The sequence below is a fragment of the Aotus nancymaae genome, unplaced genomic scaffold, assembly GCF_030222135.1.
Source record: "Aotus nancymaae isolate 86718 unplaced genomic scaffold, 86718_ANA_hifiasm-v0.15.2.pri h1tg000018l, whole genome shotgun sequence".
NCBI lineage: Eukaryota > Metazoa > Chordata > Mammalia > Primates > Aotidae > Aotus > Aotus nancymaae.
In genome coordinates this window covers 4757346-4827595 of record NW_026988430.1, presented here as the reverse complement: position 1 = coordinate 4827595, position 70250 = coordinate 4757346, and the positions used below count along the sequence as shown (strand labels likewise).

Genomic DNA, 70250 nt, shown 5'->3' with positions numbered 1-70250 from the left:
CTATAATCCCAGCACTTTGGGAGGCCGAGGGGGGTGGATCACGAGGTCAAGAGATCGAGACCATCCTGGCCAACATGGTGAAACTCCGTCTCTACTAAAAATACAAAAATTAGCCAGGCATGGTGGCATGTGCCTGTGGTCCCAGCTACTCAGGAGGCTGAGATGGAAGAATCACTTGAACCAAGGAGGCAGAGGTTGCAGTGAGCCAAGATTGCTCCACTGCACTCCAGCCTGGCGACAGAGCAAGACTCGATCTCAAAAAAAAAAAAAAGAGATCAGTGGATGAGGGGCGAGGGGCCTGGGGCCCCCGCAGGCAGTGGGACCCAGCATCCCAGGGACGTGGAAGCCAGTGACCCAGCCATGGCGCCAGAGGCCAGCCTTGCGGGAAGAGGGCTCCTGGGCTCGGACCTGTGCTCCCTACCAGCCCTGCGGGGGAGCCTCGCACTGGTTACTTACCTCTCTGTGCCTTGGTTTCCCAACCACAAGGTGAAGGTGATGGTAGCTGCTTGGGCAGTAACTGTGGAGCTCATTGTGGGTTGGTATAAAAAGTTGGTAGACCAGAGCTGGCTGTGCCAATGTTGGTCGTTGTTTTTGAGTGTTTGCCATGGGCAGATACCAGGCTCACATCCACCCCAGGAGACAGTACTAGGATGCCCATTTTGTAGATGAGGAAACAGAGGCACAGAGAGGTAAAGTAACTGGCCCAAGGTTACACAGCTGGTAAGAGGCAGAGCCAGGATTCTAACTGAGCCCTCACTCCACAGCCCAGGTGCTGGACGGAGGGACAGGAGGGGCACTGGCAGGAGGGGTGCTGGCTTCCTGCTCATTGGCCCTCTCCCACTCCCTCACAGGTCCGTGGGTGACAAAGGGGATGGCGGGCAGGGGACCTGCTCAGCCGGGATGCCGAACGCTGCTGCCCAGCAGCCCAGCCATTCATCTTCACTGACCGCAGACACCAGCGCCAGCCTCTTAGCTCACAGCCAGCAAGGTTAAAAATACACCCAAACCGTGTTTCCATTGACTTGGCCCTGAGTTACGGCCTGGGCCCTGCGCTGCCTCCAGCTCAGACTCCAGAGGTTTGTTGAGCCAGGCTGGCTGGGGCTGCGAAAGCTCGGCACCCTGCCAGAGGGACCAGCTCACCTTCCTCACCTATGAAAGGGGCTGACCGGACCCTGCCTGCAGGCTCATGGGAGCATTTCCCAGACACCACACCCGAGAGAGGCTCCTCCAGCCCCGACCCTGTGGCCAGCAGGGAGCCGGCCAGGCCTGTGGTTCAGAAGAAGAAGGAAGGGCCTTTGGAATTTGCTGTCGTGTCAGTTCCTGCTCCTCAGCTGGGAAGAACTAAAGAGGGGCCTGTATGCCGAGCCAAAATCAGAGCCAGAGGGGCCTTGGAGACCGTAGAGAGGGTGCTGAGCTTTCTGCAGCCCTCAGGGTGGGGTCGAAGACCTGGTGTGCTGGTCGGTGCATGGGGTGCATACTCTCCCACCCTCCCTCCCGAGGAAGAAAGCAGAGGTGCTGCGGCCCCTCGGCCTCCTCTGCCGCCTCTCCCTGCATACACACACTCATCTGGTTCCGCATCTACTCGCAGGTGGGCAGATGCCTGGGTCACCTCCTCAACTGACATCTCCCTTCTCCCCGTGAACAGAAGCCATACCTCATCCAGCCGGGGACCAATGACGGAACCTCCAGAGCCGGGCTGGCCACCGCAGCAGCCTCTCACCACACATTCATGCTTAAATGCGTGAAAATGACCTTTAATAAGAATTCCGGTCCTCCATCGGACGAACCAAATTCTGGGTGCTCGGTGGCCGCCTGTGGCTGGTGACTGTCATTTGGACAGCACAGACCTGGACCATTTCCATCGACACAGAGAGTTCTGTTGCACAGCTCAGCTCTCGAAGTCCAAACCAGTCAGGGAATCCTACTCCCCACGGTAAGTAGGGGGGCCTGTGGCTGCCTCCTGATGTACTTCTGAACAATGATGAAACATGAAGGAAGGCTGGGAGAAATGGACCTCCTAATATAAAGAGATAGACATGAGAGGAGCAGACTCTTAACACCTTGGCTGGCCCTCTTGTCTCCAACCTTTGAAGGCCATGAAAGGATGCAATGACCGGCGCTAAGGCAGCCATCTTGCAACTATGAGGCAAAAAGCCTAAAACCAAAAGCCAAAACACACAAGATGGAAGGAGCCTGGGGCTCCAGTAAGCTATGGAACTAACTGCCTCTGCAGTTTTCTTCATATGAATCCAATGTCTTTATTACTAAGCCCTGTAGTTGAGGAATTCTGTCCCCTGCAGCTGAACACTCTCTGATAAAACTAACAGTACCCACATTTGGCTTCAGGCCTTTAGGTAAGCTGTCCCCCTTAGTGCAATACTGCCCTTCTCATCTCCGTTCAGTCTTTCCATGTGTTAGGGCCCAGATCAAAGGCTCCCCCAGAAAGCCTTCCCTGAACATCCCCCACAAATCTGGAAGCGACACTCCCTCCTCTGCCTTAGAATTGGCCTCTGTCTTCCAACTCTGAGCACCAGTGAGCGCAGGGTCTACACCTGTCTATACCAGGCCCTAGAAATATGCCCAGCAAGTAGAAAGGGCCTAGTGGATATTTGGTGAATACAAGAACAGATGCTTTATTTCAGCCTCATCACCATGCCCTATACGAAATAGGTTTACACAAGAGCTTGTGAAATGGAGCAAGTTTCTCATGGCTTTCAGAGGTGGGGAAATTCAAAGTAGACCCACCTGCCCAGACCTCACACCGCACACTCATGTATCTTCCTGGACAATTGAAGAGTCAAATGGAGATGCAAGGAGGAAAATTTTATTCTAATTCTATGCAGAGTCCATTGACAGATGAATGACAAAGATGTGGCTGATACGCACAGTGGGGTACGATTCAGACTTAAAAAGGCAGAGCGCTCTGATACGTGCTGCCACAGGGCGAAACTTGAGGACATGACACTCAGGCGTGAAAGGACAAACGTGATTCCACTGACATGAGGCCCTCAAGTTGTCAAATTCATAGAGACGCAGAGTAGAATGGGTTGCGGGGGATGGGGGCGAGACGGGAAGTTATTTAATGAGGGCAGAGTTTCAGTTTTGCGAGATGCAAAGAATTCTGGAGTTGGATGCTGGTGATGACCACACAACAGTGTGACGGACTTAACGCCATTGAACTGTGCACTTAAGAATGGTTAAGATGGTCGCTTTCATATTATGCATATTTTACCACAATTAAAGATTTGCTTACATGCCACGCGGAACTGTGATATTGTTAAGTACATGTTTGGTCTTCTTCCCTTTTCCTGGCATACAACTCCTGAAACGCTTGGAATCTCCAAAGCAATATCTTTTTCCATGTGCATGACTCACAGAGGGCCAGCAGCCCCTGGGTAGCTTCAGGATGGGACGGGTCAATGGAAAGACCAAGGCAGGATCCATCCTGCGGAGAGGAGAGAGATGCGGTTAAGTTGCTCACCGGTGACACTGCAGTCATTTCATCAATCATATCTCTATAATGAAGCCTCCATAAAAACACAAAAGGACAGGGTCAGGGTGCTGAACACATGGAGGGCAGTGCCCCCCTGGGAGGGCATGGAAGCGCCCCACCCCTTCCTCATCACTTACCCTGTGCATCACTTCAGCTGTAGCCTTTTTCGTATCTCTTGCAATAAACCAGTAAATATATGTAAGTGTCTTCCTAAGTCCCGTGAGCCACTCTAGCAAGTTAAACCCAAGGAAGGGGTCATGGGAACCCCAATTTCTAGCTGGTCAGCCAGAAGCACAGGCGAAACAACCTGAGGCTTTTGACTGACATTGGAAGTTGGGGGACAGTCTTGGGGACTGACCAAACTGGACTGGGGTCTGCTTGCCGGGTGCAGTAAAGCCAAATGTTCACATTGAGATTTTGCAGCAGGAGAAGAGAGGGTATTTATTTGCAGGGCGCCAAGCAAGAGAATGCGGACAGCTCGCACTGGAGACCCAGCTTCCCCAGGGGCTAACAAACAAGGCCTCTTAAAAGCAGGGCTACATTTCAGGAAAGCAGAGCTTACAAGTACAATCATAACTCAATACATGGAAGCTACACATTGGTTTGGCCTAAAAAGGTGGGGTATCTTGAAGCGAGTGCACTTCCAGGTCGCAGGTAGATTCAAAGACTCTCTGCTTTGCCATTGATTGAGGAATCTAGGCTTGTCTAAAAACCTGGGGTCAGCAGACAGGAACGGTAAGGTCAGGCCTGTGGGGGTGGCTTCTTCCAGGCCCCTCAGGAAGAAATGTAGATCAAAGAACAGCAGGGGTCAGAGTTCAGTGCTCAGCTCCCCCTTATCTGAAGTCTACATGCTGTGCTGGCAGATTCCATGCAGTGGGGGTCCAGGTTTGGTTGGTTTTTTTTTTGAGATGGAGTCTCACTCTGTCGCCCACGCTGGACTGCAATGGCTCGATCTCAGCTCACTGCAACCTCCGCCACCCTGGTTCAAGCGATTCTTCTGCCTCAGCCTCCCAGTGTATTTGTAAGGTGTATTTGTAAGGCCGGTCGCCTCGCTGGGAGCTCAGACACGCCCAGCCCCCCCTCCCCGCCTAGAAACCACGTCACCACTCCACGCCCACTTCTGCACTCAGCGTGCAAATCTGCACTCAACACTAGCCTCTGCACTCAGCACCGAGCCGACCGGTGAAGAACCCTGCCAAAATTTAAAAGAAGCCCGGCCAGAACCTGCCCAATAGCATTTTGCCCCGTCCAGGTCCCACTCCCCCTGGGCCGCCCTCTCACCAGAAATCCCGCCCACCTGCCAAGAGCAGCTGGCCCCGTCCACATCCTGCTTCCCCACAACCAATCAAAACGCCTCCACTCCCTATAAAACCCCACGCCCAAGAGGAGTCAAACGCGACTTCTCCGGCGCCTCCTGTCGGTCGCGGAACCTTGCCCAGGAGCCGATTAAATTTCTTTATTTCAATGGCTGGCCTCAGTTACCTCATTCGAACCTTGGTTGCTTCATTTAAACCTTACAGTATTCTTAAACAATATACGGTTCAATTTTGCTTGGTTTTAACCTCTACGTAAATGTACAAAGCAAACACTGAATCTCTTCTGTGGCTTCCTCCTCTCCCTGGATATCTCGGGGTGGGCATTTCTGTTATTATCTGTTAAACTTGCCTGCGTGCCATGTGCTCTTTGCTGTGTCTCACACACTTAACAGTTACAAACAAATACATACGGTGCTAAATGTAAAGTTCAAAGTCTTAAAAAAGATAGAGTAGTGTAAGTGACTGTTCCCATGCTCTTCAGATGAGGAAGCCCTGTGCCTGCATATCTCCAAAGACAAACCACGAAAGAATAGACTGGTACGTTTGATGACAAAGCAGCTTGAAACATCTGTGGATTAAAAAACACCCAAAGCGCTGGCCGGGTGCGGTGGCTCACGCCTGTAATCCCAGCACTTTGGGAGGCCGAGGCGGGTGGATCACGAGGTCAAGAGATCGAGACCATCCTGGTCAACATCGTGAAACCCTGTCTCTACTAAAAATACAAAAAATTAGCTGGGCATGGTGGCGCACGCCTGTAGTCCCAGATACTCGGGAGGCTGAGGCAGGAGAATTGCCTGAACCCAGGAGGCGGAGGTTGCGGTGAGCCGAGATCGTGCCATTGCACTCCAGCCTGGGTAACAAGAGCGAAACTAAACAAAAAAACCACCCACCCGAAGCAGAGTACCTCGGGCAAAACAAAAACGGTGAAAATAAGGCACAGGAAAGAGAAATATCCTCACTACGTGATGAGGCCCTCCAAATCAGACAGGAACGGGGTGGCAAGTCCCTCGCTCTGATTCTAATGGAAGTTGGTACAACAATTTAGGAAGCCGATGTGTATCAAAAGGTGAAAGAAAAGCTCACCCTTTAACCTAGAAATCCCACTTTTAGGAATTTTGCCTAAAGAAACAGCCTGAGATGCACAGTAAAACTCTTTACAGGATGCCCTTCACAATCATACCTAAAATCAGGAAAAAAAAACGAAGGGACCTAAATGTTAAACAATACGGGATGCTTTGAACTATTAAATCTATTGAAATCATGCTCCAGAAAAAGTGTCTCCTTAAGTTGAGAAATAATGATGCTGCTGTTGCTTTATGAAGAAGAAGGTGGTACTCTGATAGATTTAAACAGGGTACAGCCACTCTGGAAAACATTTCGGCAGCCGAATCTACATTTATCACAGAACCCAGAAATTCTATTCTCAGCTATTTACCCAGGAGAAACGAAAACATGTGACCACACAAAACTTGCACACAAATGTTCACAGCGTCTTTATTCACAATAGCCCCAAACTGGAAACAACCCAAGCATCCCTCAACTGCTGAACGGGTAATAAGCAAACCATGGCACATCTATACTGTGAAATACGGCTCAGCAATAAAAAGGAATGGACTTTTGGATCAATCTCAAAAGTCTTCTGTTAAGAGAATGAAGCTAGACACAAAAGGCTATATACAGGATGATTCCATTTATATGGCATTCTGAAAAAGGTAAAATTCTAGTGACAGAAAACAGATCCATGCTTGATGAGGGGATGGGAGGGGTGGGGTGGCAATGGAAGTCAACCACAAATGTGCAGGTGAGATCTTTGGGGTGTGAAGGAAGGTCCTGAATTTTTAGCACAGCAGAGGTTACACAGCTGTCTCCATTTATCAAACTGACACTTCAAGTTGGTGAATTTTAAAGTCTATAAATTATGACTCATTAAGCTGATTTTTTTTTTTTTTTAAGATGGGGTTTCACCATGTTGGTTGGGCTGGTCTTAAACTCCCGACCTCAGGTGATCCGCCCACCTTGGCCTCCAAAGTGCTTGGGTTACAGGCGTGAGCCACCACGCCCGGCCTAAGCTGATTTTTTAACAGTTTTTTAAAGCATGTTATAAAACAACACGATAAATAGGGTCTCAATTTTGTGCGAAAAAGAAGTACACACCTATGTTAGTCAGGACAGATTAAGACAGGCTGTGGTAACAAAACCACCCAATCTTGATGGCTTAAGCAAACTAATATTCATTTCCTCATCATGTCCCCGTCTAAGATAAACTGGGTAATGTCTGAGGCAGCTCTGCTCCACACAGTGATGCTGGCATCCAAGCAGCATCCACCCTTCAGTTCCATCCTCTCAACATATGACTCCCACAGTTACTGCCAACAGAGGGGAGGGTGTGTAGAGGCCCCGACTCTTAACTGTCTCCACTGCAGTTGGCCCAGCTCCCCACTGCGTCTGCCATTACCGGAAGAGTCATGTGGCCCCAACTCAACAGGCAGGGAGGCTGGGAAAGGAAGGAGACCGTGGATGTGCAGCAAGCGCCGGTTGTCTCTGCTGTAACATTTCCTTAGAGACACCAGATCCCTCTTGCTCCCTTTTTCCTATACAGAGAACACGCCCCTCCTCTCTAAGGGGAAGAAACCTGTCCCACCCAGCACTGCCTCCAGCTCAGGGTGATGTGCAGGTCCTATGTCTGTGAGGGTCCTGTTGTCCAGGGCCTTCTGAACTAAAATGACAAGTGACCTACCCTTCTCCACACCCCTCAATATACTCCGGTGGATACCACAGGCAGCCTTCCCACCTAGAGCCTGTGCAGACATGTCAAGATTCATAGTGAGTCTGAGAGCCTGCCGGCACACTGTGGACAGCCCTACCTTGAGGATGAGGATGGGCTTTTCATCAGGCCCTGATGCTTCTCAGGGCAGAAACTCCCTTGTCCGCTGTCCTCCAGGGCCCCTCATTCTGCCTTTTGGGGTGTTCTCTTTCTGCTGGTTTCCCCTTTCTTCTTATCCCTATCTGCAGTGAGATCTCCCACTTTCTCAGTCCACTTCCTGTCTCCTAGAAGGGCAAAGGTCCTAATGTCACTTAATCCCATTTCAAGTTTCAAGTCATCAAAGGCTTTTAGAGGCCAGGCGTGGGATTTCCCTGCAATCATATTCCCTTTAAACACTTCGTAGGATTCTGAGCTAGTTGCCTCCAGTCCGTTCTGTGTGCTTTAGAGGGATGATGGGGGATCAAGGCTCCCTCTATCTTAGATGTCACTGTGTCTGCCGAGATCACCACAGCCGTAAAAGAAAGGAAGGGAGGGGGCACACCAGGTCTTAACTGCTTCCAACGGGAAGTGACAGTCATTACTGAAACTGGGAGGACTTGCTACACGTCCCACTTGTGGGTGATTATGAGGGGTCCATAGAAAGGTCAGAGGAAGGCTGGGCGCAGTGGCTCATGCCTGTAATCCCAGCACTTTGGGAGGCTGAGGCGGGTGGATCACAAGATCAGGAGATCGAGACCATCCTGGCCAACATGGTGAAACCCCATCTCTACTAAAAATAAAAAATTAGCTGGGCGTGGTGGCACCCACATGTAATCCCAGCTACTCAGGAGGCTGAGGCAGGAGAATCACTTGAACCCAGGAGGCGGAGATTGCAGTGAGCCGAGATCACACCCCTGCATTCCAGCCTGACGACAGAGTGAGACTCCATCTTAAAAAAAAAAAAAAAAGAAAAGAAAAGGCCTGGAACAGCGCAGGCCCCATGAACTTTCCCTGTAATAAATTAAAACTCCCTTCCAGGCCAGGGCCCACACTGAGAACTGGCTGAGAGTAGTCAGGGTGTGGTGGCTCATGCCTGTAATCCCAGCATTTTAGGAGGCCAAGGTTGGGCAGATTGCTTGAGTTTAGGAGTTCAAGACCAGCATGGCAAATCCTCATCTCTATAGGAAAAACAAAAATTAGCTGGGCATGGTGACACACACCTGTAATCCCACCTATTTGGGAGGCTGAGGCAGGTGGATCACTTGAGCCCAGGAGGTCAAGGCTGCAGTGAGCAGAGATCATGCCACTGCACTCAAGCCTGGGCAACAGAGACACTGTCTCAAAAAAAAAAAAAAAAAGAACAGGCCGGGCGCGGTGGCTCAAGCCTGTAATTCCAGCACTTTGGGAGGCCGAGGCAGGTGGATCATGAGGTCAAGAGATTGAGACCATCCTGGTCAACATGGTGAAACCCCATCTCTACTAAAAATACAAAAAATTAGCTGGGCATGGTGGCGCGTGCCTGTAATCCCAGCTACTCAGGAGGCTGAGGCAAGAGAATTGCCTGAACCCAGGAGGCGGAGGTTGCGGTGAGCCGAGATCGCGCCATTGCACTCCAGCCTGGGTAACAAGAGCAAAACTCTGTCCCCAAAAAAAAAAAAAAAAAAAAAAAAAGAACTTGCTGAGAGTAGCATCTGAACTGGGCAAAACAGAGACAACAGGAACCAAAAACCAGAAATGAAAGAAAGAAAGAAAGAGCAAGAGAGGAAGGGAGGGAGGGAGGGAAGAAGGGAGGAAGGGAGAGAAAATCCAGGTGGAAAGGAGGAGGGGTATAAAATACAAGATGCTATTTTTTAACACTTCACAAAAACAACAGAAGAGGAAACGATAGAGCCGTGAAGCTAGAAAAGTGAGTCTGACCCACCCTTCTTCTTGAGATTTTAGAAAACTCATTTCATTTAAAAATGAGCAACACAAAATGATTGTGGTTAAATCTCATACAAAGTTATTATTTAAAAAATGAGAATGGGGGCCGGGCGCGGTGGCTCAATCCTGTAATCCCAGCACTTTGGGAGGCCGAGGCGGGTGGATCACAAGGTCAAGAGATCGAGACCATCCTGGTCAACATGGTGAAACCCCGTCTCTACTAAAAAACAAAAAAATTAGCTGGGCACGGTGGTGCGTGCCTGTAATCCCAGCTACTCAGGAGGCTGAGGCAGGAGAATTGCCTGAACCCAGGAGGCGGAGGTTGCGGTGAGCCGAGATCGCGCCATTGCACTCCAGCCTGGGTAACAAAAGCGAAACTCCGTCTCAAAAAAAAAAAAAAAAAAAGAGAGAGAATGGGGACTCCATGTTTGGATCCTCTTCCACAAACACTCCCTTCGTGGAAGCTTGTCTTCCCCTCCCAAACTCCGTCTCTCTCTATTCCCTTCCACTCAATGTGGAAGCTGCTTTTCATCTCCTGGATCCCATCTTTCTGGATTCTCTCACTCAGTGTGAGAGTCAGCTGTTTCTTTCTCTCTCCTTCTCCTGTTTCTCTCTCTCTCTCTCTCAATAAATAAATAAAAATTAATTAATTAATTAAAAAAAGAAAAATGAGAATGATAAACGACACCCTCACAGATAATGAAGACATTCCAGAAACACATGCCCTCAAATACATACCTGAAAGTGTAGAAACTCATTTAAAAATGAGCCAACAGAAATTAAGAAAGTAACAAAAGATACAAAAGAATAACAAAAGTTGGAACACTTCGGGAGAGATGTGCTAGAACTAAAGAAATAATTAGAAATAAAAGAAAAACTAATTTCAGAATGACGACTAAACTAGAAGGAACACAAGAACAGATGAACACAAACAAGATAAAATGGTGAACGTTTCTAAAACCAAAAAATGGAAGACAGAGAACTTGGATTGAGAGAAAATGACTATGTAGATGACAGGCAAATGATCTAACATATGTATAATAGTAGCTGCTGAAAAAGAACACCATATCTAGGGAATCAAAGAAAGATTACGCACTACAATTTAAAAGCACTTTCCTAAGATAAATAAAAACTTGAAACAACATCGCGTACTTTAAAAAACTGACCCAGCACATTCGACAGAGAATCATATTCTATGACATATTCTATGGATGCCATGGAGGATCTGGGAAAAGATCAAGTCACTCTTAGACAAGATGGCATGAGAAAAAGAAAAAGATGAAGTCACTTATCAGGAAAATCAGATTGTCATCAGACTTACCTACACCAATACTTCATGCCAGAAGACAAGAGACTAGTATAGTCACATTATTAAGGGGGTGAAGTATGATCCCAGAAAGATATGTCTCCAGCCAAACTGACGTTCAAGGATAAGGGACATGAACAGTTTTCGACATGTGAGAACTCCAAGAATGTTATTCCTGGGAGCACCTCCTGAGGACTCCACTAGAAAACAAGCATCAGGCAGCCAAAGTGACTAGAGAAACGTAAACATGAGGGCTGATGGTGACAGTTCAACATACACAGCATCTACTTACTTGCACAATTAGGACCAAAAAATGGTTGTAAGGAATAAAGTGTGTTACAGTACTAATACGAGATACTTCAGGGGAAATGAGACGAGCATATGAAAAGAAGAATAAGCTCGCTGACTGCCTTATACTTAACATCTAGGCGTGAAAGGATGTAAATTCAAATCAGGTGTTTTGGGAGAGAAAGGAAAGGGAAGAGGATACTAGCAAATTTCAATATTGCTCATGGTAGGAAACCAACAGAAAAAAAAAGAGGGGACTGAAAGCGTTATGGGCAGATGTGGTATAAAGGTTATCACTTCAACAAATTATGACCCTTCCTAAATACAAAAAAAAATAAGAGATACAGAAAAATAAAAGCCACACTGGAAAACAAATTTGCTTAAAAAACTTACGTAAGTTTAAATGTAACAGAAAACAATATGACAGAACTGAGTTTAAACATACCGATTGCATACATGGTCTTAATTCACATATTAAGAGAAAAAAGATTTCTATATTGGCTAGCAAAACAAAATTCAAATCTGTGCTTTAAAATTTCTCTGGAGGCTGGGCTCAGTGGCTCACTCCTATAATCCCAGCACTTTGGGAGGCTGAGGCGGGTGGATCACGAGGTCAAGAGATCAAGACCACCCTGGTCAACATTGTGAAACCCTGTCTCTACTAAAAATACAAAAATTAGCTGGGCATGGTGGCGCACACCTGCAGTCCCAGCTACTCAAGAGGCTGAGGCAGGAGAATTTCTTGAACCCAGGAGGTGGAGGTTGCGGTGAGCCGAGATCACGCCATTGCAGTCTGGCCTGGGTAACAAAAGCGAAAACTCCATCTTAAAAAAAAAAAAAAAAAAAAATTTCTCTGGAGGCTGAGGTGGAGGCTCACACCTATAATTCCAACACTTTGGGAGGCCAAGGCAGAAGGATTGCTTGAGCCCAGGAGTTTGAGACCAGCCTGGGCAACATAGGAAGACCCTATCTCAAAAAAATAATAGCCCAGTGCAGTGGTGCACACCTGCAGTCCCAGCTACTCAGGAGGCTGAGAAGGGAGGATTGCTTGAGCCCAGGAAGTTGAGGCTGCAGTAAGCTATGATCACACAACTATACTCCACCCTGGGTGAGAGAGCACGACTCTGTCTCAAATCAAAATAAATAAAATAAGATAAAATAAAATATCTTTGGAGTGCTGGCCAGAACGTATTGTCTATGAAAAGTGTGAGGTAGGAAGTGACTCTCATATGCTACCGTTTATCTAATACAGGGGCGGGATACACACATGTATGAACCAGCTTATATTAAAAATGAAGGGTGCTCTAATTACCTGAATCAGCATAACAAACTATGTTTTTCGTGGTTCTGAATAATCATTTTATTACATAAACGATTATTTGGGTCAGGAATTCAGGCAGGGCTGGCTGGCTGGGTGGTTTTTCTTTCCCATGTGGTACTGATGGAGGTCACTCATTCACTTCTAGTTGGAGGATGGGCTGATCTGAAGGCTCCTTGATGGTTTCCCTCACATAACAGTGTTTGGCGGGAAGGCTGGGCTCAGCTGGTGGTGCCTACACATAGCCTCTTCAAAAAGGGGTCTTGGAGTGGCTGGACTTCTTCACGTGGTGGCTCAGGAAGCTCCAAGCATGAGTGTCCCAGGTGAGCTGGGTGGAGGCTCTAAGGCATTTTCCAACCCACCGCAGAAGTCTGTGAGAATCATTTCTGCCACACTATTTTTTTTTTAATTAAGGAAGGAAGATGCCAGTTTTATTTAAACACAAAATGTGCACATAAGCTGTCTACTCATTTTCTTCACTGCGCAGCCTGGCATCGGGGTTGGTGACTCTGATGGCCGGCTGGGCAGCTCTTTCCACGATGGCTTTGCGGTTCTTGAGGAAACATTGTGAGCGATCTCAGCACGGTAAGATTGGTTGCACATCAGCAGCACTTCCAGCTCCTTGACATCGTGGACCAGGAACTTTGGAAGCCACTGGGCAGCACGTGCTCTGTTTTCTTGTTGCTCCCATAACCAATGTTAGGCATCAAGATCTGGCCCTTGAACCTTCTACGAACCCTGTGGTCAATACCTCTGGGTTTCCGCCAGTTACGCTTAATTTTGACATATCGGTCTGACTGGTGCCGGATGAACTTCTTGGTTCTCTTTTTGACGATCTTGGGTTTCACAAGGGGTCTAAGGGCGGCCATGATGCTGAGGAGGAGATTGCTGCTACCTCCATAGGCAGCACTGAGAAAGAGAGCTCTGCCACACTATTAGCTAAAGCTGTCACAAGTCCTCCGGAGGGACATAGACCACATATCTTAATGGGATGAATATCCAAGGATTTGTGGCCATGTTTCACAAATGCCATGAAGGATAGACTGTATATTGTGTATAATGGTTACACATGGGCAAGAGTGGGGGAAGGGTGGGACGGACAGGATAGAAGTTAGACTTCTCTGAATAGAATTCATTTTGTAGATTTGATTTTAGAAGCATGTAAGTATGTTATATGATTATAAATAAAAGTTTTACAAAGTCCCTAAACATTGAAAGCAAAAGGAAACAAAGGAACCTGTGTATACACACTTTACAACCACATTGAGAGGAAGTACTCCAAGGAACTTTAAAATACCGTAATTTGACTATATATCCCTGGTGTAATATGCCCTAAAGACAAAAAGAAATGGCCAGGCGCGGTGACTCAAGCCTGTAATCCCAGCACTTTGGGAGGCCGAGGCGGGTGGATCACGAGGTCAAGAGATCGAGACCGTCCTGGTCAACATGGTGAAACCCCGTCTCTACTAATACAAAAAATTAGCTGGGCATGGTGGCGCGTGCCTGTAATCCCAGCCACTCAGGAGGCTGAGGCAGGAGAATTGCCTGAACCCAGGAGGCGGAGATTGCGGTGAGCCGAGATCGCGCCATTGCGCTCCAGCCTGGGTATCAAGAGCGAAACTCCGTCTCAAAAAAAAAAAAAAAAAAAAGACAAAAAGAAACAATCATCTTAAACTGTTCCAATCATTGCATTATGTTGATGATGGTGCTGATATTTTTCTGATATCACTGTGTGTGCAGTGGCTTCATGCAAATGGTTTTCTGACTTTATTAATTCTTTTCATTGAGAACCAGATTCTTGCCTAGAGAAAATGAATACAAATGAATAGAAGCTTTTTTTTGTTTGTTTGTTTGTTTGTTTTGAGACGGAGTTTTGCTCTTGTTACCCAGGCTGGAGTGCAATGGCACTATCTCGGCTCACCGCAACCTCCACCTCCTGGGTTCAGGCAATTCTCCTGCCTCAGCCTCCTGAGTAGCTGGGATTACAGGCACGCGCCACCATGCCCAGCTAATTTTTTGTATTTTTAGTAGAGACGGGGTTTCACCATGTTGACCAGGATGGTCTCCATCTCTTGACCTCGTGATCCACCCGCCTCGGCCTCCCAAAGTGCTGGGATTACAGGCATGAGCCACCGCGCCCGGCCCAGAATAGTAGAAGTTAAGTGAAAGCCCTGCAGTCCTAAATTTGAATAAGTAGTATCATTATGAATTAATGATGTAGAAATACTGACCACTGGCTGGGCACGGTGGCTCATGCTTGTAATCCCAACACTTTCAGACCCACCTTGAGAGGCCAAGGTGGGCAGATCACTTGAGGACAAGAATTCAAGACCGGCCTGGCCAGCATGGTGAAACCTGTCTCTACTAACAAAACCAAACAAAACAAAAATTAGCCAGGCGTGGTAGTGCACACCTGTAATCCCAGCTGCTCGGAAGGTTGAGGTAAGAGAATCACTGGAACCCAGAAGGTGGAGGTTGAAGTGAGTGAAGATCAGGCCACTGCACTCCAGCCTGGGTAACAGAGGGAGACTGTGAGAAAAGGAAGAAGAAGAAAGAAGAAGAAAAGAAAAAGAAGGAGGAAGAGGAGGGGGAGAAGGGGGAGGAGGGGGAGGAGGGGGAGGAGGGGGAGGAGGGGGAGGAGGGGGAGGAGGGAGAGGAGGGGGAGGAGGGGGAAGGGGAGAAGAGAGGGGAGGAGGGGAAGGATGAGGAGGAGGAGAAGAAGGAGAGGAGAAGAAGAATTAGAAGGAGGAGGAGGAGGATGAGGAGAAGGAGGAGGGAGAGGAGGGGGAGGAGGAGGAGAAGGAGGAGAAGGAGAAGAAGGAAGAGGAGGAGGAGAACTACTGACCACTGTGCACCCCGGATATCCAAGTCATGGTTTTTTAAATTTCAGTTTATTTTTCTTTTTTATATTTTGTTTTACATGCTATTTTGACAAAGGTTGTGGTTTCTAAACACTATTTCTCACTAAAAGGAATAAGAGCTCCTAGGAGAAATGGTTGACTCCAGGAGCAGTAAATGCACACACTAAACCTGCAGCATCTTACCAAACCAGAGAGCAAGTACATTCTCAAAGACCTCTGGGGTCATGTCCAAAGTACTCAAGAGCCAGCTTCGAAGATGGGACAATTTGAACTTCAATAAGGGCAATTAATACAATCAATTAAAACACAGAAAATATCCTTGAACTCGTGAGTTCATAGTTATTTTTTTATCCCTACTTGATCGCCAGTAGAAGAAAAATTTAATTTAGAAAACTGTTAGAGGAACCAGATCAAGCATATATCACTTTACAAACTGTACCATCAGGTAGCCAAATAGCAGAGGTTTGGTTGAGGGGAAGTTTCTATCTATAGAAACATTTCAGTGAATACATGAAGGAATGAGAGCATTAGAATATCACCGTTATGCAGCCACTAATTTGTTTTAAATTTATTTGCAACCGCTAATAAATTAATGAGTCTAGGCAGTGAGCATCAGCAGCTGCTAATACCACAAAGAGAGGACAGAACACTGCCTCCCAACAGAAGAGCACAGAACTCCGCACCAACTGTTCTTGCCAAAAAATAAAAAAGGTCCAACCTGATCTGGTCGAGTGGCTAGACCAGCTACCAACGTACCGGAAATACAGAACTAGGGGAGACTCTACAACCTAACAACACAGTTTCTTCAACAAATAAATTACAAGGAAGAAAACAGGGAGGGGCGACCACTAGATGAAAGACACCAAGGCAATCCATCAGCCCGTTGAGACTCGGGGTCGTACTCAGATACTAAATCAAACCATTCTTTTGTTAATTCTATTACTTATGAGACCATTGGAAGTTTGAACAGAGACTGGATCGTTGCTGATATTAAGGGATGATTGTTACTTGTGTAAATATTAAAGACAGTTATTGTCATTTTTTTTAAAGATCCTAATCGTCCAGAGCTATGCTCTGAAATAGTTGTGAATTAAATTATACAGTGTCTGGGATTAATGAAATGGGAATGTTCGGATAATTTGGGAGGGGAAGTGGCTGAGGGTAGGATGAGACAGGACTCTGTGCAGGCATCACTGCTGCAGCTGATGGTGGCTTCCTGAAGGTTCCTTATGCAACTCTAGTTCTGTGTATGTCTGAACCTTTCATAACAAAAGCCTTCTGTATGTAAATTTTCACACCATAAAACATTTATATGTAGAAAAAAGGCTAGAAGGATATAAATCAACATGCTAACAGATGGGATCCTAGGTAAATTTACTTTTTAAATTGCTTAGTATCTTCTACAGTACTCTAAAAATCTGGGAAAGAGATGAAAGCAAACTATTCCACCCTTCCGAGGAAGGTTTGGCCTGGGCTCTGCAGGTGGTCGGGTACATTGGCACCACTGGACCAGGCAGACATTTGGCTGTACCAACCACGGCCCTTACAGGCAAATGCGCTTCCACCACCCGAATTCTGTTCTGGGAATCATGCCCGAGGAAATCATCTCAAATCTGAAATGCCGACAAAACTGCCTGCGTAAAGTGTCCACGTCGCGGCTGTTTACTGGAATGGACGCTGGAGCCGGAGGCCGCGTCCGGGGGGGAGTGTCTCGGGGAAGCCACAGAAAACGGTAACCACGGGGCAGAAGGCCGCAGAGGCTACTGGGGCGCGCGGGATGCGCATCTGCACATCCGACACACTCGTTTTGCAAACACGTAAGGAAAATGGACGGAAGCCAGTTATCAGCCTCCCGGGACGCCCCGCTAATATTTAAAATGGAAACGCCCCTAGCCTCTCCCGGGGGAGCCTGGCTTTCTCAAGCCGCCCCGGAAATTCCCAGGAGGCCTAGGGTCCCCCACCCCACTGCTGCCCTGTTCCGTGTCCGGCACACTCGCGACCTGGCTTTGTCGTTTGCAACTTGTCCCTGCCCTCCTGGAGGTCTCCGTCTACACCCGCTCCTTTTCCCCACCTCCGACGCCCCTCCCAGGTTGCCGCCTGAGCCCACGTTCACTTTCCCTGGAGATGAGTTAAGGTCGAGTTTCCCCGGGAGGGTCCGCATAGGCAGTTCCGGCCTGGCCACTCCTTGCCCCAGGGCGCCCTGGGCCGGGCACCTCCAGAAACATCTTCCCGCCTCCCCGTTGGGAGCTCCCTTTCGACACGGGCAGAATCCTCCTCGTATTTTCTTACACGAAGACCACTCTTTCTAAAAGAATCTTGTCCCCGCTTTAAAGTGCGTGCCCCATGCCTGCGGACGGAATGACAGCCCCCACCTCGATTCCCCTCCCGCAGCCGTGAACCCCACTGTCCCGGGGGCAGGCGGCTCCCTCATAAATACTACATTTCCCAGCCTCCTTTGCGGCCACAGCTGGCCATGTGACCAAATACCGCCAATGGGGTGCGAGCGGCGCGAGGCGCCCCTCCTGGAGGTGGCCTACAGGAAGGGGAAGAACCCACACCCCGTCCAGGGCAGAAGAGGGATGGGGCCAGCCCGCCGCGGCCGCCGTCGCCGCCGTGAACCACCCACTGTTACAGGAGCGATTAATTGTCTACCTTGTTTAAACCGTCTTTCACTTGGGTTTTAGTGTTTGTTTGTTTTTTGAGACGGAGTTTCGCTCTTGTTACCCAGGCTGGAGTGCAATGGCGCGATCTCTGCTCACTGCAACCTCTGCCTCTCGGGTTCAACAATTCGCCCTGCCTCAGCCTCCCGAGTAGCTGGGATTACAGGCGCCCGCCACCACGCCTGGCTAATTTTTGTATTTTTTAGTAGAGACGGGGTTTCCTCATGTTGGCCAGGCTGGTCTCGAACTCCTAACCTCAGGTGATCCGCCCGCCTCCGTCTCCCAAAGTGCTGGGCCCGGCTGGTTTTGTTTTTTAATATGTAACCAACCCTGCATCCTAGCCAATAAACTCACTCTATTAAAGCCTGCCCACGGCCAGTGGGTTGTCTCTCTTCAGGTTCTCGCAGAGGCAGAACCTGAGAGGAGGATTCAGGTGCAAATGTTTCCCTAGGGAGGTTCTCCCAGCAGAAACCAGTGAGGGAGCCTGGGAAAGAGAAGGAGAAGCCAAGCAAGGGTTTCTTCCATTTCCATCCCTGCTGTGGCCTGAGCCCAAGGGAGCTCACAGCACAAATTAGGCTTCTGAATTTGTCCTGCCTTCAGGCAAGGGGCTGGGCTTTCCTGCTGCATACTTTTCTGAAGCAGTTTGGAGATGCAAGGGTTAGCAGCACAGCACAGAGCAGGGAGGGAGTTGACTTGTCCCAGTAAGAAGGTCTGCAGGCTCTGGTCAAGGCACCAACATTACCGTATGCCCAGGAGTCTCAGACTCTTTGCAGCAGGCTTCCAGGCCCTCTGTGATTTCCTCTGTCAACCTCTCCCACCCATCTCGGCCCACCTCCTCATGCCCTGGCCCAACAAGATGAATGACTGTTAGCCCCACAAACACTTCCCCGGACCTTCAACCAGGAGTGCAATACCCCACCTCATCAGCCTTCATCCCCAGGACCTCCAGCCAGCCACACTAACAGCCAGGCCTTCATCCTCTGCCTCCCAGAGATTTCTGGCAGACAGCACAAGACCTGGGATAAGACTGATCAGCAAAGCATGCTGGGATTTGCCCAGAGAGGGTGTCAGGTCCCAGCACAGGGGGCTGACAACATGAAGAATCAGAGAGGTACAGTGACTTGCCCAGGGCCACACAGCTAACAGGGAGGGGCTGAGATGGTGAGGAGAGGAGAAAGCAGTGCCACAGAGAAGTCTAAAGGTGCGAAAGAAGATGGAAGAAGTAGACCTCAGACTGTGGGGAGCTGGTGTGGACGGCGTGGTCCAGTGGGGCAACAAGGATCCCTGTGTCATTTGCTGAGCACTTCGTGGTCAGCTCCTGCACTCCCTGCCATGATTCTCAGAGGCTCTGTCTCCTTGGGTTCTCCCAGTACACTCTGAGACTTGAGAAGATTTGTACTCAAGTAAATCCTAGGAAATACCCATACGGAAGTGGAGAAGTGAGACAGGGAAGAGCCAACCAGGGCCATGTTATCAGCAGAGCTACCGCTGGCTGCAACTGGGGCTCCCTCCCCTGGAAACGGCGCAGGATATACACTTCCAGGTCTCTCTTGGCTGGACAGACGCTCCTGAGGAACAGCAGCCTCAGCTTTGCACTGACGCAAGCAGGCTTGACCCCTCCGCTCCACTCCACAGCAACCAAACCGTGAGAGACGTGATGACTCACTATAAGTCACCCACAGACAGAAGGGACCAAGTAGGCCCCAAGAGGGGGTCTGGGCACCTGGCCAGGCTCTGCCCTAGTCCAGTCAGGGCTCCAGGACCCCAAGATGTCAGGTGTGTGCCCGCTCATAAGCACAGCCTGTGAAATCTCACAGTCCTGGGTCACATTCCTCCAGCCTCCCAGCCCAGGGTCTAAGGGCAAGCCCAGCTTTTCCGTGGATGTGTGTCCTCAGGGAGCTCACAGGGACAGATTGTAGTTGAAGGCGACAGGAGGAAGAAGAGTAAACTTGGGCTTGGCCCAAGAGGAGGCAATGGAGGCAGGGACCAGAGGGACAGCGTGATTCCTGGGGTGCCTACTGTGTGCCACCGGTTCCCCGCCGCAGGGTTCTGTTGAAACCACCCTCAATCCTGCAAGTTTCTGCTCCAGTTTGCAGATGAGGAAACTGAGTCTCTGAGAGGTGCCTTGACATCTTCAAGGTCATACAACCTGGGGCGAGGGTGTCAAATTCAAGGTTGTCTGACCCAAGGGCTGGCGACAGTGGGAGCTGAACAGGCGCGGAGCAGGGCTTTGAGGGCAAACAGGCGTGATCTTGCTGCTGCTGCTGTCCTTAATGCAATCAGATGACGTCTCTCCCAGCTCACAGCCCTCCCATGACTTCCCTTACACCCTGAATATGAAGTTCAGCCTCTCTGCCACGGCCTGCAGGGCCCGTGCCATCTGTCCTTCAACCCCTCAGTCTCTCGGGTGGCACGAAATCCCTGCCTGCCCCAGGGGCTTTTAAATTCTAATGTAAATAATTTAATTAATTGAATATAATCATTTGATGGTAATTAAGCTTAACTAGTTTAAATGACTTTGCTAATTAACTTAGATTGAGTTCACTGCTTCTCCCTGGAGTGATCATGGGGTGATGCTGGAAGAATGGGGGAGCGGGGCTTTCCTGGAGGGTGAGTGCCTCCTCCCTGCCAGACGCCCTGGCTGAGCAGGCCCAGCTCCGTCTGAACGGGACAGCTCCAGTTCTGGAATACAATCTGGCACATATGAGGGGCTCAGATAATCCGTGCCACGGGCCAAGCCCTGTGGAGAACCACCCAGACAGGTCCCTGCCGTCAAGTTCATGCCGTACCTCCTTTTCCTTGGATGCTGTGGGAATAGGGAGCCATGGAGGGCTTGGGAGGCAGAGAAGGGATGAACTTCCTCAGCTAGTGCACAAAGTAATTCCCCCATCCCCAGCCAGAGCCTGCAGCTGCCGCCGCCTCCCCAGGCCTCTCCAACTCAAGTCCCCAATAAGGCTGGCCCAGAACAGGAATAGAGCGGCCCACGGCTTCTTCGAGGACAGAGTGGGTGGCTGCAGCTAAACCTGGCTTGGCAGGTGGCTCACTGAGGTGGGGCAGAGCCTCAGCTGGGGGGAGGGCCTGGGGGCTGGACACCTGGGTTTCTGAGCTTCCCTGGCTCTGCCTCACTCTCTGGTGGCCTCAGGAGGGGCTGGAGCCTCGCTGAGCCTCCGTAACCTCCAGGAGAAGCCGGCTGCCCTAGGCATGAAGATACACAAGTTCTGATAAACATAGTACAGCCGATGTATATATAGACCCTCCCACCTGGTTTCCAAAAGGATTTGCAACAGCTTTCACAAGAGGCGAAGAAATGAGCATTGACAGCGAGCCAGGGTTTACACATGGGGCCCTCACGTCACAGGCCTGGGGGACTAGAACAGGGATAAGAAGATAGAACCCAGATCCCTCCAGGAATCGCATGTGTATGAGAGTGAGCTCCCCATCAGAGCAGGTATGCAAGCAGAGGCCGGCAGGCCCTGGTGGGGCTATGGTTGAGGGGACTGGTACATCAGGGAGAGGTGTGGTCAGATGCAAAGCCCATGTTGGAAGATGAGGTGGCTGGTCCTGCCCGCCCACCACGGCCCTTCTCCACAAGGAAGCCAGGATGAGATAATGCTGGTGTCGGGGACCTGTCTTCATCAGTTTCATTGTTGCTATAACAAAATACCACAAACTAGGTGATTGCTTCTTCTTTTTTCTTTTTTTAAATCGAGACAGGGTCTCGATCTGTCACCCAGGCTGGAGTGCAGTGGTGATCACCACTCATTGCAGCCTCGAACTCCTGGGCTCAAACAATCCTCCCACTTCAGCTCCGGGTGTAGTTGGGACTACAGACATGCACGACCACACCTGGCTTTTTTGTAGAGATGGGGTGTCGCTATGTTGCCCCAGCTGGTCTCGAGCTCCTGGGCTCAAGTGATCCTCCCACCTTGGCCTCCCAAAGTGCTGGGATTGCAAGTGTGAGCCACACGCCCAGCCCAGACTGGGTAATTTCTAAACAACAGAAATTCCTCATGGTTCTGGAAGCTGGGAAATAAAGATCCAGGGCCAGCATCTGACAAGGCCTTCCTGCTGTGTCCTCCCATGGCAGAAGGAAGGCCAAAGCGCGAGAGAGTGCTAGAGGGTTATTACAACCCACCCCCTCGGGTAACTAACCCACTGGGAGGTGGCTGGCAGCATTCATCCATCCAGGAGGGCGGGCCCCCAGGACCTAATCCTGCTGTGAGGCCCCACCTCCCATCACAGCAGCTTGCGGGGCACATTCAATCCTGCTGGCCCCTGCCCCTTCCCTGGGAGGAGAGGAACTTGACCACAGTTTCAGGGCTGCTGGAGCCTGAGCAGCCAGGCGAGCAGCGCAGGCCTCCTGGGGCTCTGCCCTCAGAAACCGAGCTCAGCGCAAGGACTTGGGAGTAGGATCACGGCCGAGCGCTCATCCTCCCAGCATGGGTGCTGCCTGCTGTCTGGCCTGGAGCTCCTGCCTTCCCTTCTCTGAGGTGCAGAGTCCTCAGCCAGCATGTTGTGGGGATCGGCTTGCTCTTGGAGAGCCTTCCCAGGGCAGATCCCCGGAATATACAGAATGGCAGCACCACCACCAGACCACCTCCCGAACAGCCCTGCCGCCTGCTGGCTGCACTGGGCCTTGGGGCAGCCTTCCTGCACCGGCCCTGTCTCCTGTGAGCAAGGATGGCTCCTCCTGGTCTTCTGGGGGAGGCAGTCAGTGGGCAAGAATGAAAATAAATAAATGTGAAGAAAGTGCGGGCCGGGCGCGGGGGCTCATGCCTGTAATCCCAGCACTTTGGGAGGCCGAGGCAGGTGGATCTTAAGGTCAGGAGTTTGAGACCAGCCTGGTCAATATGGTGAAACCCCGTCTCTACTAAAAATACAAAAAAATTAGCCGGATGTGGTGGCGCATGCCCTTAATCCCAGCTACTCAGGAGGCTAAGGCAAGAGAATTGCTTGAACCCAGGAAGTGGAGGTTGCAGTGAGCCACTCCAGCCCAGCCTGGGCAACAGAGCGAGACTTCATCTCAAACAAGATAAAAAAAAGAAAGAAAGTGCAGCAGGGTGAGGGTGGTCAAGGAGGCCTCTCTGAAGTGGCATCTGAGCAGACCCCTGAGCGGTTGCACATGTGGGGAAAAGCATTCTGGGTGGAGAATGGGACAGCAAGTCCAGAGGCCCCGCCGCCAGGCTCCGGGTAAAGTGCAGGGAGCGAGGCGCAGGGTACAGGGGAGGCAGGGGCAGGCACCAGGGTGAGGCACCGTGGACCATCAGGAGGCCCCCACTGAAGGCAGGAGCCACAGCAGGGATCTGAGCGGAGGAGAGGCTTCCCGCCCTGGCCTCTAGAAGGGAATTCACCAAATCCTCCCTCCGTAGCCTCCCTGATCCTGAGCAGGCCTGTCTGCTGTATTTTTCTTTTGCTTTTTCTTTTTTTTTTGAGACGGAGTCTCGCTCTGTCGCCCAGGCTGGAGTGCAGTGGCACGATCTTAGCTCATTGCAACCTCCATAGCAAGCCTCCCAGGTTCAAGTTATTCTTCTGCCTCAGCCCCCTGAGTAGCTGGGACTACAGGCGAGCGCCACCAGGGCTAATTTTTGTATTTTTAGTAGAGATGGGGTTTCACTGTATTGCCCAGGCTGGATCCACCCGCCTGAGCCTCTTAAAGTGTTGAGATTACAGGTGTGAGCCACCACGTCTGGCTTTTTTTTTTTTTTTTTTTTTTTTTTTTTCAGATGGAGTCTCACTATGTCATCCAGGCTGGAGTGCAGTGGCATTGTCTCAGCTCACTGCAACCTCCACCTCCCGGGTTCAACCGATTCTCTTATCTCAGCCTCCCGAATAGCTGGGATTACAGACGTGCGCCACTACGCCCGTCTAAGTTTGGTTTTTTTTTTAGTAGAGAGAGACTTTCATCATGTTGGCGAGGCTGGTCTCGAACTCCCGATGTTAGGTGATCCACCTGCCTCAGCCTCCCAAGTGCTGGGATTACAGGCGTGAGCCAACGCGCCCGGCCTGTCTGCTGCATTTTTAATGCTGCCTGATGAGGAGGCTCTCACGGCTGTAATTGAACAGAAAGTCCACATGCCTCTGCCATCTCCCGGTCCAGAGACTCATTAATCCAGGGACTGGAAGAGGCGCCTGCCCGGCCCTTGCTGCCTGACAGGAAATGCGGGCGTCTGGCCTCGGGGGAGAGGGGGTCGGGCCATTCCCCATCTCCATTCCCACACCTCAGGGCCAGGGAACATGGGAGAGGGGCCCCGCCGCTTGGGACCTCCACGGAGGTCGTGGGTAGTATAAACTGTCAGGGCCTGGGCTTTGTAGATGTCACTGATCTGCACACTGGCTTCCCCACTCTGATGGTTGGACACGCTCTGTAGCAGCCAAAGGGTCCCATAAACTGCAAGGGAACTGGACACCACCCGGGCAGCAGTCGTGTGCGGAGGGGCCGGCTCTCTGTGAAGGGCTGCGGCGTCCGGCCAGGCCTGCGAGCCGCGAGGGGCGCGGTGAGCTGCGGCGCGTTGGGTCGTCTGCAGGGGCGCGCACGGTAAATCGCTAGGCGTGAGGTCCGCTGCGCTCCGCAGACTGCAGAGCCCCTGGAAGCCCCGAGTGCTGGGCCAGGGGGTGCACACGGGCAGGCCGGCCGCGGAGACCGAGAACTGGGCTGACGGGTGGCAAGCCCGCGGCCGCCAGCCGCGTGTTGGTCCCGCGCTCCCGAGGACGCGGACCGGCGCTCCGGGCCGGGCGGGGCTCCAAGGGCACGCGGTCGAAGCCGAGCTCTACCGCCCCCTGGCGGCTGCAGGAAATAGCGCCTGGGGCCGCGCCCCGGGACCCGGGTGGGTGGTCCCGCTGGCGCCTGGGCAAGGGATTCATTCCTTTCCTTCCTCCCTCCCTCCCTCATTCATTCTTTCATGTGTTCAGTCAGCAGAAGCCGAGGGATCCCTCGGTGTCGGCAGCATCCTCAGCGCTGACGACACAACAGTGACAAGTCAGGTCTGCCTGGATAACGCAGGATAATGCGCTAGATTGGCTGGGCCTGGTAGGCAGAGGCTATTTGAGCCAGCGTGGTCCTGGAAGACTTCCCTGAGGAGGTGACATGGGAGACCGGGATGGGGGAGGGGTGGCAGCCATAAAAAGCCGGGGGAGGGGGTGTTCTAGGCAGAGGGAAAGTCAGTGCAAAGGCCCTGGGGTGAGAACAAGTCTTCATGATTGAAGGATGGAGGGAGGGAGACAACAGCTCCCAGGAACTGCTATCCCCTGTGCCAGGGAAGTGTTAGTGGGCAGAGGCCTGTCCCAGACTGGGGCTGGAGGACAGGAGGAGTGGAGGGACAGACCCCATGGGAACCCTCCTCCTGGGAACACACCCTAAGCTTCCTCAGAGGACCACAGAGGCCCTGCTCTTGGACCTTGAGCCGTGGTGGGCTGAGTCCCCTCACACCTGACCTGACCTGGGCCATCACGCCCACCCTCCCAGCATCAGGATGAATGTGACTCCTTCCCAGCTGGTAAGAGCCAGCACTGGGATCTGGGGGTACGCTGGGTCCGGTATGCCAAGCTGTTGGAGTCCCTGGGTCCTGACTGGTCCCCATGAGGGGGTTATCTGAGACTGATGAACAACCAAGGTGGACCCAAGTCCTTCAGGCCATCAGCTGAACTTCCAAATCCAAAGGTACCAAAGCCAAGCACACTCCGCTTACGTGAACAAATTCCCTGCTGCCCGGCCATGCTGCTAGTGTCACGCTGTCAGAGGGGACCCTGCATGGGCACCTTCATCAAGCTGTCCCCACTTCCCTCGGAGCCTTCTCCGGAGCCCACCACCTGTCCCCTAGTCTGTTCTTCTGTCTCATAAGCTGTGTGGCTTTGGGCAAGTGATATCAGCTCTCTGGGTCTGTTTTCCCATCTGTAAATTGGAGGTCACGTAACCTCCATGAGGACGCCGTGTCCAGTCGAGGTACAGTGCCTGGGGTGCTCGCCACTCTGTGCTTCTGGCTGTCATCACTGCTCCAGGACAGTGGGATGGGTGGCCGCCACCGGGGGACTGGGCCTGCATGTTTGCTGCTCTTTCCAGCGTCAATACAGGGCCTGGTGCCTGGACGGTCACAGGATGTCACCTTGTCACAGCCCTCTGGAGGCCTCTGTGTCCTTAGATGTAGGAGGGCCTGGTGGGTCGGCAGCCCTCCCTCCCCTGAGCACGCCACCCTGGCCCTAGCCCAGAGGCAGGGGTCCCTGGAGGCACCACAACCTTCCCCGAGCGAGAGGGGGGCTCACAGGTGTCATACATAGTCTCACACAACCTTTAGTCCTTTTCTTTTTTTAATTAAAACAGCAACCAGGTACCTGCCCCAACCCATCAGGAAAGGACCTGGGATGGGCAGTCCTTTTTTCAAAAAAATATATTTTCTTTTTTTAAAACACCACCAAAGCAAATCCATAGCCCCTGTGGAGCCGGTCCTCAAGGAGAGTGAGCTGGAAGGCTCCCCCTGCACTTCTCTGAGCAGAGACTTGGGCCCCTCCCACTAGACCCCAGCCGGAACAGAGGGTGAGGCTCTGCCTGCTGGTGCCTTAGGGGATGGGGGAGAAGTGATCAGCTCCAAACCATGCAAGAAAAACAAGCCAAACCCAGAAAGCAAAAGAAAAAAATCAACAGAGGATAAATTAAAAAAAAATGAAAAGGTGAAATGACACCAATAAAGGTGGCAGGTAGGACTGGGTGACCCAGTGTGCCCCGAAGAGGCCCTGTTCGCCCGTGCCGGGGGAAGGCCTTGGGCGGCTCATGGCATCTCCCCCATGGGATTCTTGGGGGATTCACATAGCTCATCCCCACTTGTGGGCCTCGCACCAAAGCCAGGATAGAGGTGTGGCCACCCTGGGCCAAAGTGTGCAAAGTCCATTCAGTCGAGAGTAAAAAAATATACAACTTGGGTGGCATCCAGGCTGGGCAAGGCACCTGCTGAGCAAGGGGCAGCAGCATCCAAAGGGGCATCCAGGCCCCGGCAGTCCAGGGTCTCAGCAACTGGAGACGGTCCTCAGAGCAGCAGGGAGAGAGAGGCACTTCGGGGCCGATAAGGGCCTGGCTGGAGGTCCCGGTGGTCTGCTTCTTTGGCACTTGGGACAAACGGCTGGCTGCAGAGCCAAGTGGGAGCAGCCCCCTCGGTTCCTCCTGGATGCCCTGGGCCAGGATGGCAGTAGCTTATGGTGCAGGTGAGCACTGCCCCTGCAGATGGGGCTGTGGGGCTCGGGAGGGCCGGAGTGGGGTCCGAGGCCCAGCCCCTATGAGTCTTCTCCCAGGATCTCCTTCACGAAGGCAGCAATGTCCGTCTTCTTCGTTTTGTGCAAAGTGAAGAAGGGGTGCACCTGGGGGTGACAGAAGGCACACTCACCATGGAGGGGGTAGTGGGAGGGGGAGGTGCCCACTCCTCCCCAACCAGCCCCAGCCCAAGTGTTCCTCCTGCCTGGCAAAATCCTACTCATCCTTCTAGGACCTCCACCCCTGGGAGGTCCTCCATGACTGTCACAGATGGTGTTCGTGGCTCCTCTTCAGCTCTCGTGATCACTCTCCAGCCACACTAACCTCCCTTTCCCCCACACATCAGGCCTCTGCCCATGCTGGACCTTCTGCTTGGGACAGCCTCTCCATCGCCAGATAACCCTTATTCATCCTTCCAGGCTCAGTTCAAATGGCACCTCCTCCATGAAGCCTTCTCTGATGCCACCCTTGGCCCCTCTGCCCCATTCTGTCACACATTGCCTGTGCACCCTTCCCAGAGCCTGGTGTGAAGGAAGGAGGGAGGAGGAAGCCAGGTATGCAGAAGCAAACAAATGAATGAGCACCTAAAGGAGTCAACGTGGGTCCAGAGGAGCTGCCCATCTGTATGCAGAACGCAGCCCTCTCCTGAGCCCACCCAGCCACCGGCCAGCCCTGAAGAGCAGGGCAGGCACCTCCTGCCCACACTCACCATCAGCTCCAGGTAGCTCATCCGCTCTGCGGGGTTCTTCCTCAGGCTAGAAGAGAACGGTGCAGCTACAGCCAGGCTGGCAGGGAGGAAGGAAGCCCAGCCCCTGAAGGCCAACCAAGCCATCCCAGGATTGCCCCAGGCCTGGGGGACATGTGCGCCCAGGGAAGAAGGGACGGGACCATCCAGGGTTTCTCCCAGGGTGGAGGGGCAAACTAGAGGCTTGCAGCAAGTTTCTCTGGCTTAGGGTCCTGGTTTTCTTGTCTCCTTAGTGACCCAGGAATTTCCGTATCAACACCAAAACAGGACTCTCCAGTGCTCTGCCTCACAATCATATGCTTGGTATCCTCAATCAGGAGAGAAAACTCCTTAGCATGGGTCCTGGGACAGGTTAGTCCCCATTAAAGGGGCCAGACTGCCCAGGGACTCTGTCGGGCTCCTCTGTTGCTGATGACGACGGTCAACAAGTACCGGGACCCTGGGTGTGAGCCACGGTACCCGGCCGCTTCTTCCTTACCGAGTTCTTGCTCTATTTAATTACGGTCAGAGAAGTTGGTCTGTATGACTTTGCCCTTTTCCTTATTCCCTCTGTAATCTCAAACATGATTTTTATAAGGCTCCTGTGGGGCATTCTTTAATTTGGTTCAAAGTTCTAGATATCAATAAAAGCAAACTTGTTTTCTGTGTTCAAATCTTCCATATACTTTTCTTTTTCATCCTATCTGATCTGTCACTTCTGGAAGAACTGCATTAAAACCTCCCGCCGGGACCACAGTTTTATCCAACGCTCCTCACGCTCCAGCTGTTTCTGCCTTACATAGTTTGATGCCGTGTCATCTTGGGGGCTATCTGCTAAAGGAAAAAGGAATAGGGCCTAGGAAGATGCTGGGATCGGGTCAGGGAGGGCACTGACAGGCGCCCAGCACACCCCGGACTCACCACTGCGCAGTGAAGTCCACAAACTCAGGGGAGAAACGGTCAGCTGGGAGCTGGGGGGACGGCTCCTCCACCACCTGCTTCAGCTGCTGAAACGGGGTCCCCCAGGACTCGTAAGGGAATCGTAGGATGGCCATCTCAATCTGCAGCAGGGACGGGGGGTCAGAGGCCCTGGACCCAGATACACCCACGCTCTGTACCCGGGAGCCAGGGTTGGGGGCTCTCGCCCACCCTGGCACCAGAGCGAGGCCTCAAGTCTGCACACCTGAGCTCCCTACCACATCCCAGCAGAGCAAAGGTGAAAGCCAGGGACGGCAGCTCTTAGCTCCCCTGACCCAGCCAGCAGGATCCAGTTCAGAAAGCGGATCCAGCGCACGCCGGGACTGGTGAGACCATCGTTGGGTTTTCAAACAACCTGAATTCTGAAGATTTTACAAAACAGTGCAGGTTCCAGCTGCTCTGGAAAAATCTGAGGAGCTGGTAACCTCGGGCTGCAGCCCCCTGAGCCAGGTGGGCAGGTCCCGGTGGTCACAGCCACTCCCCTCCCTAACATGTGGCCATCTTGGACTTCAGCATCTGCCGTCATTTATTTGGGCTGCTGTTTTCACAGAGGAAGCACACGAGAAGTGAGACACACACACACACACACACACACACACACACAAACACACACACACAGCTCTCCCCAAGGCCGTGGACAGAGTGTGAGACCACGAGACTGCTTCGCCTCTGCACCCACAGGCTGGCGGGGAGCCGGAGCCTGCAGCCTCATCTTCTGCGGGGTCCCGGCACTGTTTCCCGCCTAGACAGGTGGCCTGTGTGGCCACATGTGCCCTGCTGGAGTCGGACTTCCTGTGGGTGACATCGAGCTGATGGGTCTCTGTACTCGCTCCAAACTCCCAGCCCTGTGCCCTGCCTGTGGTCAGCAGGAAGTCATCATGGAAGGGATGGGTTAGCTAGCGTACAACCAACACTGGGCTCCAACCATGATGACTGGATGGAAAAAACAAGTCATGTCAGCCCTGGCCCCGGCCTGGAAGAACAGAGAATTCTGAGGCTCCAGCATGAGGCCCCTTGCTGACGGTCATCGTCCCAAGATGAACGGAAAAGACCTCAGCACAAACACGTGGCGCTGGAAACTGGAGCCCAAACGGGACCCTAAGGACTGTGCTGAGAACGTGCCTCCCATCAGGCTAGAGGCCCTTTCCAGCCCAGACACACACACACACACATGCACGGCCCACTGTGCATGTGTGCATGTGTGCATGCGTGTTTGAGAGACAAAACCGTACCAATTCAGGGAGCTTTTCTCTTAAAACTTTCAGTGACTCTAATCCGTAGAGCAAGGAGCCCACATGAGCTGCAGGAGAAGGACCAGCAGCCATGACAGTTTCTTAACTGCAAAAGCAGAAGTGTCCAAACCCTCAACCTCGCACTCCTTTAATTTTTCTAAAGAGCTCAAAAAATGAAAAACAAAAACAAAAAGCCTCCAGGCACAAAGATGTGCCATATGGTGTTATCTGCCAGATGTTTAGAAGCAGCCTGAATGTCCAGCGCCAGGGGCCAGCCCCACCACAGGGCTGAGATCCAGCCAGGACTGCAGGCGCACCCCTGTGACTCCCCAGCGACAACACTTAAGGGCCAGCGCTCAGTCAGCACTCACTCCCGCCCTGGCACGACCCCTCCCTGTTCTGGGTGATTGGCATTGGCGTCCTGAGGCTGTGCAGCTAGTGGGAAAAAGCCAACACCAAGAGGGCTCTGGGGCCGTTGCAGGATCGGGGGAGGCCAAGACTGGGGCCCCGCCCAGGAGACTCTCCCGACTGTTTCACCAGCCACTCCCCCAGGATGGTGGAGAGTTTCAAAAGGAAGGAAAATATCAGGAACAAGGGAAACACCCCACATCAGCAGACAGGGTGAGTGCAGGGCCGATGGTTATGGGGTCTTTGGAAGGGATACATACATGGGTCTTTGGAAGGGATACATACATATATATATATCCATTATATATATATGGATACATATAATAAAAATACAATATTTATGCTATAGTGCAGAATGTTGGCATTGCAATGGGGTAAGAGGTGTATCTAGGTAGAATAACTACAGTCATTCTCCCCTTACTTTGCCTTTGTATTTTTATGTTAGCTTTCCACTACTTTGGTAACTTGTGGCAGAAAAAACTAACGCGTGCCTAAAGTGGCCACCTCCACCTCTCCCTGGGTACACCCGCCGATCCTCCATCAAGCTGGGAGCATTCCCTGCCCTTGAACCTGGGCTGGCCTGTGACTGGCTGACTGACACAATAAGGCAGAAGCAATGCTGTGCCAGTTCCAGGCCTAGCACTTCAGAGGACTTCCTTTTGGATGCCTGCCACCACAAAAGAACTCCAAGTATGCTGACACTGCCACACTCTGAAGCCCAGGGAGCAGGCCAGTGTGAGTAAGTGGCATGGAGAGGCCACGCAGAGGAGGCCGGGGATTGTGAGGCCGTCTTGGGCCTTCCAGCCCAGCCCGGCCCAGCCAGTGCCAGGTGCAGCAGAAGAGCCATCCAGCTGAGCCTAGCCACAATGGCTGAAACATGGGAAATAAGAAACTGCTGTTGGTTTGGGTCACTAGGTTCTGCGGTGGTTTGCTATGTAACACTTGATAACTGAAATATGCACTTAGCACATACTTGTCCAAGTTCTACAAGGTCACTAGCCATGTTGGGTCCAACAGTGATGATGGACAGACAGGTAGAAGGGAGACAGGGAGGTGGGGAAGGGACATATGTGTGTGTGTGTGTGTGTGAGGTGGTCATGAGGGGGGACTCTAATTTCCAACCAGTTCTGTGCAGTCTAAATACAGCGAGAACTTGTCCTTTTTAGCTAACTTAGAACTTGGAAAACTGTTATATTCAAAGAATATTCCTCTCCACCTAAAAAAAAAAAAGTTTAATTGAAAAATTACATGTCATCAGACTGGGGGCAGTGGCTCACACCTGTAACCCCAACACTTTGGGAGGCCAAGGGGGGCAGATCACCTGAGGCCAGGAGTTTTGAGACCAGCCTGACCAACACGCAGAAACCTTGTCTCTACTAAAAATACAAAATTACCCGGGCAAGGTGGTGCATGCCTGTAATCCCAGCTACTCGGGAGGCTGAAGCAGGAGAATCGCTTAAACCCAGGAGGCAGAGGTTGCAGTGAGGCGAGATAGCACCATTGCACTCCAGCCTGGGCAACAAGAGCGAAACTCTGTCTCAAAAAAAAAAGAAAAATTACATGTCACCAATTAAAGAAAATTGAAGGCATTGCCCAGTCCCACCTCTCTGACAAAATTATTTCAACTTTGTGTCTTTCCTAGTCACTGTCTACAGATACACTGTTTATAAAGTCACAGCCACAGGCTGGACACAGTGGCTCAAGGCCAGGCCTGGTGGCTCATGCCTGTAATCCCAACACTTTGGGAGGCCGAGCCTGGCGGATCACCTGAGGTCAAGAGTTTCGAGACCAGCCTGGCCAACATGGCGAAACCCTGTGTCTACTAAAAATACAAAATTAGCTGGGCATGATGGCCAGCACCTGTAATCCCAGTTACTCAGGAAAATCGCTTGAACCTGGGAGGTGGAGGTTGCAGTGAGCTGAGATCATGCCACTGTACTCCAGCCTGGTCAACAGAATGAGACGTTGTCTCAAAAAAAAAAAAAAAAAAAAGGCCCGATGTGGTGGCTCACACTTGTAATCCCAGCACTTTGGGAGGCCGAGGCAGGTGGATCACCTGAAGTCAGGACTTTGAGACTATCCTGACCAACAGGGCAAAACCCCGTCTCTTGTAAAAATACAAAAATTAACTGGGTGTGGTGGCTCACACCTGCAATCCCAGCCACTGGGGAGGCTGAGGCAGGAGAATCATTTGAACCCAGGAGGCGGAGGTTGCAGGGAGCTGAGATCGTGCCATTGCACTCCAGCCTGGACGACAGAGTGAGAATCTGCCTCAAAAAAAAAAAAAAATTAGCCAGGCGTAGTGGCACAAGCCTGTAATCTCAGTTACTCAGGAGGTTGAGGTAGGAGAATCACTTGAACCCAGGAGGCAGAGGTTGCAGTGAGCTGAGATCACGCCACTGCATTCCAGCCTGGGTGACAAGAGTGAGAATCTGTCTCAAAAAAATAAAAATAAAAAGTACATAAATAAAGTGACAGCCACATGACGATGATAACAATGGTAGCAGCAACATCAGTAAAACCCAAAACACCAGCGTCAACTCTGTACCCACCAGACACCTCTCTGTCCTCGCTCCCAACCCTCCCTCCCTCTCCACTGACCTAGCCACGCAGGCACACAGCAGGTGTAGCCCCACCTCAGGGCCTTTGCACCTGCACCCCCTGGGTCACCGTGCCCTCAGGTCAGCAGAGTCCTCCCTTGCAGAGGCCTCCGCATTGCTACAGTCGCCTTCCACGTCTCCCCAGAGCCACCCCCACCTGCTCCACTCTTCTCCACCCCTGGGGCATAAAAAGAAATTTATTTGGTCTTTGTTCCTGGAACAGAGCTCCTAAAACCCTTGGAATTTCCTGAGTGACAGGAGTAGCTTTTGTTATCCACAAGGAGCCTGAGTTTATGCCAATGAGGTGACTCAGGGTGAGATGCCTAGACGGCCTCAGGATGGGGGCTGCTCCCCAGAAAGTCCAGGTGATTAGAGAGTGTGGGAACTTTCACTCACCCGGCAGCCTCTGAGAGGAGAAGGGGCTGGAGACTGTGGTCTATAAAAACTTGCAGTGGGTGCGATAGCTCAGGCCTATAATCCCAACACAGTGGGAGGTTGAGGCAGGCAGATTGCTTGAGCCCAGGAGTTCAAGACCAGCCTGGGCAACACAGTGAGACTCCTTCTCTACAAAACATTAAAAAACTAGCTGGGTGTCGGGGCACACACCTGTAGTTCCAGCTACTCAGGAGACTGAGGTGGGAGGATTGCTTGAGCCTAGGAGTTAGAGGCTGCAGTAAGCCATGATCACACCACTGCACTCCAAACTGAGGGACAGAGTGAGACTCTCTCTCAAAAAAAAGAAAACTCTCCATATGAGGCTGGGCGCAGTGGCTCCTGCCTGTAATCCCAGCACACTGGGAGGCTGAAGGCAGGCAGATCACTTGAGGTCAGGAGTTCAAGACCAGCCTGGCCAACATGGCAAAAGCCTATTTCTACTAAAAATACAAAAATTAGGTGGGCATGGTGGTGCCTGTAATCCCAGCTACTCAGGAGGCTGAGGCACAAGAATCACTTGACCCAGGAGGCAGAGGTTATAGTGAGCCGAGACTGTGCCACTGCACTCCAGCCTGGGTGACAAAGTGAGACTCTGTCTCAAAAACAACAACAAAACTCCATGAGCTTGGGGAGCCTGTAGGTTGGCAAGCACAGAGAGGTGCCAGGAGGGCGGCAGGCCCCGAGAGGGCATGGCAGCTTTGCACCCCACACTCACTCCCCTTCCCCCAACACTCTCTTCCATCTGGCTGGTCCTGAGTTATTTCCTTTCTGATAAGCCAGTAAACACAAGTAAAGTGTTTTCCTGAGTTTTGTGAGCCATCCTAGGAAATTATCAAACCTTAGGAGAGGGTCATGGGGACCCCCAATTTGTAGCTGGTCAGTCAGTAGTATGGGAAGCCTGCTACTTCCAACTGGTGTGTGATGTGGGGGCAGTCTGGTGGAACAGAGCCCTCACCTATGGGGTCTGTGTGAACTCCAGGTAGCATCAGAACCAAACAGAACTTCAGGACAGTGGGTGGGTGTCTGGAGAATCTGAGAACAGGTTGCTGGTGTTGGAAAATACCCTACATCTTACTACATCTTACTGATTTTGTCTGACGGCCTCACACCCAACACCAAATAGTCAAAGGGACTGGGGCAAGCAAATGTCCTGGGCCAGGCTTCCCTGCGCAGGAAGGAGCTGATGCCCAGGACACTCCATTGATCCCAAACAACCCAGCTGGCCAAGGCCACCAGCCTGAGCCCTACCTGCAGATGGCATCATCCTTCCAAGCATCTCCTGTACAACTTCCAGGCCCTGGTTAGGGACACACCCCGGTGGTCTTCCCAGCCCTCCAATCCACTGTCCACATGGGAGCCAGAGTGGGCTCACCCACACCTTGACCTGAGCCCCAGCACGGAAGGCATGGGGGTTCTGCCAGGTAATTCTAGAGGCAACTGCTCTGGGCCCACCCCTACACCTGGGCTTCTACCACACCTACCCTCACCCTACTCAAGCCAGGGGTGCCTTTGGCCTCCACAAGCCCAGGACTGACAGCCCACCCACCCCTCCTACCACCCCACAGCAATGTACCAGGATGCCACTCACAGAAAAGCTTCTGCTATGAAATATTTTTGAAAAGATTTTTACCATCTTGCTTTTGCAAGATTTACATACCAGCAAATCACATAATTTGGGATTGGCTGTGATTTCTCAACAAGCACCAAGAACTCCGGAGAAGTTGCATGGTCACTGTGTCACAGAGTGCCCAGGACTTCATGATGTCTGACCCTGACCCTAGGATGTTCCCTTAAATAAATGGTAATTTCTGATGGCACATTTTCTTCTTAGATTTTGAGGCCAATACTTTTTTCTAGGACCTAAACTATGTGATGAGTTCCCTAAAAGCTCAGGGCCCCAGGCACGGCCCCACCCCACCCCACCCGACCACCAAGGGCAGGTCCTGGCCCCACACAGTACCATGGTGATGCCCAGACTCCAGACATCAGACTTGACATTGTAGCCCTTCTGGTTCAGCTCCGGGTTGATCCTCTCGGGCTGCAGGAGGGAGCAGTGAGGCATGAACACCCACCCCCGGCAAGCTCCCGTGTCCAAGCCCTGCCTCCCCATCCCAAAACTGAGTGCTCAGCTTTGCCCACCTGCCCATGTGACAGGGGAGGAAACTGAGGCTAGGAGGGCCTGGGTCATGCTTAGAAAGCTTACTCCTTGCCTTGAGCTGCCCCTGCCCAGGAGCAGGCCCCACTAAGGCCCTCCTGACAATGGGGTGGGGCAGGACCTGCACAGCCCACCAGTCTCCTCCACAGAGGTACATGTAGCTTACCACCCAACTGGGGCACTATGGGGGGCAGTTAACCACAGGGTACAGAAGGGCTGCCCCTGTACACCAAGACACAGGTAGCCCCATTATGGCAGGAAACAGTGTGGGGAGGTTCTGCCCGGCGGACAGAGGGCACGGCCAGGGTGGCCAATCTGGACAGATCTCTCCCTGCCCCATCCTCTCCTGAGCCTGGGGGCTCGGGGACCACTCACGGCCATGTAGGGCTTGCAGCCGGCATCCATCGTCTTGGCCACAGAGTCCACCAAGTAGCCACTGATGCCAAAGTCGCACATCTTCACATGGCCCTCCTTGTTGATAAGGACGTTGGAGGGCTTCACATCTGCCAGGGTGGGACATGCCTTACTCAGCCACATCTGTGGACCATGACTGGAGGCAGGTGTCATGCTCTGCACAGCTGCACCTCCCTCCCTGGACCAAAGCCCCTCCTGTGCCCTCACCCAAACCCCAGTGGGCAGGTTCCACCAGGGTCCCAAGGGTTGGGCCAGGGAACTGAGGCTGCAGGAGGCGCCAGGCCAGTTGACAGTTATACTCAGTCCTCAGGGCACAGCCAGGACGTGCCCAGCCCAGCCCAGCCCAGCCCAGCCACTGTGGGGAAGGCAGGACTCCAGGTGCTTTGCTGGGGGCGCCATGCCTGCATCCACCCTCCAGATGCGAGGTCCAGTGAAAGCCTGGCTTGTGTGGGTACTCCCAGAGGGCAGCAGGGTCAGTTACAGCCTGGGAGGCAGGATCTGCATGCCTGGACCTGGAGTCCCCATAGACCAGCATGGGCGACCAGCCCGGCAGTGATTCTCCACGCAAATGCACACAGGACACTCGCATCCCCGTGCCCTCCATGAGGATGTGTTAAAGATGGAAATGCACAGAAAAAGGAACAGAAGGTTCCGTACCAAATGTCAACCACAGTGACCCATGGGTGGGGGCTGGGATGGGCACCCAGTGGTCAATGGAAACTAAGCCTAATTCATTTTTTGAAAAGTAGTAAATCTGGAAAAACAGACATGCACTCAGCAGCAAAAAGGAACAAACCGAGACCACAGCAGACTCGGCTGGGTCCAGGAACATCAAGCTAGTAAGGCTGATGTTCCAGAAAGGGCAAAACCCACCCACCGTAGGGAAACCAGACTTTCGGCTGCCTTAGGCACATGGGGGGATGGCAGGGAGGGGCCTGAGAGAACGTTCTGGGCTGGGTGAGGGAAACGTCCTGGAGCTTGGAGGGAGGTGTTTGTGTGGGTGTGAACGTAATCGTGTGCACTCTGCTGGAGTTTCACGATTTATAAACTGTACGTCAGAACAGAACCCGGTCCACCTTGCCCAGGACAGAGGTCAAGCCAGTCCTTGCTACGAGCACCAGCAAACCTGAGCAGGTGGACCACATCGGGCATGTCACAACCTATCACCTCTCTGAGCCTTAGATGCTCATCACAGAAACAGGGAAACGTCCACCCGCCTTGGCCTGGGACCCCTCCCGTTGGCCACACCGTGCCTGGGTGGCTGCAGGGCACTGACCTCTGTGGATCACCGACAGCTTGCTGTGCAGATGCTCCAGGGCCCGCACGATCTGGCAGTGGGGTGGGGAGGGGGGAAGAGACAGGGCTTCTGTTATTCCTGGTCACGTCGATGACAGAGCAGTAAGACCCGGTCCGTATCCACCTGCCTCCTGCTCCCGCTGCACAGGCTAGGCACCTCCTCACCCCAGCCTCCTGCCCTGTGCTGGTATTTCCCCAGCATCCCAACAATCCTGGTGCAGACACACTTGGCCTCCTGCCTCCTCTCACCCTCCCGGGCTCACCTCCCAGGGGCCATCATCACTGCCTGCCAGGCTTTTCTTGGCAGCTCTTAGCAGCCTGCTTCCCTACCCCATCTCCCCTCCCATGGCAGGGCCAACATTCTAGCAGCTTGGAGCCATTTCCCTTGGGAAGGGTGAGTGGGGAGCCTGACGCAGGGGTACATTGTAAATGTTTCCAGATGCAGTGAGGATTGAACCAATGTCACTGGTTCTATTTTCCTTTTTCCTTTGGCCACTGGGATGCTCAAGCCCAGTGCTGCTGCCCTCCCTCAGGGACTTTTTAGACTCGAAAAGTGCACATTTTGGATGGATGCTAACCTTTTTTCCCCAACTTAGCTTGTACCTCTGTGAGCTGCCCCAGGGCATTTTTAGTATGACGCTGTTGTAAATACTAAATTCCTTTTTTTAAAAATGGTCTGGAACTCAAGAGTCAGACTCAATGGCTCAGACACCCAGATCTGCCAAATCCGTGGGGCTCCTGGACCCCACAAGCTGAGGTCTCCTAAGTAGGAAGACTCTGGTCTGGGTAGAGGAGGAGGGTCTATGCAGGGCCGCTGCCCAGGTTCAGGGGGCACACTGATGCCCAGCTCTGCCCAAGACACCAGCATCAGGCAGGCTCTATGCCTGCTGGCAGGGCTGGGCCTCTGCCTATGCACCTGGGACCCCCAGCCCACCGGGCCACTCACAGACACAGCAATCTCCCCGAGGATGTCCTCTGGAATTGTCATGCCTTTCTCCAGCACCTTCCGGTAGAACTTGTCCAGGGATGTGTCCATGAGCTCCATGCAGATCCACACATCTCCCTGTGGGTGACACCCAGAGCTCAGCCAGGCTGCCGGGCTGCCCGTGTCTGCACCACCTGCATGGCCTGCCCCAGCACCAGCCCCCACCCGCTCCTCGACATGTGCCCACCCACTGAGCCACAGTTCACCAAGGTCCCAGCCCCCCCACCAACTTGCCTCTGCCCGCTTCTCCCTAACCTCTCCCCACCTCCCCACTGCCAGGTTCAGGCGCTAGCCTCCTCCATCTGATCCAATTCCAGGTGTGTCCAGGGAGGAGGGATTAGCACACAGCCTTGCTGGGTCCCTCCACTGGAGCTTCAGAATGCACCTGCACAAGCTCCATGGCAAGAGCCAGCTGATCCTGGCAGATGGCTCCCTGCCTGCAAAAACCTGCTCCCTCTTCCCCAGTGAACTCCTGTGGACCCTCCTGATAGGAAGGTTGGGAGATGCACAGGGCACACCCGCAGGCTGCAGGGGCCCCATCAGCTAGGAGCTGGCAGAGAGGATGCTGAGCTCTTCATGAGTGAAGAGTGAGGTCAGGTGAGGCCACCCTGACCTTGCCCCAATTGCCCGACTCAGACGCCCTGACCTTACCACAGCTCCTTGAGGGCAAGTGAGCAGTATGAGCCCAGCACCGCCCAGGATCCTGGTCTCCCTGCTCACCCACACCCACCCGGCTTGGCGGAAGGCAGCTCCATCACCCTTCCAGCCTCAGTCGCTCTCTCAGCACACACCCCACCCTGTCCACAGACCCAAAACCCAGAATCCAGATCACACACCTCCATGGCCGCTGCCTGCTCGGGCACCCCACGCCCCGTATGCCATGGGGATGCAAATGGTCACACAGGCAGAACTGAGTGCAGCCAAATGCCAGGCCCCAGGCCATATCATTTAACCTCTTTGTCAACTTTAGGAGGCAGCCACAACTACCCGCCTCATCTGATAGATGAGGAAACTGAGGCACCGAACCAGAAAGTAACAGCCAGGAGACAGGGGAGCCTGGTGGCCTGGCAGGGCCAGTGCCCCTGGGAGATGTGCCAGCCCCAGGTGGCTCCCCATGTCCCCAGCACCTGGCACACTGGAGGGACTGAGTGGCAGTGGGTTGCAGGAGACTGATGGGTGGGAGGTGGAGCAGCCCACCGGCGCTGTGCGAAGACACACCTCTCGGAATAGTGCCCCATAGAAGGTGACGGTGTAGAAGCAGTCGACCGTGCGCATGTTGATATCCAGGTCCATGAGCAGCCGCTTCTGTTCCTGTGAGTTCACAGTGGCCCGGATCCGCTGCAGAGAAGGGCTGCCGTTCAGAGGTTGCCGTGGCAGAGGCCAACTCCCCACTCATGACAGGAGGGCCAGGAGCTCAGCGTGCCCCAAAAAGTCTGGCCTTGGTACTGGACACTGAGAGGGACAGGCAGGGCCCCATGGCAGAGCTCAGCTTGCCTCCTCCAGGGATCCCTCCCAGCTGCCTCCAGGCCCTGCTCACCTTCACGGCCATGATGGTGCCGCTCTGGGCATGCCGCACTTTCTCCACCACCCCATAGGCTCCACGCCCCAGTTCTGAGATGGTCACTAAGTCATCAGCCTCCACCTCAAAGTTCTTGGGGGACAGAAAAGAGAGAGTCAGTGGCCACCAAGCTAGGAGCCAGTCCTCACCCCTCACCCAGTGGAGATAGCTGGGCAGCGTGAAGAGGACCAGCTGGTTAGATCTGGGCTCAAACCTCATACCCACCACTCCCTGCTGTGTGACCCTCAGCACATCACTTAACCTCTCTGAGCCTCACATTGCCCTCTATAAAACAGGCACAGCGCCAACACCCCAAGAGGCTGTGGAGTGTGACTAAGACACCCATGAAATATCCCACCAATAGGCAGAGTTCTGGGAGAGAGGTGCCCTGTCCCTCTTTCCCCGACCCCACTCAGCTGGTTGGAATGAGACACTCATTCAACGACTGTTTACCAAGCATCCACAATGTGTTTTGGGCACTGGGGACACAGCGACAATGAAGTCTTGCCCTCACAGAAGTTTCCCTCAGTTGGGAGGGACACAAAAAGGAATAAGCAAATAGATGAACAGGACAGCAGGTGGTGAGGGTCACGGGTTGCAACAGCCTGGAGGGAGCATTGGCAAGGACAGGCCTAGGGAGTGCGGTTTCTTTTTTTTTTGAAACAGGGTCTCACTGTCACCCAGGCTGGAGTGCAGTGGCGCAATTACAGCTCACTGCAACCTCCTGGGCTCAAGCAATCCTCCGACCTCAGCCTCTCAAGCAGCTGGGACCAGAGGATGTGCCACCACACTGACTAATCTTTTGTATTTTTGTACAGACAGGGTTTCGCCATGTTGCCCAGGCCTGGTCTGAAGTTCCTGGGTTCAAATGATCCTCCTGCCTCAGCCTCCCAAAGTGCTGGGATTACAGGTGTGAGCCACTGCACCTGGCCTGGGAGTAGGGTTTCTGCTGGGAGGACCTGGGCATAGCACAGTCCCTGAGCCAGGATTCTAAATAGCTAGTACCCTTCCAAGGCTTCTGGAGGCATAAAATGCAGGTTTCCCTGCAGGCCTGAGGGCATAATCCAGTGGGTCTGGGGCGGCCCAGGAGCCTGCATGTTCAATACCTGCCCCTAGGGCTAGGATGCGGGGGCAGGGCCTTGTTCTCAGCTCAGAACCCTTCCTGCCAGCTCAGAGCTCGCCAAGCTCCAGTGAGGCCACCGATGGTCCTCATTCCCAGCAGGAGGGTCAGACAGTGGGTGGCCAGAGCCACACAGCCAGCAGCGCAGGATGAGGCTCTTCTCCAGAGCCTGACCCTCTCTGACCCCTCAGTCACCTCCGCCCAGAGTGGCCCTGCAGGGTCAGCTCTACCCGCCGATCGAGTAACGTGAGAGGCCCTGCCGGGAAGATGGCTGGCACCTACTCTGTCTCCAATGGTGATGAAGGTCCGGGAGTCCAGGTTCCGGGGGGGTCTGTGGAGAAAGAAGACTCCATGACCCTCAGAAAGAACCATACCCTTCCCCAGGCAGCAGCAGATGGGCCAGCGTGGGGACTGGTGTGGGGACGAGGTGCATCCTGCCCCAGAGGCGCCTCCTCGGACCACCTCCTCTCATTGGCTGCTGAGTACTGGCCCCAGAGGCGCCTCCTCGGACCACCTCCTCTCATTGGCTGCTGAGTACTTGCCCCAGAGGCGCCTCCTCGGACCACCTCCTCTCATTGGCTGCTGAGTACTTGCCCCAGAGGCGCCTCCTTGGACCACCTCCTCTTATTGGCTGCTGAGCAGAGGCACCTCCTCGGACCAACTCCTCTCATTGGCTGCTGAGCACTTGCCCCAGAGGCACCTCCTCAGACCACCTCCTCTCATTGGCTGCTGAGCAGAGGCGCCTCCTCGGACCAACTCCTCTCACTGGCTGCTAAGCACTTGCCCCAGAGGCACCTCCTCGGACCACATCCTCTCATTGGCTGCTGAGCAGCTGCCACAGAGGCACCTCCTTGGACCACCTCCCCCTCATTGGCTGCTGAGTGTCTGCATTGGACTGGGCATGGCCCAAAGAGCCTCCAAGACGGGGTAAGGAGCGAGCAGAGTGGAGCAGATGGCTCTGTGAAGTGCCCTGCGGCCATCGCCTAGCCAGATCTACAACAGGTGCTGCCCAGGACAGGACGAGGCAAAGCAGCGCCGGCCCCCTGCTTCTCACCCCTGCCACTGAGCCCATTCAGGAAGCCTCTCTAGGGTGAGCCAGGGAGAAACTAGGCAGACTCACGTGGGGTTGGGTGCGGGCGGCTTGGACATGCAGGATATCCGCAGATCCTTCTTTCTCTTGGATTTTCCTAGAATGGAGAGAAGGTGAAGCGTCTGGCCTACCCCTCGGTCATCAATATCCCCTGCACTCCCCTCGGGCTGGGCAAAGATGGGGACAGGGATGACTCAGGCCCTGGCCCACAAGGTGCCAGCCTCTGCCATCACCCAAGCTGGGAGCCCCCTCTCTCCAAGCCCGGACTTGAGGCCTTCAAAGGGGGAAGGAGGCCCGCCAGCCCTGCAGGGGGTGCAGACAGGACAGACCCAGGCCTGGAGGCTGGACCTCAGGGCCTTATCTCAGCCCTGCCCATTGGGCACATCTTGAGTACCTCCCTGGGCCTCAGTTTCCCCATCTGTGAGGTGTTCTCACTGCCCTGCCTAACTAGCCAACAGGGGTGTGGGGTGAGAAGGGCCCAGCAGGGGTCCAGCACCTGCAGCAGCCACTGTCCAGGGGCCTCATGGCTGCAGTTAGGGGGACGAGGCTCATACCATGTCCAAGATGAGGAAGGCCAGGCCCTCAGAGAGGGCAGCAGGTGGTGGAGCAGGCCGAGACTCCGGCCCAGGCTGCCCTCCAGGCTAGCTCTGCCGGGCCCTGCTCACCCTGGAGGCTGACTCGTGATGCCCGTTTCTCTCCCTCCCCTGAAAAGTGCTGGCTCTCTCCCCTCCCCTGCACCGGGCAGGCCAGAGTCCTGGGGGAGCACCTTCCTCACCCCACCCGTGTCCACATCTCTCAGGCTGGCTGCAGGAGCGTGGCTGGGTGCACGGCACTCAGCTGGTACTAATGGAGGGTCAGCATTTCTGGGGCTCCAGGTACAGTGGGGCTGGCATGCAGGTAGTCAGGGCTGCCCTTTGAAGAAGGCAAAGCCGCCATTCCACAGGTAGGAGAAACAAGGATCAGAGATGCCAGGAGCCTGCCTGCCTGGGAGCGGAGCGGACCTGAACCTAGAACCCTTGCCCCAGGCACCTGACAGCAGGCTGGATTCTCCAGAGGAGGGAAGGGACTCACCTGGGTCACCTGGCGCTCTCGCACCAGCAGGCAGCAGAGCTGGGAGTGACACAGCTCCCCGAGACCAACCAGTGCAGACATGCTGGCCACATGTGTGCCCTTGTGGGAGCTTCGGCCCCACTTCCAAGCATGGCCCTGCCACACCTCGCCCTCACCCACCACCCCCGCTTGCTGCTGCTGCCTCACCCTGGCCGCTGGCACTGGGGCCTGGAAACTGCCCGGGGCCTGCTGCCGCCTGAAAAGAACACCCCAGTCTCTGAAGCCACATCCAAGCCAGGTTCAGACCCAGCCTTGGCCACAGTGCAACACAGCCTTGGGGCCGCACCTAAGAACCACACACCCTGGCCCAGCAGCCAACCCAGCCCGGACGGAGGGTGGGGGGTGGTTCCCGCCACTGGGAAGACAATACCAGAGCAACAGGAAACAGAATAGCCTTGGTGGGGACGGGGTCCCAGGGTCCATCCTGGGGCAGGTGGGCAGAGTGCAGGGTCCAAGCAGATACCTGCAGCCTTTCCACCAAAGCCGCCCCGGGGACCCGGCTGCCAGGCCCCAGAGGCTTCAGAAACAGCATCCACAGACAGAAGCAGCAGCAGCAGCTGCCGCCACATGCACTGGGCACCTGCCTGCTGACCACTCACCCATGAATCAATCGCCTGGTCACCACGCCTGTGTGCGCCTGGTCACTACTCCTGTGTGTGGGCAGATGTACCTTGACAGTGAATGTGTTTTTATCTCATTTTAAGAAGCCACAACACGCTGACTGTCAGGGACCACATGGGTCTCCCTGAGAGTCTGTCACAGCCACAGCCACCAGCCACAGGCAGGGTCCTTCTCATCTGTGGCTCCAGATACTCCCACGGCCCTGCAAGGAGGGGCTCCCAACCTCATTTTACTTGGGGAAGAGGCTCAGAGAGGTGAAGCCACTTGCCCCAGGCTGCACAGCAAGTCAGGGCTCTGGCCTGGAGTCACTCCTGGGTTTGTTGACTTGGAGACCCCAACAGGCCAGGCCAAGGTTCACAGCACCCCTGACACAGGGAGCCATCCCTGAGGCAGAAGGACGGGCCCAGGTCTCGTGCTCAACAAGAAATGGCAACCTAGTCTGAAGACCGAGAGGCTCAGGACATTCTAACAGGAAAAACCATGGTATGCAGGGCCAGCAGCTCCTGAGGCCACTCTGTCCTGCCTCTGGATCAGTGGCTGTCTGAACTTCCTGGGCTCTGGGGCAACCATGGCATGGTGCCCTCCTCTGCACCTCGCGTTCCTCATGTACAAAACAGCTCGAGGCGGAAATGCCACCCACCTGCCCCACACAGCTTTGCAGGACAAAGTGAGATTGTGTCTGCAAGGTGCTCAGCTCAGGTTTCACCGCACTGAAGGGAACCTGTGTGGCCCACTAATGGTCACCATGGATATGACAAGCCTCTCCGCAGAGGTGAAAAAACGTAGTCCTGAGTAATGAGAATTATAGGTAGCTTTTATTCCTGACCAGGCTTTTTGTAACCAGAATATAAAATGTTAGGTAAAAATTAAAGCCCTACCCCAGGCATGGTGGCTCACGACTGTAATCCCAGACCTTTGGGAGGCCGAGGCGGGCAGATCACGAGGTCAGGCGATCGAGACCAGCCTGGTCAACATGATGAAACCCCATCTGTATGAATATACATATATGTGTGTGTGTGTGTGTGTATATATATATATATATGTATATATATATATATAGAGAGAGAGACACTTTTTTTGTTTTGTTTTAACTAAAGCTCTGCACAGAGCCCCTGGGCCTTGACCTTACCTCAGCCCCTTAGAGTCCCACCCTTTTCCTGTGGGGTCCGCACTGTACCCGCCCTGCTCTCTCTGCTCTTGGTCCCTCTGGCCCCAGCCTGCCACCCACCTCACACCCTGGGACTTGGGGATGTCGTCTCATGTGCCCCCCTTCACCAGGCCTCAGTTTCCTCACCTGTCATGGGCACTTCCACATATGGGCTGGAGGGGTGGGGACCACCCTCGTCGCAGGCCTGGGGAGCGCAAGGCCTGGCCTCTGCATCCACCTGCCTGTTGGGGACACCGGGCCTGCATCAGGAGGGCCGCAGGCTCCATGGGGAAGCCACCCAGCTGTCAGAGGGAGTGGGTGAGGCCGTCATGGAGACAGCCCAGAAACAAGCCTTAGGCTGCAGCAGACGTCAGAGCTGGGCCCAGATGGCCAGGCAGCCCAGGGCTGCCCAGGTGCAGCCGTTGTACCAACCGTCACCACAACAAACAGAGGCTCTCGGCGGCCACTGGCAACCCATGACAAGCCCGCCTGTCCCAGCTCCCAGCACGGGGTGTCCTGGGGTGTCCTCCGCGTATTCCAGCCTCATAGCACCTCCCAGGCAGGGGTGAGGAAATTGAAACTGGCCAGAATTCAGCCACTGACCTGAGGCTACCCACAGGTAAAGAGGGGCACCCCCAGACTAAGACACAACTCCCACTGGCCGTGGCAGCTCTGCCCTATCTCCTCTCACGTACCCCCCACTAGAGCCCCCGACCCTTGAATGAGCCATTCCTGGAATGATATACCTTCTTTCCCACTGCAGGGCCTCCATGCATGCCCTTCCCTCTGCCTGAAATGCTCTTCCCTGTGACTCTGTCCTAGCTGATGCATGCTCCTGCCTTTCACCCATTCAGAGAGGGTGCCTGACCGCACAGGCTCCAGTGACCGGCTCTCCCTGTGGCCTGCCGGCTTCTCTGCTGTGGAATCCCATAGGTGGCCGTTCTGCAGTTACCATCTCAGAGAGCCAGGCAGCAGCTCACCTGTGAGCACTCACTCTGGAGCCTCGGCTTGGGCTCAACTGCAGCTCTGCCCCTTCCTAGCTGTGTGCCCTCAGGCAAGCGGCTTTACTTCTCTGAACATATGTGAAGTAGAGACTACAGCCCACCCTCCCGGAGTTATCAGCATCTTGCCATAACAGCGCCTGGTGCATGGAGATTAGGTGAGGCCATCTGGACATGCACAGCTCCAGAGATAACACCACCCTCAGCCCCAGACCACCCCTGCCCACCCACTCAGTGACTCTATGAGGGAGTAGGGGAGGTCCACGTGTCTGTTGTACCAAGCACGTGGGAGAAGAGGTGAGTTACAGAGGCCACATGGTGGGCGTCTGGTGGGGTGGCCATAAAGGCTGGTCTGTCTGGCTCCAACAGCCTGAGTGCAGGGCCCCCCACTCTGGCTGCCCCCTCCACCCTGGGCCTGGGGAGACTAGAGACAGACTGAGCTGTGCGGCCCTCTCGGGGTCACCCACAGGGGAAGGGGGATGAACCCCCCTCGCAGCCCCTGCCCCGCCTCCACTCACAAAGGCAGCCCCCATGCCACGCCATATGCAGGAACATCACCAGGTTTTGGTGACAAAAGTAATCCCTGCTCCTAGTTCACTGCCCTCGCCTGACTTCCGGATGTTCCAGGAGGTCCCTGTTCCACTGTGGAAGTTCTGGGCACGCCAGGAAAGGAGCCACTGGTGCTGGGAGATGTGAGCAGTAGGCGCACCACCCTGCCCCGGGCCACCTCTATTCCGCAGCGTCCCTCAGAGGGACGGCAACAAGGCCAACCGCTCCACGGCATGGGGGAAACAGGCCCTGAGAAGTGTGCACAGGCTCGCTCATGGGCAGATGCACCTCAGCAGTGAATGTGTTTGGCTGCGACCTGCCAGCCACAGGCCCCTCTCCCCAGGACAGGTGCCATCAGAGGTCCTGAGGCGCTGCAGGCACCACTGCCAAGCACCTGTGGGCAGCAGGGGGTGGCCATGCACCTCTAGGCAGGGCCCCTCGTCCTGAGGTCCTGGGCTCCTGTCCCCGGCTCTGGAGAAGATGCAGGACATGGGGAAGTTTCTCCCATCTACCCAACCGCCTGTTCCATGCCAGGCCTAGACTGCCCCATCCAGCCTCGCATTCGGCTACTGCAGTCCCCACCTTCTCTATCCTCACCTTGCAGGCATGCAGCTGGTGTGAGGAGGAACGACCAAGGCTCTGCCCGCCACATCCCTGCCCTGCCTCTGTGCAGCTGTTCGAGGCCAGCTGGCCAGAGCCTCACACCCTCCCCCCCCCCACCCCACAGGGCCTTCCTCACCTGCAGAGCACTGAGGACCCCTGGCCTACCTACCTGGCAGCGCCCCCTCCCCAGTGATGCTCCGGGCCAGCACGGCTCGGGAGCACCCCTAACATCCAGGGGGAGGCTAGCCGCTCTGCCACTCAGGGGCACCCACAGCTGCCCGAGGGTCCTCCTACCCAATGCCCACAGCCCAGCAGAGACACCCTGGCCCGCCTGCAACATAGAACCACCTGTGCTTTGGAGGAAAGGATCTAGGGAAGGGCCAGAGGTGCAGGCCTCACTGAGGAGGGAAGGAGGCAACACGGGAGGACCCCGGGCAGAGTGACCTGGGCACAAGGCGTGTGAAAGACGGGGGGTCACAGCAGGTAGCTGTGGGCATCAGAGTGTGGCCTGGCCTCCCATAGCCAGACCTCACTGGTCTGGGCCCTCCATGCCCCATGGCCATCAAAATGCCCATTCTTCTATACCTAGAAATTTCCACATTGGGCAGCTCACCCCCATGCTACAACACCTACTGACATTTAGTGAGCACCTACTGTGTGCCTGGCCTCTGCAAATTACTTTCATTACATCTCATTTGATCCTCTCAGCAACCCCTTGAGGCAGGTACTAATGTGATCTCCATGCTACAGATGGGGAAACTGAGGCCCAGGATTTATAGAATCAAAAGGCTAGCACATGGAATTGGTGAGTATTCTGCAGGTCCTCAGCAGGATGCCAGGAGCAGCCTCCCAGGGACAGGAAGAGCCAAGAGCAGAGGAAGGACAGCAAAGTGAGAAAGAATATGCTGGTCAGACCGGGCACGGTGGCTCACACCTGCAATCCTAGCACTCTGGGAAGCCGAGGCAGGTAGATCACTTGAGGTCAGTTCGAGATCAGCCTGGCCAACATGGTGAAACCCCATCTCTACCAAAAATACAAAAGTAGCTGGGTGTGGTGGCGCATGCCTGTAATCCCACTCTGAGATCACCACCACTCCTGATCTCAAGTGATCCACCCACCTCGGCCTCCCAAAGTGCTGGGCAACATGACGAAATTCTGTCTCTACAAAAACCAAACCAAAACAAAAATTTAGTGGGTGTGGTGGCACGTGCCTGTAGTCCCAGTTACCTGGGAGGCTGAGGTGGGAGGATCGTCTGAGCCTGGAAGGTCGAGGCTGCAGTGAGCCACGACTGTGCCACTGGGCGACAGAATGAGACCCTGTCTCAAAATTTAAAAAATTTTTAAAAAAGGAAAGAAAATGCTAGTTTCTGCACAGAGTATTCCAAGGAGAAGCAAGAGACTGCCTTTTTGTCCCTTTGAGATTCCTGCCCTGTGCAATAAAGGCTACTCAAATGCAGACAATTTAAAGAAAAGAAGAAAAAAAGAGGCCGGTTTGAAGCCAGCCCCAGCGCCCTGCTCTGTCTGGAGGGGCAGCCATACTCACTGAGCTCAGGAGGGCCTCCGCAGCAGGCTGCTCAGACTGGACAGTGCCTCAGAGACTGTCCAGTGCAGACACTGATACCAGGGGCCCCGGGACCCACCCGAGGTGAAGCACCAGGACAGCAGCAGAGCCACGCCCTGAACCTGGGCCCGGAGCCTGGGCCCCGCTCCTGCGTTCCCCACAGTCAGCAGAGCAACCACCGCAGCATCAGCCCCATGCAGGCTGGGGGTGAGCCACACTCCCTCTCCGGGCAAGCCCGGTTTCCTCCCTTGATGTTCTACGAATGGGTGAAGGGGCCATGACCTCTGGGAGAAGATGAGCAAGGGTCAGGAGTTGTAAAGACAAAGCCATGCTCCCAGGACAGTCCTTTGTGACCTTGAGCAGGTCACTGTCCTGCCAGGCCTCGGTTTACTCACTCCTAAGATGGGGGTGATCACAACACACCCAGGTTGCTGGGTAGCCATGAGGACTGAACGAGTCCATGCACACAAAATCCCCGGCACAAAACGGGTCAGATCGGTGGGACCTTGGCCCCAGGCCCCCACACTGTGGGGGGGGCTCCATGCTCAGGCTTCAAGACAGCGTGACAGGGGAGGGGACCCACAAGTGATGCTCAGCCCTCCCAGAGCATCAGAAGAATGGGGCATTCCTTGCACTAGGCTCGTGGGCTGTGCTCCAAAGGTCCCCATGTGGGGCTGACTGGAGGTCAGCAAGGCCATCCCCGGCCACCTGCACTGTCAACAGGCCTGTGCTGCTGCAGAACAGAAAATGAAGCTTCTGAACAAATGCCATCTGTGCTTCATTGTTCTCACTATTTCTATTTTTTTAAAAGAGACAGGGTCTCACTCTGTCACCCAGGCTGGAGTACAATGGTGCCATTACGGCTCATTGCAGTCTCACCCTGCCAGGCACAAACAATCCTCCCACCTCTGCCTCCTGAGTAGCTGGGACTACAGGCGTGTGCCACCACACCCAGCTAATATTTTACGTTTTTTGTAGAGATGAGGTCTCCCTATGTTGCCCAGACTGGTTGTGAACTCCCGCCCTCAAATGATCCTCCTGCTTCGGCCTCCCAAAGACTGGGATTTATTGTATTGAGCTCAGGAGTTCAATACTAGCCTGGGCAACATGACAAAATCCTATCTCTACAAAAACAAAAACAAAAATTTAGTGGGTGTGGTGCTGCATGTCTGTAGTCCCAGTTGCCTGGGAGGCTGAGGTGGGAGGATTGTCTGAGCCTGGAAGGTCGAGGCTGCAGCGAGCCATAACTGTGCCACTGGGTGACTGAGCAAGACCCTGTCTCAAAATTAAAAAAAAAAAATTTTAAAAAGGAAAGAAAATGCTGGTCCCTGCACAAAGTATTCCAAGGAGAAGCAAGAGACTGCCTTTTTGTCCCTTTGAGATTCCTACTAAACAAAACCTTACAAAGCATGGGTTTGATGATGAGATATACCAAAAAAGGGGTCTGCTCCAGCCATCGGGGATGCAGTGTGCCATGCCAATGGCAGGAGGCTGTAGGGTTGACCAGAAGGCCAAGCCAGGTGAGAGCAGAATGGCGAGGGGTAGAAGCCATCTCTACACCCCGTACCGAGTCGTCCTGGGCAGGCCTCCCATGTGTGCCTCAGCGGCTGACGGACACTGCCTAAGCAACCTTCCTGGGCATCAGTGCTCCCAGCCCCCACACACCTCCTGATTAGGTCTGAATGCTCCGCCGGCATCCACAGCCCCTCGCAGCCCTGCCCCAGCGAGGCAGCCCCCTGGCCTGTCACTGCGTCACTGCACACACTAGCACATGCAAACCTTAGGACGGGCCTCGGAAGGCCTCGGGGACATCAGCGCGGTGATACAGGCGAGGACAGTCAGAGGACTCGGTATGGCCACACAGCTTGGGGGGACACAGCAGTGGCAGCCTCGAACACACACACCTATTCAACCAGCCCCACACTGAGCATGCCCCATGTCGGCGAACTGGATCCTCGCAGCCACCCATAGTGTAGATACCAGGACCGTCCCCATCACACAGACGAGGAAACTGAGAGGCACAGCTCAGCTCATGAGCAGAGGGACGGGCCTGCACTCGGCTGGCCACCACCAGCCTCCCTCCGACCAAATGCCAGGTGGCACTGTGGCCCACACAGTGGATGTGGGACGCGGGATACTGAGGGAGCAAAACGTGCCACAAATGCACTAAAGTTCAATCTTTAAAACTAACCAGGAGAAGCAAGGAACGACGAGCCACAGCTAGGGCAGCTGTTGAGAGAAGGCAGGAGATGCAGCCCCGAGGAGTCCAGGCCGCAGTCACGCTCAATCTCTTTAGCTGGGTATTGGGTACACGGAGCTCACTACACTGTCATTTTCTAAAAGACGCTTTCTGCATATCCTTTTAGTGTCTGTGGATACAGTTACAACTTTTTTTAAAGGAGGGGGATGGAAGTCCCGCCTGCCGGGATGGCATCGGCCAGGAGGTGTCAGCAGAGCCAGGCACGATCCCAGCTGTGAGCCGCATGGCAGGAGGTGATGCTGGCTATCCTGGGCAGGGGCCCAGCTGGGAGAGGGGCAGCTGGATGTGGCCTCCCCAGAGAAAGCAGGGAAGGTGGCCCTGGAATGCAGGGCAGGGAGGTGACAGGGACATGTGCCCAGGACTGGGGTCAGGGGAAGAAAGCCTGGGGCCCTCTCTGGAACTGCTACAGCCAGGCTTGGTATCTGGAAGCTGCAAAGGGCCCAGCAAGCTGCTGCTGCCTCCCCCGGCCCTCTCTGGCCTTCAGGCCCTTGACATGAGGCTGTTTGAGGTTTCCAGGGCCACTGCTTCAGGGAGGCATCTACAGAAGTCACTGGGCAGACAGGCCTGACAGGGGTGGGCAGTGCCAGGAGGCATGGCCAAGGGCAGGCGTGGATGGCATGTGGGCAACAGTCATGGGGCGCTGCCACAACACGGCATTCTCCATGCTGCTGCCCAGCAGCCCTCCTTTGGGACCCCTCCTGAGACACTGGCACCATGACCCTGTGCCCAGTTCCTCCTCTCAGCTTGGCCCACCACCCACCAACACCCCTGACTCAGGACAGAGCCCCTGGAACCACGACCCCAGGCCCTGCTTCTACTTCCAGGCTGGCCCAGGGGGCTGCGTCCTGATTCCCGGTCCCACCCCGCCTTCCCCACCGTCGTCCTGTTAATGCCGCATGCCAAAGCCGGGGATGGGGCAGGCCTGCATGAGCAGGCTCCAGCTCTCTGCTCCCCATGTGCCCTCCCCAGGAAGGCCCAGGAGGCCAGGGGCAGCCCCCAGCTCCAACTTGGGGACCAGAAGTTTAAGAGGCCCTAAAGCCTGATAAATTCTGGTCTAGATAAAAGGACCCTACTGCCCAGAGGCCTCACGCCACAGCGCCTACGAGCCCACCGTCATGAAGCCCTGCTACTGTTTATCCACCACCAATGAACTACAGCCACAAAAATAACAACAATAAAATAATAACAGGTGCCATTCACTTGACAAATGCTATCTGCAATCTCGACCGCTACCCTGCACGGGAGGGGCATTTACTCTCACTTTACAGAAGAGAGGACTGAGGATTAGAAAGCACACAAGATTTACCCAAGTGAGGAAACAGCAGAGCCAGGATTCGAACCCAGGGCCATCCAACCAGAGCCCAGGTTCCCCTGACTTCCTGCCTGGCAGAGGCGTGCCTCAGCTGGGTTCTTTGTGGACAGAGGGCAGTCTTGCCATGACTCGTGCCTGAAACTCAGCAAGTGTGGAATGGAACTATCTGCATCCAGACAGACAGGGTCCTCATTCCCAGTCTGCAGATGAGGAAATGGAGGCTTCTCCTCTGAGAGCTGGGCCATGCCCAGGGGACAGAAATCATTTACAGAGTGCAGCAAGTGGACCAGCTGCAACTTGTCCAACGTCACATCGCAAAAGGGACGGAGCTGGGGCATGAACTCAGGCAGTTAGGCTCTGGAGACTGAGGTCTCACAGCCTCTCCACATAACCACCTTCCAGGAACTCAGGCCGGGTCCCACCCCAGCCTACCCTGCACCACCTCTGCTGCTCGCCCTCCCTGAGTCCCAGCTGCACAGCTGAACCTGAGGAGTCCCCTGGGCCACAGGCATTAAACAGCCACTGCCACCTGCTCCTGCTCCGTGAGCAAGAGGAAGCAGAACCCCTTGCCTAATAGAGGAAGTTCCGGGGTGGGGCACAGAGGGCCTGCCCAGGGGGTCCCAGCCCAGCCCGAGGTCCCGGAAGGGGCCACCTCCAGTGCCCCAGCTCAGGGCTAGGTGCCACCTGCAGGACACGTAACCCCTTCCCCACCCACCAGGCTGGCAGCATCGCCCCTTTAAGTTGTAGGCAGCCGGCTGGCATGCCCAGCAGGTGAGTCAGCACCCAGTGCCCGCTGACTCACGGCCGGAAGCCTCCACGGCCCCGGCCTTCTCCTCACACAGGCCAACTGAGAACTTTGCTCCCTTTGGGCCCTGGGCCATGGGCTGGCTGACAGAGAGTTTCCTGTGCGTCACAAGAGGGGTGGGGGAAGTCCCCGAGGTGCCACCTCCAGTCTTTCCGACAGCCGGGGGTGGGGGAGGGTGGCCGCACCAGGCAGGGCTAGGACACGGCAGTGCTCCCTGAAGCCTCAGTGTCCCCATGGGGCAGTCAGGAGTCCGGAGCCACACGGTCCAAGCTGTGTGAAAATTAACCATGAAGTGCCCCCACAGGTGGCACTCTTAGGGCAGAAGGGGCAGAACCCATGCTCTGAACGACAACAGGACATGTGTGGTGCCCTGCAAGGACAAAGGTGGCTTGCACACATGCCCCTGCCCACTGGCCCAAAGATGGTCATGTGGGCAAGGAGGCCAGGGGAAAACCAGCAGAGCTCCGGGCCTGAGGGCTGCACACACACAGAAAACTCCCCAGGCCCATGGCACGGAGGACAGAGGACGGGCCCAGGTACCTGCTGCAAGGCAGGAAGCTCAAAGGTAAAGCTCCAGTAAGGTCAAGTGCCAGCCACTCCCTGCCATGTTCAAATTCCTTTGAGAAGGTGGAGAAGGCTCTGTGCTGGGAGGCCCAGTGCCCAGGATGGGGCAGGCATGGTGCGAGGATCTCCACCTGTTGGGGCAGGCCGGCCATCCTCGCTCCAAGCTCAGTTCTGCATCTGTCAAATGGGTTGGATTGCAATGAATATGCCTCAGGCCCAGCGTAAAGCACTGTGCGCAGGACAGGCAGCACCTCTGCTTCAGTCTGTCCTGAGGTCTGATATGGCCGTGAGGACAGGCGCACTGCACAGGCTGTGAGCAAGGCCAGGGTGAGGGTGTCCCACCTGCTCAGCTCAGGCATCTAGCATGGGAGCGGCACACAGGGGATCACTGGGAACACCTCTGTGGAGACACACAGTCCTGGGAGAACCCTAGTCCACCTGTCACCACTGTGTGGCCTCAGGCAAGGCCCTTAATGCCTCTGGGCCTCAGTTTCCTTATCTGTAAATGGGGCTGTGAGGAATGAATGAGGAAATGCATGGCACGTGGAAAAAAAGGCGCTCACAGGGATTTTGGTGAGGGGCATTGTAGCTCTGCAACCACATACTTCTCCAGACCCCGAAGAGGCTACAGGTTCCCTGGGCCTGAGGGAGGTCCCTGACCCTCCATTCAGCCCACCCACCCTCATCTGGGACCTGGGTTCATGTCTAGAAGTTCATCCTGGCCTTCTCACCGCGTTCCCACCACCTCTATGACCCCTCTCCCTGCACAACTCTGCAACTGGAACTTTTATTTTGCTGAGGCATTCCCTGCCTGGAGAGCTAAAAAAGCCTCCAAAACCAACAGTGCTTCCTACCCCTCCCAGAGCTCTCCAGAGTGCAGAAGTGTCTGATTTCCCGGTTCCCAAGCTCCACGAGGTCTGTGCAGTGAGGTCCCTCCTCAGACGCCTCCCCCGGCGAGTGCCTCCTGAGTTACTCACAGTGGTTGGGCAATTGTCAGGGATCCGGCCTCCCACTTATGTAAGGCATAATTATTCTGCCCACCCGGCTCCAGCCACCACAGCAGCCAGCAGCAGGGGCCAGGAAGAGCCCATGCCCTCCCCAGACCCCCACAGGGCTTCCACGGGCTTGCACCCTCCAGGGCAGGAGAGTGGTTGACCCCTGATGAGGGGGTGCCCGCTGCTACCTGCCTCCTGTTCACTCTGCAGCGGAGTCCCAGCAGCGGAGCCCTTTCCAGCAAGAAGAGAGAGCAACAGCGAGACGTGTGCAGCCGGTATTCCCTGGTGAGCACCGGCTCCGCGCAAGGCGCTCTGCGAGTGAACGCCTCAGAGCTCATTAGCATTCACCACCCCACGCCCCACTCCTGAGTCCACAGAAGCAGGTGTGATTACTTCCAATTTACAGAAAAGGAAACTGAGACCCAGAGACACCAGGGAACTTGCTGGGGTGAGGCAGCCCATTCATTACGGCTATGTCCGGTTTGGAAATCTCTCACAACACGGCCTGCTGAAACTCCGACGCACTAAAAACATCCTCTCCTCTTCCGGAAAAAAAAAATTCCCCTTCTGCCCTCCAAGTCTCGTCCTTCCCCCCTCCGCATGACAAATCCTGCTGCCGCCACCTCACAAAAATTTCCAGGAAGGCCAGCTACTTGGAGAAGAGCAAATCCCTTGCACAGCCAGCACCCTGGCCTGGAGGCTGGACCAGATCCCAGGCAGCCAGGACAGGAACCAGACGGGGTGAGCGCCCCAAGCGCAGGGAGAAGCTTGCAACTCGACAGAGGGGAGCCGGTAGAAAGGGGGCTGCACCTTAGGGAGGGGTGAGAGGACAAGGGAGGTTCCTGGGGACACAGAACTGCAGGACGGGGTGGAGATCAGCCAGGGAAGGGGCAACATAGGGCCTAAAGGAGAGGGAGAGTTGGGGGAGAGGAGGTCAGGCTGTTCCGAGCTGGGGTGTAGCCAGAGCACCCGCATAGAGGCTACAGTGAGATCCGCAACAATAGGAGCACTCTGGGGCCCAGATGGAGACGCAAGGGAAATCCCAGCCTAGATACAGCCCTGGGTCCCGAAACTGGACGTGGGACTGGGTGCTGACCAGTGTGAATCTCACCCGGGTCCCGCTGAGGGAGAAGATTGGGAGAGTTCCTGTCTAGGCTGCAGCCATAAGGCCCAAATGAGGTCAGAGTGGGGCTCCTGACTTGGATGGGTGGGAACAAAGTCCTCGCCTGGGTCCAGCCTGGGTGATCTCGAGCCTGGGTGCAGTCCCAAGGCCTAACCTGGGGGTTCAGGTGAGGTCCCAGGCTGGGGCCGGTGCCGGACCCCAAACAGGAAGGGGTTCCGGGACAGGGCGCCGCTGCCAGGTCGAAGACAGGATAGGGTGGGATCACAGAACGGTCGGATTTTGCAGCCCGGCCCCAGACTGGGCCCGGATCAGGCCGAGGTTCCGGCGGGGAGCGCCTACCTTTGGACTGGGGCATGCTGGCAGGCTGGCTCGAGGCGGGCGACTCCATGCTGCAAACGGGTCCGGGACGGCGGCGGGGACTAATCTAGAGGACAGCGGGCTCCACCGGGGCCGAGCACGCTCATGGCTGCGGGCAGACGGCCCGGGTCAGGCGGAGGAGCAGAGGCACGCGGCAGCGACTGCAGCGGGACGCGTCCGCAACTGGCGGCGCCGGAGCCAGACTGGGCAGTACCCGGGGGACCCCAGCCGAACGGCGCTAACTTAGGCCCCACCCCTGCATGCCGATTGGCCCTCCCGTTTCCAAGGCCTGTCCCCCACCTATCAGACGCCGGCTGTCCCTGCCTATCAAACATAGGCCCCACCCCCCGTGGGCTCAGGATCCTGGCCCCTCTCGCTCTCTGTCAAGTCCGCCCGCCGCCCGAAAAACCGAGGCCCGGCCAGACTCCGCCCTCCTGGTTTAAAGCCTCGCCCCTCACGCTGCCCGTCAACACGCAAGCCCCGCCCACTCCCGGGACCCACTGTGCCCGCTACTCCCTGCAGGCGCCAGGCCCCGCCCAGCACCCCCAGACCCCGACCAGCACCCCCAGACCCCCAGCCTCGGCGGGTGCGCTGCTAGGGCGTGTTCTCCTGGGTGCGTGGTCTGGAAAAACCCCGAGATCCCCAAAGGTGGCCCGGCTGGGCCTGGCGAGGCGGGCGGGGGTTAAACACGCTGCTGGGTTGAGACTGGGTTTCAGATCAGAGTCGGCAACTTTGCAGCGGGACTGGCCCCGGGCAGGTCGTGACACCTGAGCCTCAGTCTACGCCTCTGAGCGGGCGGCGGTGACAGCCACCTCCCGGCGCTGCTCGCTAACACGCAGCGAGGGCCCCGCGCCAACAAACGTCCACTTGCGCCCCGGCACCAGGCGCCCGGCCAGGGCGCGGAGTCAGTGGTGAGCTCAGCAATGCCCGGTGACGAGGCAGCACGAGGAGCTTTCGTGGCTGGTTACTGCTGCCCCTGTTCTACACGGGGAAACTGTGTCTCAGAAGGAGTGAGGTGGCATGCGGTGCATTTTATCCCGCGAGCCCCAGGCCCCATCCCGGCTCTCTCCTGGGCCTTGGTTCTCTTCTCTCCTGCTAGGACCTCAGTCTGCTCATCTGCATAATGGGTGGACAGGCCAGTCCTCCCTCTGCTCCCACACGGAACCTCGGGGAATTTCAGGAACCGCTGACCAATCTGGTGCTGGGATCAGGTGACTCTGGATGTAAAGCCAGGGCTAGTGAGGGCAGAATGTGCCAGGCAAAGGTCAATGGGTCAGCCCCTGGCCTCCAGGCAGACATGAGTGCGTACCCTGTCAGGGACCTCACGTGAGGGAAGCAGATTCCACCACCTGCCAGAAACGCTTGAGGCCAGGGCTGACCTCTGCTTGCCCAGGTGTAAAGTGGGGGTGATGCAGGCCTCGTGCACACAGCGGCGGGAAAGGCCACGTGAGATAAGAGGGAAGCCTTGGAGTCATCACCTTTCTCTTCCTGCGTCTCCTGTTTACCCTTCCCAGGCAGTGGGGTGGAAATCATGAGCCTGGGGCTCAGACAGGTATGGACTCCAACACCAGCTCCTGCACTTAGTAGCTGGGTGACCTTGGAGAAGTCACTGAGAAGCTCTGTCCCTCAGTTTACCTATCCCATGGGGACAATAAGGTCTCTGAAAGCATTTCATGAGTTCAGGAGTGGAAACACCTGGCCTAGGGCCTGGCACTCACTAGGTGCCCAGGAAATGTGAGTTCGTAAACACTGTGGGCTGCCTCCACCCTGGCCATATCATCCCTGGTGACCTGCGCTTACCCATCCGTAAAATGGGCATCCAGCAGCCGTTTCCTTTCTACCAGAACTGCAAGCCTGGTCCAGTGAGTTTTCTGGGTTCAGGCCCCGGCCAACGGCCTTGACTCCTGCTCCCCCACACTCCACCTTGTGTACTCTGCTCCTTGGGATGTTCAAGAGTCTTAGTGTGCCCCTCAAATGTGCCAGGGATGGTTCTGCTGCAGGGGCTTCACCCTTGCTGCTACTGCCAGAACATTCCTCCACTCAAGCCTCCTGGGGCTGGTTCCCTCTCATCCCTCAGACCGCCTCCTAAATGAATGCCCCTAAGAGGCCTTCTCTTCATGGTCCTCAAACTGAGGCACAACACTCGTGCTGCTGATGCCTTCATTATTGACTGAGTTTTTAACACAGCTCTCCCTCCAGACCACCCTCGCCTCATTCCCTGCTGTGTTCCCGATGCACAGCCCAGAACCAGGCACATCGTAGGTGCCTAATAAATATTTGAGGAATGAAAAAAGGAAGGAGGAAAACATCCACAGACCAGGGTGAAGCGACTCCAGTCCCGTGCCAACCTCCGTGGCGGCCGGATGACTCAGACAGGCCCTCACATACAAGAAGTTTGTGGATTAGTCAGGAGCCCGATAAACAGCCCAGGAATCACAAAACTCCATGTGAGTGCTATAAATAGATGCATGAGCAAAAGTCCCAGGAGGATGCCTGGGTGATGCAGGCATCTCCATCTGGGTGGGGTCAGGGAAGGCTTCTCAGAGGAGGCAATTTTGAGACTGGACCTTTAAGGAGATCCAAGGCCAGTAGGAGCTTGCCAGGCAAAGAAGCAAGAAAGAGCATCCCTGGAAATGAGCAGCAGAGACAAGGGGTTGGAGGTGTAAAAAGGGTCACACATGAGGACCAGGTGAGGGCCAGACTGGGATGCACAGCTGCACTGCTGTGGCTCAAGAAGTGCCACCGAGGACCATCAGAGACAAAGGTCTCTTGCTGGCTTGCTGTAGTGACGTCTCCTGATTTCTTTCTGACTGTAAGTGGCACAATCAGGCTGGGGGACTCCATGACCATGCAGAAATCAGAAGGAATGTTTGACGTGGGTCAAAGAGTCTGCGTCTTACCCTGACTCCTAGCAGAAAAGTCCCAAACCCCCTCTTGGCAGATGCAGGGAAACTGAGGCTCTGGATGGGAAGGATTGTGGCCAAAGTCAGGATGCAAGCATGATCTGAGGTAGGCAGGACCTGTGGTGACAGAAGGCTGTAGAGAGAGGCTGACCCAAACCCAGGATGTGGGCAGCTCATTCATTCATTCAACAGATATTCGTTGAGCAATTATTATGTGGCTGGCACTGACAGCACAACATTGAATAAGACGGACACAACTCCCTGGCGAGTATGACCTGGTGTGTGAGCCAGACAAGCAAAATGCCTGTCAAAGTGTGGCAGGCCGGGCATGGTGGCTCACACCTGCAGCCCCAGCACCTTGAGAGGCCGAGGCAGGTGAATCATTTGAGCCCAGTAGTTTGAGACCAGCCTGGGCAACCTGGCAAAACCTCATCTCCACAAAAAAAAAAAAAAGTTGGCTGGGTATGGTGGCATACACCAGCTACTCAGGAGGCTGAGGTAGGAGGATCACTTGAGCCCAGAGGGTCAAGGCCGCAGTGAGCCAAGATTATGCCACTGCACTCCAGCCTGGCAGATAGTGAGACCCTTTCAAAAAATAAAATGCTACGGGGAAAAGTAGGGGAGGGGACAGGGTGTGTGTCTGGATGTGGGGGCTATAATTTTAAGGAAGGAAATCAGGAAAAGCCTCCCTGGAAGGTGCCATGTAAGCAGAGACCAAAGGACATAAGGGAAGGAGACATCTGGGGGGGAAATCATTCCAGGCACAGCTGTGCAAGGGCCCTGAGGTGGATGGCTAGCAGGAGAGTAACAAGGAGACCCGTGTGGCCGTGTGGTGGGAGCTGAGGGGTCCCTGTTCTCACCTATATATACCTCTTGGACACACTTATGTGCCCCTTCACACCTATGCAAGTCCACACACCCCAAATACACAAGCACACACACACAAATGCAAGGGGGTGCTCAAGTGCGTATGTGCATGTGGATGGACCACATGGGCACGTCCACAGACACAAGCCACAGCACAGCGGTGCACATGGTATGTGCATGCTCTTGCCACCAGCTGGGGCCTCCTCTGCTTGCTGCCCCACAGCGCCCTCTGGTGACCAGGGCACAGCAACGCTCTGGGGTGCCCAGCAGCACAAGACCCACTGCCCTCACTGTTTTGACGGCCATCTAGCCTCCTCCTCTCCGTGCTTCCCGCCCCCAGGCCTTCCACACTGCAGCTGGAGCCTTCCCAAACATGGCTGGCCAAGTTCTAAACTCCGCCCTGGCTCCCTAGGTGAGGAACTTCCAACACTCCGATCCCGGCTGACTTCTCCAGATACCTCTCAGTCCAGCAACTCCCAATTCAAGCTTTCCTCCTGGTACCTTTCCTTTTTTTTTTTTTTTAAAGAAGGAAGATGCCAGTTTTATTTAAACACAAAATGTGCACATAAGCTGTCTACTCATTTTCTTCACTGCGCAGCCTGGCATCGGGGTTGGTGACTCTGATGGCCGGCTGGGCAGCTCTTTCCACGATGGCTTTGCGGTTCTTGAGGAAACATTGTGAGCGATCTCAGCACGGTAAGATTGGTTGCACATCAGCAGCACTTCCAGCTCCTTGACATCGTGGACCAGGAACTTTGGAAGCCACTGGGCAGCATGTGCTCTGTTTTCTTGTTGCTCCCATAACCAATGTTAGGCATCAAGATCTGGCCCTTGAACCTTCTACGAACCCTGTGGTCGATACCTCTGGGTTTCCGCCAGTTACGCTTAATTTTGACATATCGGTCTGACTGGTGCCGGATGAACTTCTTGGTTCTCTTTTTGACGATCTTGGGTTTCACAAGGGGTCTAAGGGTGGTCATGATGCCGAGGAGGAGATCGCTGCTACCCTCTGTAGGCAGCGCCGAGGAACAGAGAAGGGCCTTTTTTTTTTTGAGGCAGAATCACTCTGTCACTCAGGCTGTAGTGCAGTGGCACAATCTCGGCTCACTACAACCTCCATCTCCAGGTTCAAGCAATTCTCTGCCTCAATCTCCCGAGTAGCTGGGATTACAAGCGCTCACCACCACGCCCAGCTAATTTTTTTGTAATTTTAGCAGAGACAGGGTTTCACCGTCTTGACCAGACTGGTTTTGAACTCCTGACCTCGTGATCCACCCACCTCGGCTTCCCAAAGTGCTGGGATTACAGGTGTGAGCCACCGCACCTGGCCTCCTTGAATCTTTCTTTGCAAAGGTTGTTCCCTGGGTGAGGAATGCCCTTCCCTGCCTCCCTACCTGACACGTTCCCTCCTCTTCTTCAAGGCCCAATTCTGAAGCTGGGACAGGAGGCCCTGCCTGACACTGCTCTGCCCAGTGCCCCTGCCGCAGCCCCTCTCACCATGGCTCACTCCCCTGCCCCCCGTCAGTGGCTGCGCCTCTGTCTGCCTCTCCCATCGGACTCCAGCTGCTTCAAAGCAGGGCCTGTGACTGGTTCTCCCCAGAACAGCATCGGGCCATGCTGAGGGTGGTGGAAAAGTGAACATTTACCCTTGAGAAGCTTGGAGGCAGCAATATATGGTTCCTGAGCACTCTCACTCAGGGGCCGGTGCTGAAGTGGAAATATACAGAGAAGGAAACCTCGATGGAGGCCCGCCTGCTTTATGGAAATCATCATCACTCTCAAATAGCAAAAGATGAATTCGTACAAGTGACTGGCTCCCCTAGCAAAACATCAAGTCCCATTTTTATAGCTCCTACTATGTGCTAGTCCCTCCAAGCACAGCATCTTGTGGACTCACTGTGATGCAAGCTGCAAGGGGGCAGTGCCTTTGCTTTGGTCACTGCAGTGTCCCCGGCACATAGTAGGTACTCAGTGAATACTTGTGGGGTGGAGCAAAGTTCTCAACATCCCAACAAGGTGTCTACCATTATCATCACCCCATTAAACAGATGAGAAAATCGAGGCTCAGAGAGGTGCCCAGAAGCATCCAAGCCTACTGGTAATGGCAGAGCTATTGTTTGAAATCTGTTCTGTCAGACGGAGACGGTTTTCCCTGCCTTTTCCTGCCCACACTTCCACTAAAACGTTTTGCAACACCCCCTTCCAAGCAAAACAAACAGCCCTTGAGCCCCTTTCGCTGCTTTCTGGAAAGCCACCAGCTCTACTTCTAACAGAGCAGTCGAGTCTGGCTTGCCAGGATCCCTGCAGGGTTGCACGGTAACCCTATGGCTGTCCCCAGCACCAGTCCAGAGGTCCCAGGAGTCTCAGCATGGTGTCTCCCTGCCCAGAGTCCTCAAACATAGCACTTCCTGCCCAGCAGGCAGGGAGCAGCCAAGGGGACAATATTTCTTGGCACCTGTTGCATGCCAGGCCTAGTGACTTGACACACGCCCCAGGGAAGCAGGTGTGGTTAGACCTTCACCTCTCAGATGAAGAAACTGAGGCCCAAGACTTCAAACAGCTTGCCCAGGTCCCACCACCTGGAAGGAAAACACCAGATTTTTAACCCAGACCATCACCATAACAGCCTTCTGTGTGTTGGGCTTTTTACTTCAAGCTGATGCTTCACATCTAGAAGCCCAGACCGCAGGGCTGCCCTTATTGCCACGTGATGGGTGAGAAGTACTACAGCCACGGAGAGATGAAGCAACTTGCCCAGGAGATCACATAACCAGGGAGCAGAGAGGCAGAAATGTCCCAGCGGGGCTGACTCCATAACATGAGTGCATCCAGCATCTCTGCCTTCAAAGGCTGTCTTCTAATCAAAGCAGGAAGTAGCCAAGTGACCGTGAACCAATGATTTGTCTCAGCCAGGCCTTGTAGGTCACCCTGTCCGTTCCCATCAATGCTTCTGTCCCTTTTCAGCCATCCAAGCCTGGGTTTATGTCCCTCCCACAACGGGTGTCTCACCCTTTCATACCAGGGTCTTTCATTCCCAGTAAGCTTGGACCATTATCAGCTTCTTAAGCAATGCTGAAGTTGCTTCACGATCAAACCCATTCACCTGTTCCATATGCGTTCTCAGCATCATCTAGTTTTCCCTGACACTATGGGAGGCACTGAGGATACAGTGAAAACCAAGACAGACAGGTCCCTGCCTTCATGGGGCAGTGAAGACCTCCTGCCCTCATGGGGCAAGCCTTCTGGAGGAGCTTGAGAAATAAGGCAAATTCAGCATTGATGAACGTAAATCTATAAAATAACCAAAGTAGAGCTGAGTGAGGTAGCAGAGAAGCACTGGGTGGTCAGTGCCCAGTGTCCCTGCCCCAGCAGGTCAGGGAGGCCTTCCTGGAAGAGGTGGCTTCTCTGCTCAGGCCTGGGTGACAAGAAAGAGCCACGTGAAACTGGGCACGGGGGCTGGCTTAAAATAGCATGTAGAGTCAGTGGGACTTCTAGCTAACATGATCCTCCTGCTTCAAGTTCCAGAGTAGCTGGGACCACTGGCCTGTGCCACCACACCCCACTAATTTTTTATGGAGACAGGGTCTTGCCACATTGCCCAGGCTGGTCTCAAATTTTCCTGGGCTCAATCGATCTTCCTGCCTCAGCCTCCCAAAGTGCTGGAATTAAAGGCGTAAGCCACTGAGCCCAGCCTACAGAATTTTCGAAGCTGGAAAATTAATAGGAATCACCTAGGCAGAGTGGAAGAAGCTGCAACCAAATTCTGCACGTCAAGGGGATCATTCAAGGCCAGAGGTCCCCCAGAAACACAGGCTGGGGGTCACAAGGTCCCTCTGGAGGTGGAAGGGTAGGTAGGGACGAAAACAAGATGAGTTAAGAGTTTGTGCCATGCACGGTGGCATGTGCCTGTAATCCCAGCTACTCGGGAGGCTGAGGTGGGAGGATCGCTTGAGCCCAGGAGTTCTGGGCTGTAGTGAGCTATGCCGATCAGATGTCTGCACTAACTTCAGCATCAATATGGTGACCTCCCAGGAGCAGGGTACCACCAGGTTGCCTAAGGAGGAGTGAACCGGCCCAGGTCAAAAACGGAGCAGGTCAAAACTCCCGTGCTGCCGGGCACGGTGGCTCACGCCTGTAATCCCAGCACTTTGGGAGGCCGAGGCGGGTGGATCACGAGGTCAAGAGATCGAGAGCATCCTGGTCAACATGGTGAAACCCCGTCTCTACTAAAGATACAAAAAATTAGCTGGGCATGGTGGCGCGTGCCTATAATCGCAGCTACTCAGGAGGCTGAGGCAGGAGAATTGCCTGAACCCAGGAGGCGGAGGTTGCGGTGAGCCGAGATCGCGCCATTGCACTCCAGCCTGGGTAACAAGAGCCAAACTTAGTCTCAAAAAAAAAAAAAAAAAAAAAAAACAACCTCCCGTGCTAATCAGTACCGGGATCACACCTGTGAATAGCCACTGCACTCCAGCCTGGGCAACATACTGAGACCCCGTCTCTGAAAATAAAAAATAAAAAGAGTTTGTAAAAACAGCAGTTGTGCCTTCCAGCTTCCCAGAACCGAAGGTCATGAGTCTCCAGATTTGAAAGGATCCACTCAGTGTCCAGCTTGATGCAAGAAGAAAACAGGCTATTATGAATTCCCAGGAAAACAAACAACACAAAATAGAAAACGTTGTCACAATGTACTCCACAGCTCAGCTGGGAACAATATTTACATAACCATAGTACCGTAAACACCAAATACTGATGCATCCCAAAACTGATGCCTGGGAGCTCACAGGAGACAAAGCACAGGGTTCATACCTAAGAGAACCGAATCCTCACTGAGAGTCGGCGGATATTGTTTAAAATCGCAAACAAAGAAAAGAATCGCAGTGTATGCGATTGAGAAATAAGGAGGGAGGAGCTCAAAGGGCCGAAGAGATGCACCTGCCACGTCGCGGCGGGACTGGGTCTGTTCGGGTGGCCAGGACCCGGGCTGCACCGGCACTGCGCATTCTGGGGAGGCCGCTTCGCGATCGCTGCCTTGAGCCCTGCAGCCGCTGGCTCCCTGCTCCCTGCGCCACTGCCTTCCTACAGACCAAAGGCGGCGCAGGGCACGGGCAAGGCCCACGTGTCCCCAGCACACAAGACCGAAGGAGTAGAGGAGCGCAGGGACACAGGGTGAGCAGGCCAGCCCAGGTCGTCGAAGGCCAAAAATGGAGTATTTTTAGGGAATCTTAAGTCACTCGGAACTCACGGGCCCGCCACAACCCTCTACGCAGCAGCGCGAGCGAAGGCTGCAGCGCCTAGAGGCCGCGGGGACCGCCCGGCTACGCCCCTAGCCACGCTCTAGCCACGCCCCCCAGACACGCCCCCAGCCATGGACCGAGCCCAGGGCGAGCCTCTGATTGGCTGCGCCCGCCCACAGGGCCGCGCGGGCGGCGGAGCAGGCTGCCAGGGCGAATGTGCGGCCGCCTCCAGCGTCTCAGCCACGAGCGCTGTGGTGTGGAACCGTGGGGTCTGCGCAGGGCCTGCGGAAGGGGCGCACGTGCCCCGAACAGAGCCCTTCGGCCCTGGCTGGGAGCGTGGCCTCGGGTCCCAGGTCACAGCTCAGCCCCCAGGGCCAGGCCTCCCGAGGGCCGCGGACCCTGGGGACCTGGGGCGTGGAGCCGGACCCGAAGCCAAGCCTCAGATCTGTGCGGGACAGCGGCGTGGCCGACGCGGTTAAACCGGTGCTGTAAAGGCCTCGTTTTCTGTCCCTGAGCGGCTCCCCACATCCCCATGCAGAGAAGAGGCCGCTTCTCCTCTCCCGTCAAGTGTGCCCCCGGGTGCAGCAGCTACGGGTTCAGCCCTTTAAAGGACGGTCACGCACCCCATTCTTCCCAGCAAGGAACAGGTCTTGCTTGTATGAGGGTAGAGAGGGCATTCAAGTGGTTGGTCTTGGAAAACTGCCATCCGAAGGATTGCAAACATTCTTGGGTGGAGAGAAGAATTTGTCCCCGGGTGGAGGAGGGCTGCTGGGTGCTCTTGAGGCCGCTGATGAAGGGAATTCATTTCCTCTCCTGGATTCCTAGGATTCAGACTGATCCAGACATCTGTTGGGCGGACAGCCAGGATGCCTCCGGCGTGCTTAGAGAAGTGGCTTTCTTTACCTTCCTGAGGATAGATTTACACTGTCCTGAGTCTGCAGGTTATTTTTTGTGCTTGGGACTTGAGAGCCAAGGACAGTCTGCAGCAGGAAGGATGCACCATCTACAAGGCTGCCCCTTGGGAGGCTGGGCAGGCGGATCACCTGAGGTCAGGAGTTTGAGACCAGCCTGACCAACATGGCAAAACCCTATCTCTACTAAAAATACAAAAAATTAGCTGGGCGTGGTGGCGCGTGTCTGTAGTCCCAGCTACTCGGGAGGCTGAGGCTGGAGAATTGCTTGAACCTGGGAGGCAGAGATTGCAGAGTCTGCCTTGCCCGAGATGGTTCTGATGAGAATGGCTTGAGGCAGGAGGAACAGCTGTGAGAGCCCCTTCAGTGGTCCGTGCAGGGCAGAGAAGGGGCAGCCTTGGACTAGGGACCCTGAGTCGTCCTGTCTGGGCATGAGCTGGCACCCTCCTTGGAGGCCACATGGCCCAAACATGGGCACTTCTGCTGGTGATGGGATCTCTCTCTTCTGCCAGCTGGTCTCTCCCCTGGTTGAGTGGGAAAGTTTGCTAAAGGCTGCAGCCTGGTCTGAGTTGCATGGTAGAAATGTAGGAAATACACCAACACGCCAGCCGTGATGATTTCTGAACCCTGAACCTACAAAGATTGTTTTGTTTTGTTTTGTTTACACTTTTTCTGTCAAACATTTCTGCAGAAGGTGTTTCTTATTTTCAGGATATTTTAAATTTATGTATTTTAATGTTAAAACAATCAATATAATTAATATAACATTTTAATATAAACAAAATATCACAATTATTTCAACTCTGCCTGTTCTTTTTTTTTTTTTTTTTTTTTGAGACGGAGTTTCGCTCTTGTTACCCAGGCTGGAGTGCAATGGCGCGATCTCAGCTCACCGCAACCTCCACCTCCTGGGTTCAGGCAATTCTCCTGCCTCAGCTTCCTGAGTAGCTGCGATTACAGGCACGCGCCACCATGCCCAGCTAATTTTTTGTATTTTTAGTAGAGACGGGGTTTCACCATGTTGACCAGGATGGTCTCGATCTCTTGACCTCGTGATCCACCCGCCTCGGCCTCCCAAAGTGCTGGGATTAAAGGCATGAGCCACCGTGCCCGGCTATCAACTCTGCCTGTTCTTTACAGCTCAAATCCTGCCTCTTCCATGTAGCCTTCCAGGATTACCCAAATTGAGGTACTCATCAGAAGCCAGAGCCAGGAGGAACATGTCACCATCTAGTGACCTGAGACCCAGACTCAAGTGTTGTCGGGGGCTAGGGTGTGTGCAGTGGGTTGGGAGTAGTGCAAGGGGTCCTATCAAATGTTCCCTGATTCTAATCCTGCCCCACTGTTTTACAGGGACAGGGAAAACAGTGGATCTAGAATTTGACTTTGAGCAACCCCTGTCCCCTCATGGGTTCCAGCGGATACGTGTTGAGAAAGGAATGATGACCAGGGTTGGGGGAAGTCACAAAATCCCCTCTTTGCTTATCTCCTGCTGTGTCACAAACCACTCTAAACTCAGGAATATGAAACAGCGGACACAGTAGGGATGGCCTGTCCCTGTGCTGGAAGGTCCCAACCTCAGCTGGATTCAAGTGCGGGTTCCTTCACCTGCACGTTCACCTCCTCCTCGCCTGGCCCAGGAGGACTCTAGGCTGGGCCCTGCCTGATGGGACTGGAGCGCCTCCACCCAGCTTCTGCCTGTGACTTCCTCATAGCATGGCGACACACACGGAACATGAGTGTCCCCAGAGAAGCAGATGAAGCTGCCTGGCCTGATGCAGTATAAACAGCCCCCCCGGCTTCACTTCTGCCTCACTCTGTGGGTTGAAGTAGCCCATTTAGATATAAGGGGAGGAGACATAGACCCTGCCTCTCAGTGGAGGAATGACAGAGAATTTGCAGCCATTCTCTAAAATCTCCACACTCCTGGAATTGATTGTGAACTGTGACCATTCACAGGGCCATCTGCCACACTTCCCAGTCTGTCTACACATTTCCCAGAGCAGGGTCCCTGGCGGAGGCTTCCTCCTCCAGCGGGGAGGGGCTGGGACCTCAGAAAGATTCTGAGGCTGTGATAGCAGGCGAGCAGTAGAAGGAGGCTGAGGGAGGAGGCCAGGGTAATGGGGAGGCTTGGAGCCTCCTCCAGATTAGGGTTGGGGAGCCTGCCAATCACAAAGATAAAACCAGTGGGGCAGTGGGTGTGGGAAGGGGCGATAGAGCTTTGGTGGAGAAAAGTGGAGTTGATAGGCTGATGACCACACCATCTTTCTAGGCCACATGCCAGCACCACCATCCCTGGGCAGCCTGCCCTGATGCTCCAGGTGGAATTCACTGGCTCCTCTGGGTTCCTGCAAGCCCTGTACTGTCCTCGAGCCAGATGTATCTTTGGGTTCCTAGTGTCATTCAGAGCAAGAGAAAGGAACCTGTAAGCCTCGAGGCCTCCCGAAGTTGGAAGGGCCAGGCCACCTTGGCCAGTCTGCTTCAGGGTCTGCTGCAAACCTCTGGATGCAGTTCTGGTCCTTGTAGCTGCTTGGGTGGGGAAGCTGGTGTGAGAGGCAGCCCTGCATGGGACAAGGTTCAGAGATGGGGCCACATGAGCTTGATGGGGGAAGAAAAGGGGACTTCACGGGTAAATGGGGATGGCAAGGCCTCCTGGAGGGCCTTTGTGATGACTGGTGAGGACACACACAGAGCATGTGTGCTCTCAGAACTGTGGACCAGATGGGGGCCCATCCCACTCAAGGGACACAGCCCAGCCCATGGATTCAGTTTGGCCCAGCAGTCAGGCACTCGGGCTGAGGAAACAGTGTGCCTAGTTTCAAATCCTGCTCTGCCACTAATTTATTGAGTGCGTCATTAGGTCTCTTTAAGCCTCAGTTTCCTGGTCTGTAAAATGGGACAATAAGACAGTAACAGCCACCTCCCTGGAGTGAGATCATTTATGCGGTCTGGTGTTTCGTACCTGCTGGGTGCTCAACCGTTGCTGCCTGCCTCTGGCTGCTCTCCCGCTTGGCCGGGCAGCAGGAGAGGTGGATGAGAGTTTGCTGAGTGAGAATAAGAGCAAGTGATGACATGAGAGCCAGAGAGCCTGCAATCATATCTCAGGGCCACCCTTCTGGGCTGTGGGATTCTGGGCAGCCACGTGGCCTCTTCAAGCTTCTGTTGTCTCATTTGCAAATGGGAATCAGAGCCTAGACCCGGGTGCCATGGTGTGGCTCTAATGAACGGGAGATGTCTGCACACATCCGGCACACTGGGCTGTGGATTCCAGCCAAACGATGGGGAGAGCTGTGATGTTGTATCTCCCACAGGTCCCGGAGGGCGAGGCCACCTCCCAGGCCTCCCCTCCCATGAGCAGTGCGGCGGAGCAGCCTAAGCCAGCTGACAGGTTTTGATAAATGAGGATCATAAACACCAGATAACACGCAGAGTGCATCCTGGAGCTCTGGTGGAACCTGGGGCTCCTTCAGGGAGGGCTGGCTGGAGGGGACCCAACTGGTGGGTATGGGGCACCAAAGAAGCCCTGTGGGCAGGTGCTCCTGGCAGATCTGGGCTGGGAAGCACATGAGCGTATCCACAATGACGAAATGAAGTAATAAATAATGGTAGTAATCATAATAATGGTAAGAGCATCCACTATTGGGTGTTGATGATGTCATTTAACACTCAAAACAACCTTGAGAGAATATCTTGGCAGAATACCTCTCAGATGCAAGGCTTGCCCCCAGAGCATGCAAAGAACTCCTACAACTCAATAGTAAGAGAGCAACACAATGAAAAACACACTAAAGATCTGAACAGACACCTCCCCAAGGAAGACATAGGGATGGCAAATAAGCACATGCAAAGAGACTCAACCCTGGGGGTCATCAGGGGACTGCAGTATGGTGAACCCCCATCTCTACTGAAAATACAAAAATTAGCTGGGCGTGGTGGCGTGCACCTGTAGTCCCAGCTACTTGGGAGGCTGAGGCAGGAGAATTGTTTGAACCCGGGAGGCGGAGGTTGCAGTGAGCCGAGATTGTGCTACTGCACTCCAGCCTGGTACCTGGTGACAGAGTGAGACTCTGTCTCAAAAAAAAAAAAAAAAAGCACCTATTAGAAAGGTGAAAATTAAAATGACTGACACAGCCTGGGCAACATAGCAAGACCCAATCTCTACAAAAAATAAAAAATTAGCTGGGT

At 54.4% G+C, this 70250-nt stretch overlaps 1 protein-coding gene and 2 pseudogenes across 2 annotated transcripts; all 3 read right to left on the bottom strand.

Moving 5' to 3' along the window:
• Positions 1-12791: 12791 nt before the first annotated feature.
• Positions 12792-13306, bottom strand: LOC105723603 (large ribosomal subunit protein eL32-like; annotated as a pseudogene).
• Positions 13307-26191: 12885 nt separating this feature from the next.
• On the bottom strand, positions 26192-56250 carry MAP2K3 (mitogen-activated protein kinase kinase 3). Of its 2 annotated transcripts, none has more exons than XM_012461785.3 (12): positions 56130-56250; positions 42169-42235; positions 41331-41379; positions 39908-40021; positions 39589-39708; positions 38332-38448; positions 37366-37417; positions 36051-36178; positions 35481-35558; positions 28789-28928; positions 27853-27898; positions 26192-27250 (listed from the first exon to the last, which is right to left on the bottom strand). In XM_012461785.3, the coding sequence occupies exons 1-12, from the start codon at positions 56176-56178 to the stop codon at positions 27167-27169; spliced, it is 1044 nt and encodes a 347-aa protein (XP_012317208.1). In that variant the 5' UTR covers positions 56179-56250; the 3' UTR covers positions 26192-27166. The 2 variants fall into 2 exon arrangements, with proteins under 2 accessions (XP_012317208.1, XP_012317210.1); XM_012461787.3 differs by lacking the exon at positions 56130-56250 and adding an exon at positions 43210-43228.
• A 4206-nt stretch (positions 56251-60456) lies between these two features.
• On the bottom strand, positions 60457-61123 carry LOC105723604 (large ribosomal subunit protein eL32-like; annotated as a pseudogene).
• Between the last annotated feature and the right edge of the window lie 9127 nt (positions 61124-70250).

Bases quoted from the DNA above. Each gene is read 5' to 3' on its own strand.
- MAP2K3 (XM_012461785.3), bottom strand. From the start codon at position 56,178: ATGGAGTCGCCCGCCTCGAGCCAGCCTGCCAGCATGCCCCAGTCCAAA. The intron at 28,929-35,480 runs GTACTGTGTGGG...TCCCTGCTGCAG, and splicing joins GGAGTCTGGGCATCACCATG to ATTGAGATGGCCATCCTACG. The intron at 27,251-27,852 runs GTGAGTGTGGGC...TGTCACCCCCAG, and splicing joins TGAGCTACCTGGAGCTGATG to GTGCACCCCTTCTTCACTTT.